Source organism: Lampris incognitus, chromosome 6, assembly GCF_029633865.1.
Source record: "Lampris incognitus isolate fLamInc1 chromosome 6, fLamInc1.hap2, whole genome shotgun sequence".
NCBI lineage: Eukaryota > Metazoa > Chordata > Actinopteri > Lampriformes > Lampridae > Lampris > Lampris incognitus.
Genome location: NC_079216.1, coordinates 31,083,816 through 31,155,904, shown reverse-complemented (window position 1 = coordinate 31,155,904; position 72,089 = coordinate 31,083,816). Strand labels below are relative to the sequence as shown.

General features: G+C 44.7%; 1 protein-coding gene across 3 annotated transcripts; it reads left to right on the top strand.

The window, feature by feature from the left end:
• The first annotated feature begins 17,970 nt into the window (after positions 1 to 17,970).
• lonp2 (lon peptidase 2, peroxisomal) lies at positions 17,971 to 63,433 on the top strand. 3 transcript variants are annotated; one of them, XM_056281801.1, is made up of 17 exons: positions 17,971 to 18,302; positions 20,365 to 20,500; positions 20,805 to 20,888; positions 22,751 to 22,882; positions 25,398 to 25,520; positions 26,087 to 26,250; positions 30,978 to 31,072; positions 31,334 to 31,452; positions 31,757 to 31,896; positions 39,388 to 39,529; positions 41,970 to 42,051; positions 53,449 to 53,575; positions 56,009 to 56,151; positions 57,897 to 57,982; positions 61,304 to 61,511; positions 62,550 to 62,740; positions 62,918 to 63,433. In XM_056281801.1, exons 1-17 carry the CDS (start codon positions 18,070 to 18,072, stop codon positions 63,146 to 63,148), a joined length of 2,436 nt encoding a protein of 811 aa, XP_056137776.1. In that variant the 5' UTR covers positions 17,971 to 18,069; the 3' UTR covers positions 63,149 to 63,433. The 3 variants fall into 3 exon arrangements, with proteins under 3 accessions (XP_056137776.1, XP_056137775.1, XP_056137777.1); XM_056281800.1 differs by having other exon boundaries at positions 41,901 to 42,051; XM_056281802.1 differs by lacking the exon at positions 17,971 to 18,302 and adding an exon at positions 18,316 to 18,447 and having other exon boundaries at positions 41,901 to 42,051.
• The last annotated feature ends 8,656 nt before the right edge of the window (positions 63,434 to 72,089 follow it).

Here is a 72,089-nt window from a genome sequence, read left to right as displayed (position 1 = left end):
AAGTATATAGATGTAGTAACTTTTTACCTATCGTGGCACGAGTGTTTATTGAAATACAAGCGTGCTTTATCTACTGCAAAAACATCGTATTTCTCTCACTTAATAAATATTAATAAACATAACCCCAGATTTCTCTTTGACACTGTATTTAACTTACTAAAAAGCAGTCGTCTATTAGCTGCTCACCATTCACAGCCCATGAATTTCTAGATTTTTTCTGCAATAAGGTTGAGGAGATCTCAAAACAAAATTAGTTCTTCAACTCCATCTACTCCTGCAGATCCTGTCATACTAAATTCATATCTACACAATGAGTCACTGTCAGTTCCAGTTATTACAGCTTTTGAGACTATCTCACTTGACACTTTGACTAAGTTCGTGTCAGCTTCTAAACCAACTGCTTGCCTACTTGATCCCTTACCAGCAAAACTTTTTAAACACCTCTGGCCTTTTCTTGGACCTACAATGCTAGACATCGTTAATTTATCTTTTACTACTGGCATTGTTCCCAGCAGTTTTAAGACAGCTGTGGTTAAACCTCTACTTAAAAAACCACACCTTGATCCAGGGTCTCTTAATAACTATCGGCCAGTCTCTAATCTTCCATTCTTCTCTAAAGTACTAGAGAGAGTTGTGTATCAACAACTTTTGACCCATATAAAAGAAAACGATCTCTATGAACCTTTTCAGTCGGCTTTCAGGCCCTGTCACTCCACTGAAACTGCTCTGACCAGAGTGGTAAATGATCTACTGGTGATCGACTCTGATTCCACTTTTGTGCTTCTACTACTGGACCTCAGTGCAGCCTTTGACACCATTGATCACTGTATACTTTTGGATAGATTAAATTGTAATTTTGGTGTCTCTGGCTTAGCTCTCTCTTGGCTTAAGTCCTACTTATCTGGAAGAACACATTGTGTCTGCTATAATTATATTATATCAAAATTTTCTGACATTAAATATGGTTTGCCACAGGGCTCAGTACTTGGCCCTCTACTTTTCTCTCTTTACATTACACCTCTTGGCCAAATTATACGCAGTTACAGAATACATTTCCATTGCTATGCTGATGATACTCAGCTGTATGTGCCTATAAGGGCTGATGATCATACTCAAATCACTAACTTAGAGGCCTGCTTGGCTACTGTGGAAAACTGGATGTCACTTAACTTTCTGCTTTTAAATTCAGATAAAACCGAGATGCTAGTCATTGGCCCTGCTAGACACAGACACCAATTTGATCAAGTAACGATAACAATCGACAACTCTGTGGTTTCACAAAGTGTGGCAGCCAAAAATCTTGGTGTTATGTTTGATCCCAGCCTTTCCTTTGATAAGCACCTTAAAGAAATCACCAAGACTGCCTTTTTCCATTTACATAACATATCTAAAATTCGGTCTTTTCTCTCCATGGCTGATGCAGAGATTCTAATACATGCATTTGTTTCATCCAGACTTGATTACTGTAATGTTCTGTTCTCAGGTCTGCCACATTCTAGTACTAAAAGTCTTCAGATGGTTCAGAATGCTGCTGCTAGAATCCTAACTAAAACTATGAAATTTGACCATATTACACCAATTCTTGCCTCCCTTCATTGGCTTCCTATCCATGTTAGATCAGAATACAAGGTGCTTCTGCTGACTTATAAAATCCTAAATGGGCTTGCCCCATTCTACCTGACTGATCTCCTTAAACCTTACATGCCATCTTGAGCACTTCGTTCTCAAAATACAGGGCTCCTGTGTGTACCCAAAGTTAAAAAGAAGTCAGCTGGTGGCAGGGCCTTTTCCTATCGGGCTCCATTTTTGTGGAATAAACTGCCTGCTGCCATCAGACAATTGGAATCGCAATAGCCGAACGGGTCATACCAGAGTCACAATGCGGCTTCCGAAAGGATAGAGGGACCGTTGACATGATCTTTGTCACATGCCAGCTCCAGGAGAAAAGCAGAGAACAGCACAAGGATCTATACATAGCATTCATAGACCTCTCAAAGGCATTTGATACAGTTAACCAGGCCCTGTTGTGGCAAGTCCTGAAGAAATTTGGATGTCCACCCAAGTTTCTCACCATTCTTGGACAGTTTCACTCAGGAATGATGGCCCGAGTGGTAGTGGGGAACCACAGTTCTGAGCCCTTTGGTGTGCAGACTGGAGTCAGACAAGGCTGTGTGCTAGCCCCAGTCCTGTTCAATATCTTCTTAGTCTCTGTTACAACACTGTTACGAAGGAGTTTGGAGAAGCAGGCTGGAGTTGCCATTGACTTCAGGCTCGATGGAAACCTATTCAACATCAGGAGGTTTCAGGCAACCAGCAAGTTGACCTCTGAGAACATTATTGAGCTACAATATGCCGACAATTGTGCCCTGGTAGCTCACACACCAGAAGCCATACAAAACACTCTGTCGGCAGTTGTAACTGCATACAGTAGAATGGGACTGATTATCAACACCCAAAAGACAGAGGTAATCTGTCAGTTGACTGCCGGTCTCCCAAACCACCCAACAACCTTCACAGCAGAAGGGCAACAACTGGCCACTGTTCCTGCCTTCAAATATCTGGGAAGTATGCTATCCGACACCTGCACAATGGACGATGCGATTCAGCACCGCCTCAAACAAGCCTCAACATCTTTTGGCCGTCTATGGAGAAGGGTTTTCCTAAACAGCAACCTCTATCTCCACACCAAAGTGCTTGTTTACGGAGCAGTGTGCATCTCCACACTACTCTATGGATGTGAGGCATGGACCATCTACAGCCACCATCTCAAAAGCCTGGAGGCCTTCCATGTAAAGTGTCTCCAGAGGATCCTCGGCACTACTTGGGAGGACAGAGTGCCACACACAGCGGTGTTGGAGCAGGCAGGCAGCTGCAGCGTGGAGTATATCCTAAAGCACCATTAACTCAGGTGGCTTGGGCATGTTATTCGCATGCCCAGCGAACGACTCCCACGTAAAGTCCTCTACAGCCAACTACGCCTTGGTCAACGCACTGCTGTTGGGCAGAAGAAGCAGTTCAAAGACCAAATGAAGACCACACTGAAAAGATGTCAGATCAACCCCTCTTCTTCGGAGAAACTTGCTTTCTGCCGCACAACCTGGCGCTCTCACATCTCAGAGGGAGTGAAGTACATGGAAAACCAGTGCACACAACACCGTGTAGCAAAGCGTGTGAAGAGGCATGCTCGCAAAGTTACCCCTACCCCCTCCAACACCACTTTTACATGCCTGGTCTGCAACCGCAACTGTGCATCCAGGATCGGACTATTCAGCCACCAAAGGACCCACAAACAGGAGAAGATGGTCATCATCGGACACAATGGACAACCAGCAAGCAAGCAATAGTCGCCTCACAGCAAGAACGTCCTGGGTTCGAGCCACTGGGTAGTCCAACCCTGGGGGTCATCCTGGGTCGTCTTCTGTGTGGAGTTTGCATGTTCTCCCCATGTCTGCATGGGTTTCCTCCGGGTGCTCCGGTCTCCTCCCACCATCAAAAAGATAGGATGGGTTAAAGGCAGAGCATAATTTCCCTATGGTGATCAATAAAGTATCTCAAAGAAAAAAAAATCAACAAATTTCCTGCTGGGATAGGCTCCAGGTGCTGTGAGCCGGTATTGGTGTAAGCACGTATGAAAACAGATGGAGGGATGGATGTCTAGTTCAGTACTCTAAGTCCAATGGGCTACATTTCCAAAATAATAACACCAACAATAATAATAGTGATAACAATAATAGTAACATTTAAACATCTATGCAGTGCTGGCAGGTAAAGAATGTCCTAGAAACACATTCAGCAGAGAAATACTTTGGACGCATGTGTTAGCATGATGATGCTCTGCTCAAGCTTCCTTACATGGTGTGAAGTTGTCATGCAAGGATTAGGGCACAAGTGTTTGAGAGGCCCTAGCATCTTGATGGCATACACTGCGGCACTGTGTCAGCGATCCAGAAAGTCATGTACTTACAATACAGCCGTGTAACAACTACAACATAGATAATACAGAACTTGTATTACAAGGGGTTTTGTGTTTAAAAAATAGAAACTCCAGAATTCAATTTATATATATAATATATATGTTTTTTTTAAATCCCTGATTACATTGATTGACTGAATTTGGTGAACAAAAATAGAAAAAAGCCAGAAATTACTTACTAACACTAACTCAATAGCTAAACATGTTCACCACACCCATACACACTTGTATCATTGTCTCCCCCCCTTTTCTCCCCATTTATACCCGGCCAATTACCCCACTCTTCCGAGCCGTCCCGGTCGCTGCTCCACCCCCCTCTACCGAGCCGGGGAGGGTTGCAGACTACCACATGTGGAATCGCCAGCCGCTTCTTTTCACCTGACAGTGAGGAGTTTCGCCAGGAGAACGTAGCGCGTGGGAGGATCACGCTATTCCCCCCAGTTCCCCCTCCCCCTCGAACAGGCGTCCTGACCGACCAGAGGAGGCGCTAGTGCAGTGACCAGGATACATACTCACTTCTGGTTTCCCACTCGCAGACACAGCCAATGATACGGCGCCGTCGCTCAGCCTTGCAGACAATTTTTTTTCCAGCGGTCACTCGCGGTATTGCAGCGAAAAATCCCCTGCGGCCCAAAAAGCATTTTCCCCATAGACCACTATTGTAAAAGAGAGGCCTGTGAAACTGTTGACAGGACACCTGCAGCTATAATCATGGTCAGTTATTCTTTGTATTATATATTTTTAAGCCATGGGGTTTTAATCTTTTTTTAAAAATTCCGAAGCCCAGAAAAAGCCCAGAATTTTTTTTTTGCATGAAGGCACGGCTGTGTATGAGCCGTTCACATGCATAAAAAAAAGCCTAGAGGCATGATGGAGTAACACTACAGCTACTATTCAGTGGGCCCCATGTAACCCGGAAGCCAGAGACTTTTTCGGCGAGCAATTCTCATAGGAATGAACAGGCGCCATTTTTAGATCCGGTATCCAGTTCTGCTATGAACTAGTTACCGGATACATCACTTCTACTATGAACTGGATAGCGGATACATCAGTATAATACATCCATGGTAGGGACGCACGGTACATTCAAATGAGCTTGTACGTGGCTGGCCCCACTACGCTGATGAGGATAGCTCTCTGCTTATCTCCATTAACTATGCCATTTGCTTCAAAAAACTGCTCGAGTATTTCACAGTACTCTTCCCACGTTTGCTCCTTGGCCTCGTAGGCTGACAGTGTGTCAATCATCGTACTCATTTTTATTTATTTATGTACTTGTCCTCCCTCTACCCGGTCCAGTATAAGCCCGTTAGCTAGCTAGTTAGCAACTTAGCATGATTCAGTACTACCACAGACTTGAACTTGAACTCCGACTCGCCATCCGTCATCAGTCAGACACCTTTTTCGTTCATCCAGCATCCTCGTCGCCAATATGTTGTAACTTGTCTTTAGTTAGAATGATTACACATTTTTGGGATGCAGCATTACTGCTTATTATTAACTTATTGGTTCACATGTCGAAGCTACCATTACCGTGACATCTCTTGTGTGCCAGGTCTTCACAGGAGCGAGAGAAGAAAACCGATAACAGGTAAGTATAGAGCTCATCACTTAGGGTCGTATGCTCGCCTGTGGCGTGGGGGTGGTACTGCAGGTAACTGTCTCAGGATATCACATCGTAAGTATCTCAGGATATCACAAAGAAGAAGACGAAGAAGAAGAAGAAGAAGATCAAACCTACATAGCGCTTTTCTAACAACCAAAGTCGCTTTACAATAAACGGCGGTGAAACAAGACAACGGATAAACAAACATAACACAGACATACAGGGGTGGATGGGAAGAGGGGGGGGGGGGCTATGAGAGGGAGAAGCGGCAGCCACACACGACTCCAGCAGTACTCTCCGACTTAAACCGATACAAAATTGCAAGAAAAAGAAAAAACAGCAGCACTGTAGATGTTGATTTTCTGTAGGGGTTTACTCCCGTAGGGGTTTACTCCCGAGGTATCCACTAGGCCGTGGCACTATTTAACCCATAGCTGGGGGCTGGTTCGTGTGCATCAGGGAATATCCACACACCGATGGGCCTACGTACCGCACGTCTAGGGCAGTGGCGCCCCCAGAAATTTTTCATAGGGGTGGCCAAATGGGGCCACTGAAAATCTTGGGGTGGCACACCAAAACCAAAAGCCATGACTGATTTTCAGGAATTCTATTATGCTGTTGTAGTATACTGTATAGGCTAGCTGAAAACTGTCAATATGAGAGTTAAGGAATCGCATACTGAAATTCTTTGGTTTCTTATTTTTTTACAGTTAATGTTACTAAATATCTGATGTGCATAGACTAATACCAGTACAGTTAACATTTTGAGTTCCACAACAATTCTGTTGTAATGTGTTATGTATCTATATATTGTACCATGTTAGACGATTTATTGTTACATTTTACATGTCCAAAAATGAAAAATAAAGCATACGCGTGGCTGGGGGGGGGGGGCAGGGATAGTATCAGGGTGGCCGTGGCCACCCCTTGGGGGCGCCACTGGTCTAGGGGCCAGACCTCCTCCGAGTCCCTTGTAGTTCAGCCAGGGTCCAAGGTGAACCCAGTTACCATGTGTCGCCATGAGGAGAGGAGGCACTACATGGGGCTTGCTGTTGGAGAAGCTATGTACTGGCAGGGAGAGACTTAGTACGTGCTCAGCTCTCCTGTTCGCATTTCTGCTAGCCAGCAGTGAAGGTTGAGAGTGAGACGTGACAGGCACAGAACACGACACCAACACACTAGACACTTCACAATAACCCGACTTCTTACAGAATAATGTCAAGACACACATGATCATTTTGAAGCTTGTTTCCTGGTTTAAAATATAGTGTAGCTGTAGCTTGATTGTAAATTAAATTGACTGAAATGTAAATGTAGCTGAAAGAGAATCATCAAATGTCAATAGTATGGAGGTTTCGTGAAATCCAACCTTGAACCTATGCCGCGTGTTTTGCTCTCCTTTCTCCCCCTTTCTTAGTGTCCCTCTCTACTGCCAACTGTCAGAATCCACTATTACTACTATTACTACAACTACTATTTCTACTTTTGACTGCTCCCGTTAGGGGTCACTGCAGCGGCTCATCCATTTACATCTCTTCCTGTCCTCTGCATCTTCCTCTGTTGTGCCAGTCACCTGCATGTCCTCTCTCACCACATCCATAAACCTCCTCTTTGGCCTTCCTCTTTTCCTCTTCCCTGGCAGCTCCATATTCAGCATCCTCCCAATATACCCAGCATCTCTCCTCCACACATGTCCAAGCCATCTCAATCTTGCCTCTCTTGCTTTGTCTCCAAACTGTCCAACCTGAGCTGTCCCTCTAATATACTCATTCCTAATTCTGCCCTTCTTTGTCACTCCCAATGAAAATCTTAGCATCTTCAACTCTGCCACCTCCAGCTCCGCCTCCTGTCTTTTCATCAGTGCCACCGTTTCCAAACCAAACCATACAACATAGCTGGTCTCACAACCATCGTGTAAACCTTCCCTTTAACTCTTGCTGGTACCCTTCTATCACAAATCACTCCTGACACTCTTCTCCACCCACTCCACCCAGCCTACACTCTCTACCTCACTTCTCTTCCGCACTCCCCATTACTTTGAACAGCTGACCACAAGTATTTAAACGCATACGCCTTTGTCACCTCTACTCCTTGCATCTTCACCATTCCACTGTCCTCCCTGTTGTTCACGCATATGTATTCTCTCTTGTTCATACTGACATTCATTCCTCTTCTCTCCACTGCATACCTCCACCTCTCCAGGCTCTCCTCAACCTGCACCCTTCTCTCACTACAGATTACAATGTCATCCACAAACATCATTGTCCATGAAGACTCCTCCCTTATCTCATTCGTCAACCTGTCCATCACCATTCCAAACAAGAAAGGGCTCAGAGTCGATCCTTGATGTAATCCCACCTCCACTTTGAACCCATCTGTTATTCAAACTGCACACATCACCTCTCTCACACTGCCCTCATATAGTATATCCTGCACCACTCCTACATACTTCTCTGTCACTCCCAATTTCCTCATACGATACCACACCTTCTCTCTAGGTACCCTGTAATATGATTTCTCTAAATCCACAAAGACACAATGTAACCCCTTCTGACTCTATATTTCCACATCAACATTCTCAAAGCAAACATCACATCTGTAGTGCTCTTTCATGGCATGAAACCATGCTGCTGCTCGCTAATCATCAGCTGTCTGCACATCACTCTTATTCTTGAAAATTGGTACCAGTAGCTTCTTCTCCACTCCTCAGACATCCTCTCACTTTCCAAGATTGTGTTAAACAATCTAATCAAAAACTCTACTGCCATCTCTCCTAAACATCTCCATGCCTCCACAGGTATGTCATCTGGACCAACAGCCTTTCCACTCTTTATCCTCTTCATAGCTGCCCTCACTTCCTCCTTGTTAATCCACCACACTTCCTGATTCACTATGCCTACATCATCCAACCTTCTCTCTCTCATTTTCTTCATTCTTCAGCCCCTCAAAGTACTCCTTCCACCTTCTCAACACACTCTCCTCGCTTGTCAGCACATTTCCATCTCTATCCTTGCTCACCATAACGTGCTACACATCCTTCCCAGCTCGATCCCTCTGCCTAGTCGATCGGTACGAGTCCTTTTCTCCTTCTTTAGTGTCCAACCTCTCATACAACTCACAATATGCCTTTTCCTTTGCCTTCGCCACCTCTCTCTTCACTTTACGCCACATCTCCTAGCACTCCTGTTTACTTTCTTCATCTCTCTGATTATCCCACTTCTTAGCCAACCTCTTCCTCTGTATACTTTGCTGTACTTCCTCATTCCACCACCAAGTCTCATTGTCTTCCTTCCTCTGTCCAGATGACACACCATGTACCTTCCTAGCTGTCTCCCTCACTATTTCTGCAGTGGTTGTCCAGCCATCTGGTAACTCTTCACTACCATCCAGTGCCTGTATTAACTCCTCCCTGAACTCCACACAACAGTCTTCCTTCTTCAACTCACACCATTTGATCTTTGGCTCTGCCTTCACTATGTTCTTGATCCCTAAAGTCATCATACAGAACACCATCCAATGCTGTCAACTACGTTCTCCCCTGTCACCACCTTGTAGTCTAATCCCTTTCAGATTGCACCTCCTATATAAGATATATTCCACCTGTCTGCACCTTCCTCCATTCTTATATGTCACCATGTGTTCCTTCCTCTTCTTGAAATATGTGTATTCCCCACAGCCTCGTCCATCCTTTTTGCAAAATCCACCACCATCTGTCCTTCCACATTCCTCTCCTTGACACCATACCTACCCATCACCTCTTCATCACGCCCATTGCCTCCCCCAACATGCCCATTGAAGTCTGCTCCAATCACCACTCTCTCCTCCTTGGGTACACTCTCCACCACTTCATCCAACCCACTCCAGTATTCATCTTTCTCTTCCATCTCACACCCAACTTGCGGGGCATATTCGGTCATAACGTTCATCAACACCCTTCAATTTCCAGCTTCATACTAATCACTCTGTCCGACACTCTTCATTTTCAACACACTCTTGACATACTCTTCCTTCAGAATTACCCCTACCCCATTTCTCCTCCCATCCACACTTCTATCCTTCAATCTCTCCTGCTGCCTCTGGATATGCCTTCCCCCTCTCCTTCTCCTTCGCCCAATAGTTGCATAGTTTCTATTGGCACCCTGCTGGCCAACAGCATCGGTAGCAGTCATTGGTAACCCAGGCCTTGACCGATTCAGTATGAAAATCTGATTCATGATCCACATATTTATATCTGCAAATATCTACTGCCAACTGTCAGAATAAATAAAGAAAAACAGGTGACTGGACTTTGCACATGTAAGTTGTTAGAGCCAAGATACTGTAATGCCCTGTAAATGACTACCTTGCTCTCAGATTGTGAGGTCTAACCCTTTACTCTTTACAATGGTTTCAGTATGCTCTCACACATTATTCAACTCTGAGTCTTCAAAGAGGGGTTAGCACTGTAGCTATCACCATTTGCAGAACAACACATTTCCCATGGATGAATCTGTCATGCATGGGAAATATGTGTGTGTGTGTGTGTGTGTGTGTGTGTGTGCATAGTTGAAAGATCAGACATACATGAATGAATGACTAATACTCTTGCTGCTGTATGGATTAATTAATATGATACAGTTTTGCTAACATATCCTCACATTTGCAAGGTGCATTCATTATATTTTTGTTAAAACACTTATTATGGATACATATGCCTCACAGATGGGAGACGCGCGCGCGCGTGTGTGTGTGTGCGTGTGTGTGTGTGTGTGTGAACCATGTTTAACTATCCTAATGGGAACCAAATGTCCCCATTAGTAAAGAAAAACCAGAAACCCCCCATTTTATGGGGCCCCACAAGTAAAAGGGTCTATTTTAGGGTTAGGACTTGGTTTTAAGGTTAAGTTTAGAATTAGGGTTAGGTTAAGGTCAGGGTAAGGGTTAGGGTTAGGCATGTGGTTTGCGTGGTTAAGGTTAGGGTTAAGGGCTAGGAAATGAATGTAGTCAATGAGGGGGGGCCCACAAGTATAGTTTTGCGAGTGTGTGTGTGTGTGTGTGTAAAGAAAGAAAGAGCTTCCAGAGAGTTGGAGGGTATGCATAAGTAAGTGCCACTATATCATTCATTTGATGAGTTTAAATAAATAATACTTAATCACAGATCTTCCCCTCTTCTTTTTTTTTTAGAATGGGATGTCTCCCATTGGAGGAAAGGAAGCAAGAAAAACGTGCAGCCAGAAAGCTGCTCAATAATCCAGGCAAGAAAATCAAAGAAGGTTGAGTCAGTTCATCTGGACACAATGTTTATTGACAGATACATTTCATCACTCATCTAAGTGACATCTTCAGTCTAAACTGACTGCAGGTATCCCCACCTTTATGCAGCTGTAAGGGAGGGGATACCTGCAGTCAGTTGAGACTGTAGCGGTCACTTAGATGAGCAATGAAACGTATCTGTCAGTAAACGTTGTGTCCAGATGAACTGACTCAACCTTCTTTGAGAAGAAGCGAGTTTGGGGATGTTCCCTTTGATGTCTATTGGGGATACATTTTGGAATTTCCTCTATCCGTCATAAAGGGTGAAGAGGAAAACCTGCCCTGAAACAAATTGTACATGTTATTTTTGCAATCTTAGACCATTAAGGCCAGGTATATTAAGTTGAACAAATCTCGTCCAAACAGAAACAACACTCGGCACAAGAGACAAATCCTGGGCTTACTCTGTTAAACCTGGGGGGAATGGCAAGTTAGATCTCACCACTACAATGTAATGGTGTCCCTTTTGTAGTACAAAATGATTCATTGTAAATGGCACAGAGGTTTCTCTTGAAATTGTGAATGTTAGTACTCTGGTTTCAGGTATTGCCCAGCCTTCTGGCCATATGATGCACAGTAATAATAATAATAATAATAATAAATCAGTCTTATATAGTGCTTTTCTAACACTTAAAGTCACTTTACAATAAATGGGGTGAAACAAGACAACAGACAAACATAGCACAAACACACAGGGGTGGATGGGAAGGGGGGGGCTATGAGAGGGAGAAGTGGCAGCCACACGACGCCAGCAGTACTCTCCGACTTAAACAGATAGAAAAGGGCAAGAAAAACAAAAATCAGCAGCACTGTAGATGCGATAGCCTGTTCCTCTCCCGAGGTATCCACTAGGCAGTGGTGCTATTTAACCCATAGCTGGGGGGCTGGCTCGTGGGCAAGGCTAGATTATGGACCAGGCATGCCGGGCGAGTGCCCTGGGGACCCGGACCACGAGGGGCCCCAAAAGGTCAACGAGGTTGTTGACGATTTTGCCAGGAGGAAATCAGGAAAGAAGCCGACTGCATAAAGTCAGAATGATAAACACAGTATTTCTCCATTGATGCAAATGATCTGAAATAATCGGACTCAAGCAACTCGCATTATATGAGTGACTTAACTTTGTGTGGTATCACCATACCGTCGTCATACTTCCACAGTCTGCGACATAGACAGTGTAAGAAACCTGGAGTCGAAGCAGAAGCCTTTCTCAGTTGCTAGGGACTCGTTTGAAGCAGAGCCATAGATATTACAAATATAAACGTACTAAATATGTCGGGGGTGGTTTCTTAATATATCACAATGCCGGTTTGAAGAGTTTGCGTCTTATGTTTACATTGTGGCAATTAGGAGTGCAACATGTGCCTCGTGTTTACATTGTAGCGTTGAGAGTGCAACAAAGTTTAACAGTGCAAACTCGATGCTTATGATCAAATTCATTGTGTCATTGTGTATATTTAAACAAATGTGCTTGCTAGAATGCCCATACTGAAAAATAATGAAACAGATAGTTTTACTAAAATACGCCCATATTTCACTAAATTATTTGCTCTGACACAAACATTTGTTTACTGTTGGTAAGCCGTTGTAAGTGGGAAGAACGCTTCACAATATGTTTGTTATGCTGTGAGCTGCTCTTCTCATCTCTGTTTGTTTTGTGATTAAAAATTGTGTTATACTTTATAGTTGCCATCCGAATCCCATGCATATTGGCATAGCGTCGAATACTATGTTGGGTATTTGCATTAGTTTTATATTTAACAATGTTTAGTATTGTTTGCGTAGCCTATGTGACGGGGTGGGGAGCAATGGATGTGCATGCCCCAGAGCCCCCTGGTGGGTTAATCCAGCCATGTTCGTGGGCATCAGGGAATATCCACACACCGGTGTATTAGGTTCAGTCAATGACCACACCGGGAGCCACGTTTATAACTTTTACTTAACCAACATCAACTCACTACACTTTTCACCTTGCCATAAATCACACTGCCCCCTGCTCTTCTTAAAGGCACAGTAACTGCTAGTGCTTAACCATACAAGTCAGACTCGGGCATAACACTACCTAACCAGATATAACATTTTCTCCCCCCACCCCCCTTGAGAAAGTAACATAACATAACATATCAGTCTCTACCCTAGATGTCCCTTAACCATTCGTAACATAGTCCCTGTGCCAGACAGGCGGAACCCTCACCCTCTGAGGGCGAGCAGGCTGGGGAGCAGGGCCTGGCAATGACGGTGAGTTACCACTCACCCGGTTTGCCTCCGGTCTAGGCTGCCAACTGAGAGCAGCAGCTGGGGACAGGGATGATGCAGGGTTTGTAGGGGCTACAACCCTATGCAGGCAGTTTGAGTGCCAACAAGTCCCATCGTCCAGTCTGTAGGTAGCCGGTCCCAGCTGCTGAGTCACCTGATGGGGCTCCGACCAGTATGACCACAGCTTGCTCTGGCGGTTGACGTGTTTGATACTGACCCGGTCCCCCACAGACAGAGAGGGAGTCTGTACCCAGCGGGAGGCATCGAACCTCTGTTTCATCCGGGCCTGTGAGCTTCGGACCTGAGTTCTGGCTTTCTGGAGCCCTGGGCTCTCGGGTGCAGTGGCTGGCTCCGCTCTCAAGTGGTCCAGTGGCTGCTTTAGTTCCCGCCCAATCATGAGCAGAGCCGGTGTCACCCCCGTGGTGGAGTGCTTGGATGCTCGGATGGTCAGGAGAGTTTGGCTGAGTGCAGTGCTGAAGGTTTTCCCTTCCTCCAAACAGGCTCGAATTCCTTCTTGAGAGTTTTGTTCAGTCTTTCCACCCCTCTGTTACTCTCCGGGTGGTACACTGCTGTCCTGATGTGCTTGATGGACCGCAGTGACAGGAACTCTGAGAACTCCGCCGATGCAAATTGGGGTCCATTGTCCGTCGCGATGACACTGGGCAGGCCCCAGCACCCAAACAGCTTGTCGAGGCAGTCGATGATGGTGTATGAGGTGATGGAGCCCAGTTCGATGGTCTCTGGCCACTTCGAGTGAAGGTCATGCACGACCAGCAAGTAGCGGGCATGCGCAGGTGCTCCTTGGAGCTCTCCACAGAGGTCCATCTGGATGTGCTCCCATGGCGCGGACAGCCACGGTGTTGGAGTGAGGGGTGCTGTGGTAGGCTGACCGGTTTTTCCACTCAGAAGGCAGCAGGTGCAGTTACGCACCAGCTCCTCTGCGTCAGAGTCTATGTGAGGCCACCACACGGTGTCTCGGCAGCGCTGCTTCACCTTGACCACCCCCAGATGCCCATCATGTGCCATTTGCAGCACTCTGGCCCTTACAGTCTCTGGTACAATGGCGCAGTGGCCACAGGGGAGGCACCCCCCCCCAGCAGGAGAGCTCGTCGTGGACTTTATGGTAGGGGAGTAGCCTGTCATCCACCTTGGCAGGCCAGCCATCCTGGATGTAGGCATGAAGGGTTGTGAGTGTCTCATCCTCAGCAGAGGCCTGCTGCAGCTTGGCCAGCGTGACTACTGTGCTGAGGGGCCCATGCAGCATGTGGACACAGTCGTTGTCATCGTCATCCTCTGGCATCGCCCCTCTTACCTCTTTGGTCAGAGAGATGGCTCGGGACAGGAGGTTGGCCACTGTATTGGTACGCCCCGGCATAAACTCGAGTCTGAATTTGTACTGATTCAGCTTATCCACCCATCTCAGTAGTCTCATGGGCCTGTGCCCCGAACCTCAGGTCACCAGCAGAGCCGTCAGCGCCTGATGATCTGTGCGGATAGTGAAAGCCCTGCCATACAGGTAGACATGCCAGCGTTTGCATGCCCACAGGCAGGCAAGAGCTTCCCTCTCCCCCACTGAGTACTTATGCTTTGCTGAATTGAGTGCCCGCAAGGCGAAAGCCACTGGGTGCTCTACCCCCTCATGGACCTGGGAGAGCACTGCACCAAGTACCACCCTGGACGCGTCACAGGTGACCATGGTGGGCGCAGTCAGGCTGAAATGGGCCAAAGTGGGCGGGGATGTGAGCTGCTGTTTGATGATGCCCACAGCCCCCCGGCATGCTGGGGTCCAGTCCCATATAGCATCCTTCTATAGCAGCTGGCGCAGGGGGGCCGTTGAGTCGGAGTAGTGTGGCATGAAACGGAGATAGTGGGCAGCCATCCCCAGAAAAGAAGACAGCTGTGACGGTGACTGCAGGTCCGGCATGGACAGAATGGCCTCCGTGTGGGACATGATTGGGGTGATACTCCCCTTGGAGAGCCGGAAACCCAGGAACTCGACCTCCTTGGCACTAAACACACACTTCTCAGTGTTCAGTGTGACCCTGTGTTGCTTGAAGTGCTGGAAGACCTGTTCCAGGTGAGCATCGTGCAGTGTGGCGGAGGGGGGCGTGTACCACCATGTCGTCCAGGTAGATGGCAACCCCCTGAATGCCAGCTAGGATGAGTGACATTATTTTCTGAAAACAGCTTGGGGCTGATGTCAGCCCGAAAGCCATGCGCTTGTATCTGAACACCCCCACATGTGAGACGAAAGCTGTGAGGTCCATGCTGGCCGGTGCCAGGGGAACCTGCAGGTAGCTTTGGCGTAAATCCATTTTGCTGAAAACTGTGGAGCCATGGAAATGGCTAGTCAGCTCCTCAGCTGTGGGGAGGGGGTATTTGTCGGGGATGATGGCTTTGTTGATGTCCGTCAGATCCACGCAGAGGCGCAGTCCACCACCCCACTTCTTGGCTATCACCAGGTTGGAAATTCAGGGTGAGGCATTGACTGGTTCAATGATGTCCTCTTTCACCAGGCGGTGTATCTCCTCTTCCACCCCATCCCCGAGGGCCAGGGGAATGCGTCGTAGTGGCTGAATTACCGAGTGGACCGATGAGTCCACAGTAGGCTGGTGCACAAACTCAGACAAGCAGCCCAGTCCTCCGAACAGTTCTGGGTAACGTTTGGGCCAGGATGTGGAGACCTGCAGGACACACAGGCCCACAGTGTCAGTCAGTGTAAAGCCCAGGGCATGGAACAAGTCTAGCCCCATGATGTTAGCCCGTTTCTGTGTGATGTAGAACCTGGTTTCAGGGACGTACTGGTGATTATACTCCACAGGAAGGCAGTCTACTCCCAAAGTGGCGATGAGGGCGTGGCCATAGCCCGACAGGGAGTTGGCTGCTGCTTCCAGGGGCACGTGACAGAAGAGCCGGTCATATGTGGGTTTGTTCAGGAGTGACACCTTTGCCCCCGTGTCAACAAGGAGCGGTATGTAGGCTCCGCCCACAAGGCATGTGCAGTGGCCGAATGAGGCCCGCTGGCTCTGAACTGTGTTGATAGGAACTGCAGCAGCCTGTGAGTCCGCAGGGGGGGGGGGCGGCACCAGCGTGCAAAGTGATTCATCTTGTTGCAGTTATGACAGCACTTGCCCAGGGCAGGACATGATTTGTCCCGAGATACATGCTTTGTGGAGCCACAGTTAGTACAACGCTTGGGCCCACTCTCCCTAGACCCCCTGTCTGCCACTCTTTGCACATCAAACCTGTCCACTGTCCATGTCAGCCGCCCCTGCCGTCTCCTGGGCAACAGTAGGTACTTTAAGCGGAGACGCGTTTAAGCGGTGAACTGCCGGTAGCAGTGACGTCACGGTCTCCTGCACAGCGCGAGAGAACTTGTGCGCTTCCAGCAGAGCCATTTCGAACTGCTTCCCAATCACTATAGCGTCAGATAATGTCATGGAGTCTGGTTCGAGTAACAGTCTTTCCCTCAGCTGAGCACAAGACGTTTTCTCTATTACCTGATCAACTATAAGTCCATCCTCCAAAGCCCAGAAGTCACAATGCTTTGCTAGCCGACGTAAGGCAGAGACGAACTGGCCCACTGACTCACCAGACTTCTGGGCTCTCTGACGAAACTCAAACCGGTGCATGCGTCGGCTCCTTCCTGATCTGAAATGGGACTGTAGTGCGTTGGTAGCCGCAGCGTAGGTGTCATCCGCCACCGAGAGTGTAGCGAAAATACGTTGTCCTTCCTGACCGAGGCAGTGCAGTAAGAGCGCACACTTTCTATCTGCTGCTAAATCCGAATGCCCCAGAGCCAGTAAATAGTCATCAAACGACGATATCCATCGGTCCCAGGGTACAGCTGGGTCCACCGGGAACGGGTAGGAAAGGTGGCGGTGGCGATACAACGAAGCCATCCCATCCTCGTTCGCCAAATATGTTTAGTCAATGACCACACCGAGAGCCACGTTTATAACTTTCACTTAACCAACATCAACTCACTACACTTTTCACCTTGCCGTAAATCACACTGCTCCCTGGTCTTCTTAAAGGCACAGTAACTGCTAGTGCTTAACCATACAAGTCAGACTCGGGCATAACACTACCTAACCAGATATAACGCGGTGGCTTGCGTACCGCACGTCTAGGGACCAGACCTCCTCCGAGTCCCTTGTAGTTCAGCCAGGGTCCAAGGTGTACCCAGTTACTGTGTGCCGCCACGAGGAGGCACTACATAGGGCTTGCTGTTGGAGAGGCTGTGTACTGGCAGAGAGACTTAGGAGCTCGGCTCTCCTGTTCGCATTTCTGCTAGCCAGCGGTGAAGGCTGAGAGTGAGACGTGGCAGGCACGAACACTACACCAACACACTAGACGCTTCACAACAACCCCACTTCTTACATAAGAATGTCTTCTTACAGAACATAATAATGATCACTGTCACACAAGATGATCATTAGTGTTATCTTTGTTGTTCATTCGAATAACCCACCAATGTTTTTAAACTATTACAAACGACTATTTTTATCAACTTAATCAAAATGTTGAGTGCAGTCAGTTACTCTGATTTTTGCTTTAATGTATCAATTACCCAAGAAAAATAATTACATTGCCTCTTAAAAATGTGAAGATTCATAACGTAGGTTCATTTTAAACATGGAGCTGCCGTCCCGCAAAAGGAAATATGCATTTTTATCAGTTTCCTGAACAAGCAGTTCATTTAAAAACAAAAACAAAACTGTATTCTATTTAATTTCTGATGTCTGGTTTGGGCATATTTCTATAGAAAGACAAAGTCCAACAGCGCCACTCGGTTCGGTAAAAGCGCTCCGTCTATTTTTGTCCCTCGTAACACACCGTAGTGTGCATTTCCGTCATCGGCACTATCCAGTCAGTGTTTTGAAACTGCGTTTATTTTATTTGGGTGCTTTACAACACAATCAACAGCGAAAAAGTCGCAGTGATGTCTTTCAATGACGGTATCCAAATCCCCGGCCGTCTTCCTCTGCTGTTGACCCACGAAGGTGTGCTTTTACCAGGCTCGACCATGAGACTCAGCGTGGACACTCCGCGAAATATGCAGCTTGTCAAGAGTCGGCTGCTGAAAGGCACCTCGTTGAAAAGCACGATAATAGGAGTGATCCCCAACACCAGAGACCCCGAACATGACACGGAGGACCTCCCAACTCTACATGGGTATTGGAAAAAAAAACGTTTTAGTGTTACGCACGAAAATAGCTCTCTTAGAAATGAGTATTGGGGGTAATATCTGTCTTGTTTTGGATGAGTTGCATAACTACAGGCCAAATAAGACAACTTGTGCCGTTGACAGCCAAGCCAGGTGATGTTCTAATGTCAAATTATTATCACACGACATTTTTATACACGTTTAAATTCTGTCGTAAAGCGTTTATGATTCGTCTGAAGTTAATACTAGCAAGTTAGGCATAGCCAAGTGTTTACAGATTTTCGTCTTTCCCAGTGATTTGAATGCGATTTGTTTCCAGAAAGTTAACTAGATAACTTAGTAGTGCCGCAGTCGGAGAGAAGCGGACTTCAACCTTTCGCCGTGCCCATGCTGGTTAAAGATTGCCAGTTTGCATCTCCTTTGCAAAACAAAAAACAAAAGAACTTTGTGTAAAGTTGAATGTGTGAGTATAGGTGATATTTCTCATGACCCACTCACAAAAGGGAGCTCTGCCTCACTAAACACTCCTTGAAAATACTCATTGTGACCAGGCCCACGGCTTAATGCCTGTAGCCCAATAAATAAGACACTAACAAGAGAGACTAATTTCTCTCAAATTCTAACTGCCCTTTTCTCATAAAATGTAAAATAAAGTTCAGACATGTTAAGATGTCATCATCAATCCTGTTATTCTTTTAATGAATACAAAGAGACCGGACCACATCTCACCCATTTAATTGCCCTAAACTATGAAACACTTTGCCTGAGAATCTCAGGCTTTCCTACCTCAATATCCACTCCCTCCTTAAACACAAGAAGTGGGTTTTCTGTGAATTGGTTGCCATTTTGTTTTTATTCATATGTCTTTTCCTGTACTGACCTGTCTCTTTACTGTATTTTTGGTTCTGTGTCTGTTAAGCACTTTTTTTTAAATTTAAAAGTGCCAAATTAAAAAAAGTGTATTATTATTATTAAAATTGCCCTGGTTGAAACAGGCGTAGTGCAGTGGTTAGCACAGTTACCTCACAGCAAGAAGCTCCTGGGTTTGAGTCCCGGGGTAGTCCAACCTTGGGGGTCGTCCCAGGTCGTCCTCTGTGTGAAGTTTGCATGTTCCCCCCGTGCCTCTGTGGGTTTGCTCTGGTTTCCTCCCACAGTCCAAAGACATGTTGGTCAGGTGCATTAGCTGTGCCAAATTGTCTCTAGGTGTGTGTGTGTGTGTGTGTGTGTGTGTGTGTGAGAGAGCCCTGTGATGGCCTGGTGGCCTGTCCAGGGTATCTCCCCGCCTGCCGCCTAATGACTGCTGGGATAGGCTCCAGCATCCCCGCGACCCTGAGAGCAGGATAAGCGGTTTGTGTAATGGATGGATGGATGATTGAAACAAGCCTATGGGACGTATGGATTAGTCATGTTGTATTGTATCTGTCAAAGGACTTTTTGATGTTAAAAACAAGTTTCTCCTCAATTTGCATTTTGATGTGACTCACACGGGTTGAGCGAATCAGCCCCCTTAAAACATATTTCAGGATTGTATTAATAGCTTTGAATAATAACAGATTATATTTATAGATTTGAATAATAACAGGAGAGAAGACATCTTGCTCTTCCGTGCCATGTGGTCTTGTTAATTGTTCCACCTGGCTAGAAATGGCAGCCATTAAATGTATGTTAATTCAAATGACCATGAACATATTAAGTCTCTGAAGGGGATCAAAGTTTGCTGATATACTTTCAAATTTTTAACTAGTAGTATTCACACAACAGACATACAGCTGAATCAATATTCTGTTTTTGCAGAGTTCTAGTTCTACCCAATTCTAGAGGTTATTCAATGATAAAAGCTGGAAAACATATGAAAAAGATTAATTCACCCAAATATAAAATTTCATCTCTTCCTTGCACATGTTCATGAAAACATATTCTTACTGTTGTTATGCAGGGAGCCCAATAGAGGTATGTCCATAAGCCACTTTGGGTTGCTATCCCTAATATGAGAGGGCAAATACCAAAGAGCTCTATTTCACTTTCTGTTATCCTCTCTGTGTCTGTGTGTCTGTCTCTTACTCTCATCAGTATTGGTACAGCGGGGCTAGCAGTGCAAGTGGTGGGCAGTAACTGGCCAAAGCCCCACTACACCCTTCTCATCACTGGGTTGTGCCGATTCCGTGTGTCAAGTCTTCTGAAGGAACACCCGTTCCCACTGGCAGAGGTGAAGTCAGTTTCACATTAAGGGAGAATAGAAAAAGGAAATAGGCATACTTAATGTGTTCGTTGTGTAACGCCATTTTGATGATTGAAATCGATACGGCTCCATAGCAGTTAAAATTCTCCTGTACTTCATTTGACTGTGTTTATCTGCTAAACACTGGTTTTAGTGACCTTCGCTTTGTGTAAGTGTGTAAAATAAAGATAAAAGCGCAATTGTTATTTGATGTTTGCAAGGTGCTTGTGATAGTTATTTGTAGTAAATGAAAATTGCTGTTGATAAGAATCTCAGCTGAATGTATTTTTAGGTGGAGCAGTTGGATCAGTACACGTCCTCTGAGGGTGGGGAGCTGGGGGAGCTCTCCCACAAGTTCTATCAGGCTGCTTTACAGGTGAGGGGGGTGAGGGGAGACCATAGAAGAAGTGTTAAATTTATATTTCCTGTCTCAACTGAGGATACCTGGGCTAAGCTTTGTGTGTGTGGGACAGCTTGTGCATGTGTGTGTGTGAGACTCAGTTGATGAGTTGTAAAGTTTCTTGAATTATCCTGTTATAGGCTAGCTGTAGCAAGAAGTAGACCATTGGATTGGCATGGAGAGTACTTATCTCATACCAAATTCACCCCCATGATTTGTACTGTCCTTTGCTGTAACTCTGATGGCTTGTTGACTTTCTTTTAGCATGTTTTTTTAGGATAATTAACAAGAACAAGAGCTTTTTTTGATGTTGGTGGTTTTTTTTTTTAATGCCTTGATATTCATATTTGGGCTGTCAGTTATCTCATAAAATTATATTTGAGTCCAGATCTACTAGAATTTTTAAAATTAAATAGATTTGAATCTTAATCATTTGTTGGTCATTAGATAAACGTGTGTAATCTGTGCACGTTTATCTAATTAAAGACAAAACAAAAAGCATGCAAAATGTTCCTTCTACAAAATATTTATCAACCATTTATAAACGGACAAAAGATGTGGAAGCCATCGGCATTTGAGAAGGTTAAGAAAATAGCTTGATCAAAATTAAGAACTGATGCTCTGGGCCACAGCGTACCAATGTGTTGAACAAAGCAGTGTGGCTGTGTTCCAATACCAAGGTCATTCACAAGCAACAAATCAGTTACCTCGTCTTTGAAATCGATACCAATTTTGTTTTTAGTACAAACATAAGTTGCTTGATACACCATGAAATTATATTATGTTTTAAATCATTTGAATTAATAATAATTCACAGTGATGCATTTTTCTGTTCGAAGCATGATTCAGGAATTCGAGCACTGAATTTTTTTGGATTATTTCCCCCCTTTTTTCTCCCCAATTGTATCCAGCCAATTATGCAGACTACCACATGTCTTCTCCGATACATGTGGAGTCACCAGCCACTTCTTTTCACCTGACAGTGAGGAGTTTCACCAAGGGAACGTAGGGTGTGGGAAGATCACGCTATTCCCCCCAGTTCCCCCTCTCCCCTGAACAGGCGCCTCGACCAACCAGAGGAGGCACTAGTGCAGTGACCAGGACACACCCACATCCAGCTTCCCACCCGCACATACGGCCAATTGTGTCTGTAGGGATGCCCGACCAAGCCAGAGGTAACACGGGGATGCAAACCGGCGATCCCCATGTTGGTAGGCAACGAAGTAGACCGCTATGCCACCCGGATACCCAGAATTTTTTTTTAACTTCTAAGTGTATTCGAGTTGTAAGATTACAGCCGACAGCCCTAAGTAATAATGATATTGTCATTTGTGCTAAACGAACACATTATTATTTCTGTTTGGTTAAAACAGAAATAATTTGTTTCATATCTCGTTATATCTAAACATTTAGAACATATTTTCATTTCTCTTGTCACAAATTTATTTTTTTTGTGAGGAATGTTTAAGTTAGGTCCTTCCATTAAGCTATATGAAAGCAGAGAGCACTTAAACTGTACTATAAAATGCTATCATCCCCCCACATACACACAGACCATTGACCAAAGGCTAGGTCATAAAACAGTAATTTCTCTAGCACATATGTTTCTAATTGATGTTATTTCAATCTCTGGTGGACTCTTGAGTGTACCCTCACTGGGTTTGGGGAAATGCCTGAAAAGAGCCATGAAACGTAATATTTCAAATTTTGGGAGACAGCCATATGCAGCTATGGATGTGTGCACTGGCTTGAACATGGAATGCATTACTCTGTAATTGTGCTTATACTTGGTGTGTACATGTACTTGTATCATGTTTTGTGTGTGTGCGTGTGTGTAGTTGGTAGGTATGCTGGATATGTCTGTTCCAGTGGTGGCTAAGTTGAGACGTCTGTTGGACAGCCTACCAAGAGAGACCCTGCCTGATGTTATAGCTTCCATGATTCGCACCTCAAACAAAGAGAAACTACAGGTATACTGCTCATGTGTGTGTATTTAAAAAAACAAGACTAGGTTAACCTAGTATATGGCTGGACCGTAGCTACATTTAGAAAGCAGGTGTTTTTGAGTTACTGTATGTAAAAAGAGGCTGTTTTGACATCAGTTTCGTTAAAAGTGGTTGTACTGGACAGCAGTTTTAAAGCCTGATTATTTATACAGTTTAATAGTGTGAATTTATTTTGATATTGAATAATTACCTAGCTACAATCACTGCTGCCATGATCACTGGAAAGTCTGGGTGTGACACCCCATATAAATGCACTTTAGTTACCACCAACTCTCTGAATACGCTAATAATTTTGCCTCTTAATTGCGTATGGCTATTAGCACTGGTGTTTGTGAATTGGACTTTTTTTGCAATGAGGCGTTTCCGTAGTATCCATGACCAATAGGGAAACTCCCACTTCCGTGTTTACCAATCGTGTAACTTCAGTGATGTCGTTGGTCGCTGCTAGCTGGAACTTGACCATCCAACCAATGGTAAAACTTCACCAGGTACTCACTTACTCAGATAACAATGTGTAGGGCTGACCCTGCTGTTGCGGTCCTGCCAAAAACTCCCTGTCATCCGTATGTGTGTCTTCCTCAATTTTGTGTCCTCTACCAGAAACCTGGGAGTTTAAAGTCGTAGTATGTTTGCTCTTCCTAGAACTGCGCTGTTCTGTACAGATATCTCAGATGTTACTACTGGAATCACAGCCCTAAGTCCTCTTACCACCATTGAGACTACTTTGGCCTTTATTTCCTTCATCCTCTCCAGTTCTTCCTTCAGTCCTTGGTATTTCTCTAGCTCATATTCTTTCTTCATGGCGTTACTGTCACTTGGGATTACTACATCTACCACAACTGCAGGTGTCTGTTTCTTGTCTATTACCACAGTGGTCGGCCAATCCATATTTGTCTATCTAGATCTGGAAGACCCACAAGATCTTAGCTCTGTCATTCTAAACCACCCTTTGCGATGGTTTCCATCTGAACTTGAGAGGGTCCAGCCCGTACTCATCGCAGATGTTCCTGTACACAATTCCTGCAGTTTGGTTGTGTCAATTAGTGTTATGCTGTTCCTACTTGCGTTTTACACCCTGCTACTAGGTGCTGGGCCATCTGAGACTTCTTACACAGTCTACACCTTAGGTCATATCTGCTATGATAGACCCCTGCTTCTATTGACCTGGTGCTGAGGGCCAGCTCTGGTGCTGCTGTTATTAGTGCCTCAGTGCTGTTCTTCAGTCCAGCCTTTTCCAACCATTGTTAGGATTTCCCAATGTCAGCCACCTCTGCTATCTACTGGTGGTAAATCCCGCAGAGGGGTCTAGCTTGCCATAGTACCTCTTCTGCATCTTCTACACCAGCTTCCCCTATCAGCTGTTGTCTGGGATAAACCCTTAGCAGTTCATCCTTGGGAGCCATTTATTGACGTACTCATGAATGAAGACAAAAATGAAAAAGCCTATGCACAAGTGATGTGTGATCAAAAGGTGCTGGCAAATGGTGAAATTATAATCATGAATAGAAAAAAATGCCACATTCTATGTGCAAAAATGCTGCACACTTTAAGACTAAGGACAAGAAGACTTTCTGAAAAAAAATTGTCATTTATTGAGCTTTCACAGCTTCATCAGGCTCATGATAATATTGAGGCTCATGATATGAGCCTGACGAAGCTGTGAAAGCAGTACTCGTGACTGCTTTGTAGTTCATTCAGGACAGTGGTCCTGATACTCATTAGGGCCCGGCCTCCCTCTTTCCAGCCAGCATACAATCTCTGGGTGCCGGATTTCAGGTGGCGTCCTCCAGGCATTGTGATGAGTTCTCTGGATTTGATATCAGTGGCTTCCATCTCTTCTGTTGGCCATCTTATTATATCTGCTTATTATATCTGATGACCAGCAGGGTCGTTATTGCTTGGATCATGCTCTTCCCTTTTGAGATGATGCTGTAGGATATGTCTAACTATGTGGAGGTACTTGGATCTTGGATGATGCTGTCTTCCTTGCCTCTTGCTCAGGGTTCTCATGTGACTGTGGAGCACCCAGATACTTCTAGCTGTTCCGTGTGTCATTGGCTGTTTATATATACGTATCAGTGAATATTTAATGTGTCATTATGATGTTGCTTTATCTCTATGTATGTTTGTTAACTAGTCATATCAGACGCAGGCTTACTTATTCAGGTTGATTTAGACATCTCTGGTATTTCAGAATTGTTCATGTATGTTGATTTGTGGGGGAGAGAGACTCTTTACATGTATTGAAATATGCTCTGCATTCATTGACTGGATTTGTGCACTTATTAGGTGTGCACAGATAGTACACATGACCAGTGATTGATTACTATACTCCCACCAAGATAGTTGGTAAATGATGTCCTTGATTAACAAAACGACAACCTTTACAAAATTGATTGTTTTAGATTTTACAGCTTTTGAATGATGACCTCAATGTGATATTTTTCCATAATGAATTATTTTGTTTGTGTTGTGCAAGGTTTTGGATGCAGTTAGCTTGGAAGAGCGTTTTAAGAGGACTCTGCCAATTTTGACCAGACAGATAGAGGGACTTAAACTCCTGCAGAAAACTAGAAAACCAAGGCCTGATGACAGCAAGATGGTAATGCACATATCCTTGCATGTGCATACATACATAGACATATCTGCTAAGTGTTTTGTTGTTGCACTTTAGCAATTTAAATTAAATCATAAAATTTTGGTTTTTTATATATATATACACACACACACACACACACACACACATATATATACATGTATATATTTATATATATATGTGTATATATATATATGTGTGTGTGTGTGTGTGTGTGTGTATGTATATATATGTGTGTGTGTGTGTGTGTGTGTATATATATATATGTGTGTGTGTGTATATATGTGTGTGTGTGTATATATATATATGTATATATATATATATATATATATATAATCTATAAGCCTAGACAAACCTTAAATCAACTAGTGGTGCTTTTGATAATATTTGGACAGACTCTTTATCTCTTTCTCTTTTTTCTCCCTCACTATAGCTAACTGCCTTTCCCTTCTTCTCCACACTTGCCATTTCTCTTTCTGCAATTACTTGTCTTTCTGTGTGTCTAATCCCAACCAGTCTATCTACCTGCCAGTCTACCTAACCTTCTGCTCAACCTTCTTTCTCACTTCCAGGTGTTATCTGTACGAAAAGGAGCGGTGCTCCCGGGCCGTCAGTTCTCTCTTGAGGATGAGGCTGAAGATGAAGATGGAGATGACACTGCTGCCCTGGAAAGGAAGGTCCATGGGGCCAACATGCCCGAGGCTGCTCTCAAAATCTGCCTCAAGGACCTTAAGAGGTTTGTGCTTGCTCACTCGACATTACGCTTGTGTTTCTCTCACCATAGTACATATGAACTCACCCACACCTAAGGTCACTTATGACTGACTACTCATGTGCTGGTAAAAAAAAGTTTACTCACTCCTCAGTAAACTTGTGCTTACTCAAACTTTAGCTTGTGCCTGATATCAGTCTTAAGGTAATACGGTCACGCACACCTAATGTTAAATGCAAGTTATAATTTTGAATACCTTTTCATGGGGAAAACAAAGGCCAAGCAAGCTAGACCATTCCCACAACTTGATCACCCTTCAAAACATTCTTGGACTCTTGCCTGCTTGAGGGGGATTTCACTTTGAGGTGTTGCCACTTTCTGTCATTGTAAATATCCATCCATCCACCCATCCATTATCTGAACCGCTTATCCCGCCCTCAGGGTTGCGGGGATGCTGGAGCCTACTTCAGCAGTCACTGGGTGGCAGGCCGGGAGACACCATGGACAGGCTGCCAGGCCATCACAGGGCCCACACACACACACACACACACACACACACACACACACACACACACACACACACACACACATAACTAGGGACAATTTAGTATGGTCGATTCACCTGACTTACATATCTTTGGACTGTGGGAGGAAACCAGAGCCCCCGGAGGAAACCCACGCAGAACATGCAAACGTCACGCAGAGGACGACCCAAGATGACCCACCAAGATTGGACTACCCCGGGGCTCGAACCCAGGACCTTCTTGCTGTGAGGCGACCGCGCTAACCACTGCGCCACCGTGCTGCCTCATTGTAAATAACCAAACCAAATCGTACAAATCTCTGCTTCAAGGTCTGCTTAGGCTCAAAATGCAGTATACCATTTATGAGGTTTTGGTTCATTGATCTGCAGGTATTTGGAGTCATTTATTTAGTACCAGGACAGCAGATCTGTGTGTGTGTGTGTGTGTGTGTGTGCGTGTGTGCGTGCGTGCGTGCGTGCGTGCGTGCGTGCGTGCGTGCGTGCGTGCGTGCGTGTGTGTGTGTGTCCTGTGATGGTCTGGCAGCCTGTCTAGGGTGTCTCCCCACCTGCCACCCAATGACTGCTGGGATAGGCTCCAGCATCCCTGCGAGAGCAGGATAAGCAGTTTGGATAATGGATGGATGAATGGATATACACTCACCGGCCACTTTATTAGGCACACCTGTCCAACTGCTCGTTAACGCAAATTTCTAATCAGCCAATCACATGGCAGCAACTCAATGCATTTAGGCATGTAGACATGGTCAAGACGATCTGCTGCAGTTCAAACCGAGCGTCAGAATGGGGAAGAAAGGTGATTTAAGTGACTTTGAACGTGGCATGGTTGTTGGTGCCAGACGGGCTGGTCTGAGTATTTCAGAAACTGCTGATCTACTGGGATTTTCACGCACAACCATCTCTAGGGTTTACAGAGAATGGTCCGAAAAAGAGAAAATATCCAGTGAGCGGCAGTTCTGTAGGCGAAAATGCCTTGTTGATGCCAGAGGTCAGAGGAGAATGGCCAGACTGGTTCGGGCTGATAGAAAGGCAACAGTAACTCAAATAACCACTCATTACGACCGAGGTATGCAGAAGAGCATCTCTGAACGCACAACACGTCGAACCTTGAGGCAGATGGGCTACAGCAGCAGAAGACCACACCGGGTGCTACTCCTGTCAGCTAAGAACAGGAAACTGAGGCTACAATTCGCACAGGCTCACCAAAATTGGACAATAGAAGATTGGAAAAACGTTGCCTGGTCTGATGAGTCTCGATTTCTGCTGCGACATTCGGATGGTAGGGTCAGAATTTGGCGTCAACAACATGAAAGCATGGATCCATCCTGCCTTGTATCAACAGTTCAGGCTGGTGGTGGTGGTGTAATGGTGTGGGGGATATTTTCTTGGCACACTTTGGGCCCCTTAGTACCAATTGAGCATCGTGTCAACGCCACAGCCTACCTGAGTATTGTTGCTGACCATGTCCATCCCTTTATGACCACAGTGTTCCCATCTTCTGATGGCTACTTCCAGCAGGATAACGCGCCATGTCATAAAGCTCGAATCATCTCAGACTGGTTTCTTGAACATGACAATGAGTTCACTGTACTCAAATGGCCTCCACAGTCACCAGATCTCAATCCAATTGAGCACCTTTGGGATGTGGTGGACCGGGAGATTCGCATCATGGATGTGCAGCCGACAAATCTGCAGCAACTGCGTGATGCTATCATGTCATGCCAAACTCTCTGAGGAATGTTTCCAGTACCTTGTTGAATCTATGCCACGAAGGATTAAGGCAGTTCTGAAGGCAAAAGGGGGTCCAACCCGGTACTAGCAAGGTGTACCTAATAAAGTGGCCAGTGAGTGTATATAATATATATATACACACACGTATATACATACATACGTATATACATACATATATATATGTGTGTGTGTGTGTGTGTGTATGTATGTATGTATGTATGTGTATAGTATATATATAGGGCAGCACGGTGGCACAGTGGTTAGCACAGTTGCCTCACAGCAAGGTCCTGGGTTTGAGCCCCGGGTAGGCCAAACTTGGGGGTTGTCCTGGATCGTCCTCTGTGTGGAGTTTGCATGTTCTCCCAGTGTCTGCGTGGGTTTCTTCCGGGTTCTCCAGTCTCCTCCCACAGTTCAAAGACATGTAGGTCAGGTGAATCGGCTGTACTAAATGGTCCCTAGGTGTGTGTGTGTGTGTGTGTGTGTGTGTGTGTGTGTGTGTGTGTGTGTGTGTGTGTGTGTGTGTGTGTCAGCCCAGTGATGGCCTGCCGGCTTGTCCAGGGTGTCTCCCCGCCTGCCGCCCAATGACTGCTGGGATAGGCTCCAGCATCCCCGCGACCCTGAGAGCAGGATAAGCAGTTTGGATAATGGATGGATGGATGGACTGCAGATCTTTGGTTTTCTTGTGATGAATTTGTCCTTAATATAAATAGAACCTTTCCTGTGACTTCATCTATACAGCTGTGATACTCGGTCATTTCCATTATTATTGCAAATGCAAATTTTGTTTGATGTAGCTTTTGTTTGCCATTTGTTTTCTAAATGCAATTAGATTGTGTTATTTTATTAGGCGTATTGTTATTCCCCATTTACTAGATAAAGTTGCAATGCTACCATATTGTTATCAACACACACACACGCCTTCACCCGAAATGAGTAAAACACAAGTTTAGAAAGAAAGATAGTATAATCATTCACTATCTCCATATTCAAATGTGAGGCTGTGCCGTAGATGATGACACTATTTGGTGCTCTATAGTGTCCCTTGGCAAGATTTTCTATTGTTTGTTGGCACAGTGTAGCTTAGACAGCCGCAGAAGAATCCTGTTGCTTTTTGCCAGAACTGCTGCCGAGTTGACAAACAGCTGCCGGTTGCCGGAACCGCTGCCAAGTTGATGAGCGGAGCCGCCATGGTTTTCCCTTTCCGGGTACTGACAGCTGGGTAGACTGTGCCCGGGGATTTGAATTCAGAGTTACCTTCTCCTAGCCTTTGCCTAAAGAGGCATCAACCCACAAGGCAGCAGGTGGTTTTGTTGTCAAGAGTGTTTCCTTCTCCTATCCCAATGTGTTGGCTGGACTGGGCACCATGGGAAATACCATACAGGCATGCAGGAGGACCAGATCTATCAGTAGGGATGTCGTCCTTAGCCAAAGGGCCCTTGCTGAGGTAAGGTGCTACCCCTCTGCAGCCTGTGGTTGCAGTTTAGAGTCTTACCCAGGATGAGTGATGTTAGTAAGTGATGCTCAAATCAATCTGGCTCTCTTTTTTTCCTCTAATATTGGTGAACAGTCTTAGCAGATCTCTTTAGAGCTCTGAGAAGTTGTTTTTTTTATTATTTTTTTACTACTTTATTAACCCCCGTGGAGCAATTCTTTCTCTGCATTTAACCCATCCTAGCTGTGTAGCTAGGAGGAGTGGGCAGCCACCATGCAGTGCCCGGGGACCAACTCCAGTTCTTTTTTCCGTTGCCTTGGTCAGGGGCACAGATAGGAGTATTAACCCTAACGTGTATGTCTTTTTGATTATGGGGGAAACCGGAGCACCCGGAGAAAACCCACCGCAGACATGGGGAGAACATGCAAACTCCACACACAAAGGACCTGGGATGGCCCTCAAGGTTGGACAACTCCAGGGTTCGAACCCAGGACCTTCTTGTTGTGAGGCGACAGCGCTAACCACTGGGCCACCATGATGGGGTTTGTTTTAGAAACCCAGACTCAACTAGAAGAGTGCACTCAGGAGAGTGCAGATCCCCGCCAGGCGTATCTCCCCTTCTCTAGTGCTCGGATTTGGCAATGAATCACCCCTTTTTTCACCTAATGGGAGAAGGGAAAATGAGGCACCGCCTGCATATCTCCCAGTGCTTGGATGTAGGCGAAAAACCAGCTTAGGAGTTAGCACTGAATTGTGGTATAAAACTGACTTTTCAAAGGTTTTGAATCACCGCAACCGTGAGAGGTCCTTGATTATACAGTTATAACTGCACAAAAATTATTAGGCTGACAGGCCCAGTAGTAGGCAAGATTAGCTGTGGACAGATACACAGAAAAACATACAGACACACACACACAACTAAATGCAATATTCCCTCCAGGCTACCACCTGGCAGAGATAACAAAAGAGACATGCTGCTGTATGACCGAGTAAATGATGCTATAATCAAATACGTGTGGTGAAAAAAAATTACAATTTTTTATTCAGATTAAAGAAGATGCCTCAGTCCATGCCTGAGTATGCTCTGACCAGAAACTACTTGGATCTGATGGTGGAGCTGCCATGGTCCAAGAGCACAAAAGGTAAAGTGGGAGAAATCTCACCTTGTGCACCCATGGATCTTCAGCCTTTTCTAAACTAAATGGAGTGTATTTGGTTTTAATTTGTCTACTTTTGTTGCACAAGTAATTAAGAGACAAAAGCCCATGACTCAATTTGCAATGACTAGTGATGATGATAAACTTCCACATTACAATGGGTTTTAGTCAAGTTCTTCAGCTGACAAGATCCTTTTCTGTTTCCACAAACCTACACTCTCTCTCTTATGCACACACACGCTTTAGACCGTCTGGACATCCGAGCAGCTCGTATTCTATTGGACAATGACCACTATGCCATGGAGAAACTGAAAAGACGAGTGCTAGAGTACCTGGCTGTGAGACAGCTCCAGACATCACTAAAGGTGCCCCTCATAAGTCAAATAATTATTCATTAACCAGTCAGCCAAAATTTCGTGCATCCATACTTCTGTGCTATCCAAAGTACACCTAATTAACACTATAAAGAGTATTAAAAACAACATATCGTACAGTATGATGGTGCAAGAGTAACAATAAAAAGCTAAAAACAGATAAAGTTGCCCTCTATTGTATTAAGGAAAAATACACTGAAACAGTTATTCGCAGGTCATCAATTTGTTTCTACATCTCGTGTACCTGTGAATATTGTTATGCATAGTTCATGTATTGAAAATTGACTCTTTTTAGGGCCCTATTCTGTGCTTTGTTGGACCCCCAGGAGTGGGTAAGACCAGTGTTGGACGTTCCATAGCCAGGACCTTGGGCAGAGAGTTTCATCGCATCGCACTGGGAGGTGTCTGTGACCAGTCCGACATCCGGGGACACAGGTAAAAACATAGATGCATTTAAGATCAGATAAAGATGTGGTGCGATTAATGAGCATCCATCCATCCATCCATTATCCAAACCGATTATCCTTACTCAGGGTCACGGGGATAATGGAGCCTATCCCAGCAGTCATTGGGCAGCAGGTGGGGTGACACCCTGGACTAGCCGCCAGTCTATCACAGGGCCGACACACATTAATGAGCAATTGGCAAGAAAAACCGTCAGAATAGAAATGGGCAGTATTGATGGAGTGGTACTGTCTTTAAACAGCCAAGTATTAAAAGACAAAAATAAGCTAACAATTTCCAAGCAATTTGAGGCAAAAAATAAAAAGTTAAGATATAATCAAAGTCCTGAGATTTCTCCCAAGAGTTTGAAATTGACTTTTGTAAAGCCCGTAGAAAGTATGGTATTCTAGTTGAACATGGATGTCATTGGCTCCAAGCAAAACTACATGGTAGAGCGCATAGCAAATAATACTACTACTACTAATAATAATAATAATAATTTTATTTATATAGCACTTTTCTAAAACAACGTTACGCCGCTCTGATGGTCGAGTGGAATAAACTGCCGTTCTTGCAATCTGCTGGTCATGTGGCTGAGAGGTTCGTATGGCCAGAGTGTCCACGGGGTAAGGCATTGATTAGGCCATCCTTACCCAAGGGACAGTGGGTGTTGATCGGTGTTGTGTTCGGGGACTCGTCGTTCTCCAGTGACCCCTCTGGCCCATCCAGGCGCCTGCAGCCAAGCAACCGAAAGCATTCTCCCTACGTCTCCTTCACGGCCTGAAGGTAATGCAATCCATGCAAGGCTTCAGCCTGTAAAATAGCGAGAGCAGCCGACACGAGTTTGAAGGAAGCTGGTGTTACGACTATCTCCTTCCTGTGGAAACGTGAGCCAGGGGAGTTATTCAACAAGAGTTCCAGCCATATGCCATTCAGTTAATCAGGTGGGATAAGAGGAAAAACTAGAAATAATTTTTTTTTAAATTGTTACAAAGTACTTCACAAAAAAAAAACCCCAAAAAAAACACACAAGGCAAAAATAAGAGCAACACCAAATAAGTAAGAGTAAAAATAACAATGGTATAAATAAAAACAAATATCAGACATTTGTAAAAGCTTTCATTAAAAAAAAAAACAGTTTTAAGACGAGATTTAAAAGAAGCTAGAGACTTGGTTTGTCTTAGTTCAACAGGAAGAGAGTTCCATAGTGTGGGGGCTCTTAACAGCAAAAGTCCCATAACCCTTTGTAACTAGCTGAGACCTGGGAATAAGACATTTGAGATAGAAACCAGATGAGAGTACAAGGTCTAAGATGTGACCTTTGGAATATGTGGCCCCTTTAAGAGATTGAATGAGATTAAAATCCAAAAAATGTGAGGTGAGGGAATGGGAAGGACAACACACAAGAATATTAAAATCGCCACAAATAAGCACCCTGTCATATTTATGCATGACAATAGATTAAGAAGTCAGAAAACTCAGAGATAAAACTAACTGATCTTAGCCTCAATCAGTGCAACCGTATCTCCTGGGGACAGCCATGTCTCAGTAATCATAAAAAAGTCCAGATTATTAGAAAAAAATCATTAATGATAAAGGACCCAGAAATCTCACAGTCAAGAGGCCAAAATTGTTTGGTGTCAAAGCAGAATGAAAGCCAACGGGAGTACAACAAATAGGACGCAGATTGCAGATATTTGCTCCAGATATTCGGTTGTTGTTTCTGCTATTAGATACATCATGTGATGAGAGGCATGGTGCTTAATAATAGCCTGTATGGGGAAAATTCCCGGCAAGAGGGTCAAGGGCAGATGAGGCCAGTGGAGGGAGACAGTGGGTGGAACAGTACCTTTAAGTGTCATCACAGGTGCAATCTGAGACTCCGGGAGGGAAGAGTGGAATGTAAACAGTCACATAGAGAAGACTGTACTGTATGCTGCAGGTTGGCCACTAGCATCTGGCTACCTAGCCTGTTTGGGTGGACTCCGTCAGCTCTGAAGAAGGAGAGACAATCCCAAAACAGATTAAAATTATTAATAAAACCAGTATTGTGAGCTCTACCGGCAGAGATGAGCCATGTGTGCAGGCTGAGGATTCTGCTGAAATGCCCCGCTCCACGGCCAGTGTCAGAATAGGGCCTGAGATAAAAACAGACTTTCTGCACGTATTTAAAAAGCTGAAAAGATCCATAAAATCCTTTTTGGTTTGTTCAGACTGCTGATGAGCTGAATCGTTAGTCCCCACATGCACTATCACGCGGCTGGTAGAAGATGGGAGCGAGCTAAGCAGCCCCAGGAGCTTAGCCAGGATGACAGGGGCCGTCAAGTCAAGTCAATTTTATTTGTATAGCTCAATATCACAAATTACAAATGTGCCTCAAGGAGCTTTACAGCAACAAAACATCCTGTCCTTAGATCCTCACATCGGATAAGGAACAACTCCCTAAAAAACCCTTTAACAGGGAGAACAAATGGGAAGAAACCTCAGGGAGAGCAACAGAGGAGGGATCTCTCTCCCAAGACGGACAATATGCAATGGATGTTGTGTTTACACAATTTACAGAATACAGCATTGAAAGAGGATAACAGAATTATAATGGAATTATAAAGTGTATGAAGAATATGATGAGCAGGATGCCAAGCAGTGTCCAGATGCCACCGGAAGAACAGCCCAGGACCCAAGCCACATGACCAGCATCACCATCTTTCACTAAATATGTTACCGTGGCTCCAGGGAAAGTGTGTAGCTGCATTAAAGAAACGGATGCTCCTGATTATGGAATCCCCCACTATTAAAGTAGTTGGGGAGAAGAGGGGACGAGGAGCTGATGGCTGTGGGTTTTCAGGGCTGAGTCATCACCGCAGCAGCCTGGGTTTGAATCTGACCCGGGGCCCTTTGCTGCATGTCATCCCTTCTCTCTCCCCTGCCTTTCCTGTCTCTCTCTAGTATCGCTATCAAATAAAAGCAGAAAATGCAACAAAAAAAAAACCTTCATGAATCTAAACCATATTGACAATTAATTACTTTGAAGTAAATGGCAGAACTGGATTTGCTCTGTCTTTGGGGGACGAAGCGTTTCAAGATGCATCAACTTGTAATGACTCAAAAATTTGCACTTGCACTGGTTACACTTAACATGACATCTTTTTAGTGCTCTAAGATGCCCATAGGATGACATCCGAATGTATTGATTTATTGCTGACACTTGTAAGTTGCTTTGAGGGGAAAAAAAAAAAGATTTGTAAAATAAAATGAGAATATGTAAAATGAGAGCTTAAGTTGATAACGTTAATAGTTTCATTTTAATAGTTCAGTATAGCTTCATGCATGGTTTTCAGTTTTCATAGTTTTACACAGTCAAGTGCGCACGTACACATGCATGCACGTACAGTGCATCCGGAAAGTATTCACACCCCTTCACTTTCCCCACATTTTGTTATGTTACAGCCTTATTCCAAAATGGATTAAATTCCTTTTTTTCTCATCAATCTACACACAATACCCCATAATGACAAAGTGAAAAAGGTTTTGTAGAAATTTTTGCAATTTTATTAAAAATAAAAAACTGAAATATTGCATGCACATAAGTATTCACACCCTTTGCTATGACACTCAAAATTGAGCTCAGGTTCATCCTGTTTCCACTGATCATCCTTGAGATGTTTCTAGATCTTGATTGGAATCCACCTGTAGTAAATTCAATTGATCGGACATGATTTGGAAAGGCACACACCTGTCTATATAAGGTCCCACTGTTGACAGTGCATGTCAGAGCAGAAACCAAGCCATGAAGTCAAAGGAATTGTCTGTGGACCTCCAAGACAGAATTGTATCGAGGCACAGATCTGGGGAAGGATACAAAAAAATTTCTACAGCTTTGAAGGTCCCGAAGAGCACAGTGGTGTCCATCATTCGTAAATGGAAGAAGTTTGGATCCACCAAGACTCTTCCTAGAGCTGGCCGCCCAGCCAAACAGAGTAATCGGGGGAGAAGGGCCTTGGTCAGGGAGGTGACCAAGAACCCGATGGTCACTCTGACAGAGCTCCAGTGTTCCTCTGTGGAGATAGGAGAACCTTCCAGAAGGACAACCATCTCTGCTGCACTCCACCAATCAGGCCTTTATGGTAGAGTGGCCAGACGGAAGCCTCTGCTCAGTAAAAGGCACATGACAGCCTGCCTGGAGTTTGCCAGAAAGCACCTAAAGGACTCTCAGACCATGAGAAACAAGATTCTCTGGTCTGATGAAACCAAGATTGAACTCTTCGGCCTGAATGCCAAACGTCACGTCTGGAGGAAACCAGGCACCTCTCATCACCTTGCTAATACCATCCCTACAGTGAAGCATGGTGGTGGCAGCATCATGCTGTGGGGATGTTTTTCAGCGGCAGGAACTGGGAGACTAGTCAGGATCGAGGGAAAGATGAATGGAGCAAAGAACAGAGAGATCCTTCATGTAAACCTGCTCCAGAGCGCTCAGGACCTCAGACTGGGGCGAAGGTTTACCTTTCAACACGACAACAACCCTAAGCACACAGCCAAGACAATGAAGGAGTGGCTTCAGGACAAGTCTGTGAATGTCCTTGAGTGGCCCAGCCAGAGCCCAGACTTGAACCCCATTGAACATCTCTGGAAAGGCCTCAAAATAGCTGTGCAGCGACGCTCCCCATCTAACCTTACAGAGCTCGAGAGGATCTGCAGAGAAGATTGGGAGAAATACCCCAAATATAGGTGTGCCAAGCTTGTAGCTTCATACTCAAGAAGACTTGAGGTTGTAATCGCTGCCAAGGGTGCCTCAACCAAGTACTGAGTAAAGGGTGTGAATACTTATGTACATGCAATATTTCAGTTTTTTATTTTTAATAAATTTGGAAAAATTTCTACAAAACCTTTTTCGCTTTGTCATTATGGGGTATTGTGTGTAGATTGATGAAAAAAAAAGGAATTTACTCAATTTTGGAATAAGGCTGTAACAACAAAATATGGGGAAAGTGAAGGAGTGTGAATACTTTCCGGATGCACTGTATATTTACAAAATCAAGCTGTGATGAGCATTAAAGAAAATAAAATCTACATCCTCACATTTGCAACTCACAAACAATACATACCATCAACCCGAGTCTTTGCTCAGAGTCAGATTTCTTTCTCACATCCTCACACCCTCTTACCCTCAGTACAGGTGCTCCTCAGGGCTGTGTTCTCTCCCCTGGCTCTTCTCACTTTACACCACCCACCTCACATCCACGGCTATTGCAGATGTAGGCCTCCTCTCCAACAATGATGATGATACCCAGTACCACACAGAAGTAGACCAAGCTGTCACTTGGTGCGTAAACAACAATCTTCTGCTTAATACAGCCAAAAACCAAGAACTCATTATTGACTTCCGATGCATGCCGAATCCTAAAACACCCATACAAATGAACGGAGGCCCCATCACCACCACCGACTCTTTTAAATTCCTTGGAACATACATCAGCAATAACCTGAAGTGGAAAATTAACACTGAACACATCATTGCAAAAGCTCAACAACGACTTTACTTTCTTAGGCAGCTTAAAAAATACCGGATCAAACATCAACTGCTCGTTCTGTTTTACTCAGCCATTATCGAGTCCATCATAACATCTTCTACTACAGTATGGTACGGCGGCACAGACAGTCACACGGAAAAAACTGCAGCGGATTGTCAACAAGGCATCCAAAATCATAGGCAACCCACTCCCCTTTTTGAATCTCTACATACTAACCTGACTGTAAAGCTAGCAAAGAAGATCACCTCCGACCCCTCACATCCTGGTCATCACCTCTTCCGGCTCCTTCCCTCAGGGAGGCGCTACAGGTCACTGTCAACTAAGACTAAATGCTTCGCAAACAGTTTTTATCCCCTAGCCATAAGGACTCTGAATTCCTCCCTATAGTCCCCTCCTCACACACCAATGGCCTAAATACCACCATTCACCTGTTATGCCTGATATGTTTATTTCTGTTATTGTGTAACTGTATTGTTTGTGATAATATGTGGAGTGTCTATTGTTGTCCATGTATGTATTGTGCTGCAGAGTGTAAAGTGTACCAAAAACAAATTCCACCGGCCTTGGTCGTGTGGCTAATAAAATGATCTATCTATCTATCTATCTATCTATCTATCTATCTATCTATCTATCTATCTATCTATCTATCTATCTATCTATTGATCGATCTATCTTTCTACCGGTCTGTCTGTCTGTCTGTCTGTCTGTCTGTCTGTCTGTCTGTCTGTCTGTCTGTCTGTCTATCTATCTCTTTGCTTTATTGCTGTCACTGCAGAATCAACCTCAGACAAGGGCTCATGTTTGTTTTTCTTTGACCCCCCCCTTTCTCCCCAATTGTACGTGGCCAATTACCCCACCCACTCTTCCAAGCCTTCCTGGTTGCTGATCCGGGGAGGGCTGCAGACTACCACATACCTCCTCCAATACATGTGGAGTCCCCAGCCGCTTCTTTTCACCTGACGGTGAGGAGTTTCACCAGGGGGACGTAGCACATGGGAGGATCACGCTATTCCCCCTAGTTCCCCCTCCCCCCTGAACAGGCGCCCCGACAGACCAGAGGAGGCGCTAGTGCAGCGACCACGACACATACCCATATCTGGCTTCCCACCCGCAGACACAGCCAATTGTTTCTGTAGAGACGCCCGACCAACCCGGAAGCAACACAGGGATTCGAACCAGGATCCCCGTGTTGGTAGGCAATGGAATAGACCGCTAAACTACTTGGACGCCTCATGTTTGTTTTTCTATCTGAACTCTGTTAGCCCCATAAGTGTACACATATGTCCAACGCTTCTAATCACACGTACAGAAAAGTGGTTTACAGACATATGCACACAAACAGTATGCGTACTCACCCATAATCTCTCTTTTGGTCTGTTTTACTTAGACCAACAAATGCTGTGGCCTTCAAAGCAGCTTGTCATGCATGTGAAGTTGGTGAAGTTTAGATACATGAGTTTTAAACTTTTGAAATTTCAGTAACTCGAAAATATGTAAGTAATAGGACAAAACCAGTCAGCGGCTCATTCTCTCTCCATCTGTCTTATCAGTTTGTCTATCGCTCCATCTTTCAGGTGTCAGTGGCTAAGAGGCTCATCTGGTCATGCAGTGATCAAAACCAGGGGGAAATTATGGTCAGCATTCTTGTTGACTGAGTCTAAAAGATGTGGTGGGGAAGTTTGGCAGTGTCTGCTTGGTTTAAGTGGAGACACAAGCACATTAACCGTGCTGGTGTTTTTAATTTTCTTTTTTTTTCAAGTACTTTCTCTGCTCTTCTCTCTGACTTCAGTAAGAAAAGGAAATTGATGGAGACAAACCTTAAAGAGGTTCAGTATTCAGGATTTAATAGACCTTTGAAATTAAACATGCAAGTACCAATAGGATTACTATTATTTTATTTTTTTTAGGTACAGTTTAATTCTTAAACATCATATCTCTTTTCATCCATCAGACGTACATACATAGGAAGTATGCCCGGCCGCATCATCAATGGTTTGAAGACTGTGGGCGTCAATAATCCTGTGTTTCTACTGGATGAGGTGGATAAACTGGGAAAGAGCCTGCAGGGAGATCCTGCAGCTGCACTGCTGGAGGTCTGGACACATACACATACTGACATATTCACATACTTGCATGAGCATTTCATTTACTCAAGTTGATATCTTAACCCCAAACAGAATCTTTACCCTAATCACTAAAAGAAAATCTCTGTGTCACTCAGTCTCAATCTCTCAGTTCCTAACCTTAATCCTTTTTTACTCCATTGAAAGAAACCAGTGTCCCTATATTTTTTTTTTGAGATGGCCAAAAGGTAATTGTATTCATGAGTATTTAATGAAAAAAAAAAAGATGCTATACTGAGCAAAAACTTAAATGCAAGACTTGATTATTTCAAAGATTTTCTGAAGCTGAAGTTGGTAAATAAAAACACATCAGCTGACAATGATTTATTTGGATTTCACATAATTTCAGTGACTACTATACCTCGGTTGGTCACAGATATCCCCCAAAACACAAGATGGGGACATGGAACAGAATTACGAGTCAGTATCTGGTGTGACCATTTGCCTCATACAGCGCATAACATCTCCTTCACATGCACTTTATTAGGTTGTTTATTGTGGCTTTGGGAACGTCAGCCCACTCCTATTCAATGGCTGTGCCAAGTTATTTGATATTGGTGGGAACTGGTACACATTGTCGTATGCGTTGGTCCAGAACATCCCAAACATGCTCATTGGGAGACATGTCTGGTGAGTATGCAGGCCATGGAAGTCAGTTGCCAGATATTTAGTACAGATCCTTGCAACATGTGGCTGTGCATTATCAAATCTAATTCATTCCTGAAACATGAGTTGATGGTGGCAGATGAATGGCACAACAATGTGCCTCAGGATCTCATCCCATTATCTCTGTGTATTCCAGTTGTCATTGAAAAATAACATGTTCTTTGTCCCGATGATATGCTTGCCCATACGAAAACCGCACCACCTCCATGGGCCACTCTTTCAACAACATTGCAGAAATCAGCAAACCGCTCACCCTCACAACACCATACACACTGCCTTCCATCTGCCCGATGCAGCTGAAACTGGCATTCATCACTGAGGAGGACCCTTCTCCAGCGTGCCAGGGGCTATCACCGGTGAACGTTTCTCCACTCAGGACGGTTAAGGTGCCTTACAGCATTCTGGGGTAGACCCTGGTAAGGAAATTGAGCATGCAGAAGAACCTTCCTGTGACAGTTTCTGAGTTTGATCAGAAATTCTTGGGCTGTGCAAACCAGCTGTTTCATCAGCTGTCTGTGTAGCTGGTCTCACACAATCCTGCAGATGCAGAAGACAGATGTAGCAGACCTGGGCAAGTGTGGTCTACAGATGTGAGGCCAGTTGGCTGTATTGTTAAAACCTTTGAATTGACTCCAGAGGTGGCTTAAGGTTGGGTGATACTGAAGGATGATCATGCTGTTTAATCAGTATGTTGATATCACACCTGACAGATAGGTAGATTATGTTGGCAACAGATGAAATATGAAATTAGACAAATTGTATAAAGATGTGTGTGCAAAATCTGATAATCAAGTTCATAAAGCACATAGAAAAATCTGGGATCATTTACTTCAACTTGTGAAAAATGGGGGTGAAAAACGTGTTGCATTTAAATTTTTGCTCAGTGTACATAACAATTTCAACTGTCTACAGTTTTCCTCAATCGGTCCTCTTAGTCTCTCCAGGCAACAGTATTATTTTTTGCTATTAGGTTAAATTTTTTGTATACGGGGCATCCCGGTGGCTCACCTGGTAGAGCGGGAACCACGTAAGACTGAATCCTTACTGCAGCGGCCTGGGTTTGAATCGGGCCTGGGCCCTTTGCTGCATGTCATCCCCTCTCTCTCCCCTGCCTTTCATGATTCTTTCAACTAGTGTTATCTAATAAAGGTGGAAAATTCCACAAAAAAAAAATCTTTAAAAAATGTTTGTGTATAACAAATGTATTTAATATAATTTTTCCTTCTTGAGAAAAATACACTACAATGCATTTGATTACATCCATGATGCAAGCAGTTATTTGTTATGAACACCACTCCTTCTATTTGAATACACATAGCTTGATTAAAATACTACAGTTTGGTAGTGTGAGACCACCTTTCTATGACCAGTTATCTGTGACTGCAAATGTTGGGTTTATGTGGCCAACAAAAACACAATACCCTGACTATATTCAACTTATTTCATGAGGCAGACCCCCGATTTGAGTTCTAGCTATGTTAAATTTGATTTAAATTCACCAAAGTACACACACCCACAGGAGTGCATTCTTTACATTCACCTTCTGTGTTTAGAAATGAGCCACAGCTGGTGTGGCCTCTGCTTCAGCCTATATAGTGGTCTAGCTTGACTGTAAACTCTCACACATCCATTCTATCACTGGTTAAAGCTCTCTGTGTACTTCATGTTATCGTAGGTCCTTGACCCAGAGCAAAACCACAGCTTCACAGACCATTACCTCAACATGCCCTTTGACCTCTCCCAGGTCCTTTTCATCGCTACAGCTAACTCTACAGCAACTATTCCTCCTGCTCTGTTGGACAGGATGGAAGTACTACAGGTACCAGGTAAGATTAAGGCTCAGATGCCGAGTGTTGGGTACCTCATTTGAGATACTCTGTACAATATTAGTGATGTAGTTGTCTTTGCTGCACAGGGTGGTATATGTTTAGGATGTCAAAAATTTGTCATTGGACAAAACTAATCCCAAGAAAAAGGTTACCGCAAATGGTTTATGAACAGTGTAGCCGGTGTCAGCAGATAATCACAAATGTCCTGTTTATATTAGAACTTATGGACTGAAGAAGAAGAATTACACATTAAGTGGACAGAGAAACTCTTTAAGATCCATGGATGAGTTTACAAATCATGGCGTTAGTTAAGACACACAAACTTCCCCTTAGACGTGACATAGGGACAGCTATTGATGCCTGGGATTTTGGCTTTGGCTGGCAAATCTTTCAAATCTAACAGAAAGTTGAATTAGTTCATCTGGACAAAACGTTTATTGAGAGAAACATTTCATCACTCATCTAAATGACCTCTTCAGTCTCAACTGACTGTGGGTATCATCCCCGCTTTTTTTAAAATATAGATAATACGGTTTCATAACGACTGAAACCAATGATCAGTTTTCATATGCAAATAGGCGTGACCATCAACTACACTTTCATTGTTCCCATCCCTGCTTCCATTCTGCATCCGGCATCCCTGCATCCTGCATCCAGTTGTTCCAACGCTGCACCAGAAATTGGTCCACCCCGAGGATCGGGCCCCTTGCACAAACAGAGCAATATAGTGTATGCTGTTAAGTACCAGGAGGATTGCCGTGACTTGTACATTGGGGAAACCAAACAGACGCTGGCCAAGACGCTGGCACAACACAGAAGAGCTAACGCGTCAGGTCAGGACTCCACAATCTACACCCATCTACAGGCCAGTGGCCACTCCTTCAAGGATGAGAATGTGCACATCCTTGATAGGGAGGAACACTGGTTTGAACAGAGTCAAATAGGCCATCTATGTGAAGAGGGAACGACCATCCCTGGGGGGGGGGGGGGGGGACTAAAGCCCAATTTATGTGTTTACGTGTTGTGTACACGACAGCCCTGGGAGACACAAAAAGTGTCTCTCATGACATCAAAATTGTCGAGAGACATCTGTCTGCTAGCCGACATTTGGGGTATAAATTGGGCCTAAGAGTACATCTGTCGCTATCTAACAATGCTGTGATTGCAACCATTCCCCAATCCTCTGTGAATAGCACATATGGTCATTGAAACTCTAGTTAATGGTCACGCCTACTTGCATATGAAACTGATCGTTGGTTTCGGTCGTTATGCCACTGTATTGTTTATGAGGGTGGGGATACCCGCAGTCAGTTTAGACTGAAGAGGTCACACCCTTTTACACCAAAATTAGCATGTATAAGCGGGGTTTTCAATCGTGGCTAAACCCACTAAAAATTGGCAATTGACTCCTTTCACGGTGCCAGCAGACCCGGGTCTGACTGCCAGCAGACGAGTTTGCCTTTCTTTTTTTCTTTTTTTCTTCTGTAGCGTCATCTTTGACGTCATGATGTTCGTGATGTCACGAACGCGCCGGAAAACGGAAGTTTTTTTTTTTTTTTAGAATTTTATTTTTTTCCAAAATGATACACCATGTATAGGATAACTGAGCACACAGTGCAAACACAATTACAACCTAAGCAAAATAAAGTTAAAAAAAAGCCAATAAGTCAAGGGGTCTCTTCTAATAAATGTAAGGCATCAATAATATTCATTAATTTCTTTGCAATTTTCTTTCCATAAATTTCAGTGATTTGCAATACAATTTTAGTTCTGTTTTAAAGACCACCAATAAGGGTTGTGTTTTCATGCATTTACATTTATGAATAAAACATTTACATAAAAGAAATTAGGTATTTAACAAAAGTTAAATTTTCTTATCCTCCAGTATCATTCCAACTGTAATGTCATTTCTGTTAAACTGGGAAAGAGAAAAGATTCTTGGTTCAAGCCAATCATACGTCACACCAAAAAGTAGTGCTATAAAGACAAAAGAAAAATAAGTGATCTGTGGTCTGTATTTCTTCATTACAGAATATACAGTTATTGTGATCAAAGTTGAATCTTTGTCAAAGTAGTTCTCCTGAGGATCATTAAATAAAGTCAAAATCTGAGGGTTTTTTTTTTATAAAAATGGGGAGCATTTCGGCTGCCGGTGGGCGGGCCGGACAGGATCCGTCACATATCGACCTGTGGATTTGAAAGACGTCTTTGTGGAGGATGAAAGATAGGAGACGAGACCACTTCTCCTTTTGACCACACAGCCGTGGCGTCATTAATTTCCTCCAACTAAAACTAAGTCAGTAGTTCATTCTGCTAAACCTCAGCCTCCTGCCTACCCACAATACCCTTTGCTAACTCCCGCCCACCGTCTTAAAGGGACCGTCTCTGGCCCGCATGGTGAATATGTAACCTGCAAGTAGGTCACTACACACGCCCCCCAGAATTCACCATGACAACAAGAAAAAAAAATCAACGCAGTGGGGGACGAATAATGCAGCCAAAATGGCTCCTCTTGACGGGTGTAGGGGCAGGGGTGTGTGTAGCGCCGCATTATGTAATAACGCTGCATTATGTAATAATGTAATACATTTTCACATCATTATGTAATAACGCCACATTTCGGACAATAATTTTGAGGGTTTATAAAATTAATTAAACTGCCTTATTTTTTCTGTTTCATATTTGTTTTTATCTTTTATCTGCTTTCTAATCACATATATTTGTTTAACATAATGCAGATGTGTGTATGTCCCCTGACATTTTTGTGCACTGAGAATGTTTGTGTCTGTAACACGCATTTAGTGCAGTTTTTGTCTCTGAACATTCAAACACATTCTCTATGATTATAATAAACGGTTATATTTGAATAAGTTTTGACTAATGAAACATCTTACTAGTTTGTAAAATTAATTCTTAGTTGAGTCATGCTAGAATGCTTAAAATCAATGTTGTTCTGACGTTATGTTTTTTTCAAATTAAGACATAAATTTTGGTGGTTTATTACATAATGATGTGAAAATGTATTACATTATTACATAATACGGCGTTATTACATAATGCGGCGCTACAGGGTGTCCATGCTGAGGGGGCTGGGCCAGTTGAACCGGCCTGTCCAAGTCCAGGTGAGCCGACTTGAAGCGGTTCACCGAAACCCACTCCTGCTTACCACCGACATCCACAACAAAGTTTTTAGCCTCCGCTACTAGGACACGGAAGGGTCAATCGTAGGGGGGCCACAGGGGGGTATGGTGGGCATCATGCCGGATGAAGACGTACCCAGCTGACTGCAGGTATTTGGGGATGTAAGACTGAGGGAGGCCGTGCCGCGAAGTTGGGACTGGAGTGAAAATGCCGGCAGCGTCCTGGATAACAGCCCATTGGTGGGCAGCAGACCAGAGTGCCACGCCGTCTGGGAGAAATTCCGCCAGCACCCACAGTGGCTGGCTGTGAACCAGCTCAGCCAACGAGGACTGGAGGTCTTCCTTAAGGGCGGTCCCCAGGCCAAGCATGACCCATGGGAGCCAGTCGACGTAGCTACTGTCTGTGAGGCTGGCCCGAAGAGCGGCCTTCATAGAACGATGAAACCGCTCATATAAACCGTTGCCCTGCGGGTTGTACACCATGGTGCGGTGCAGCTCCACCCCTAGGCTTTCAGCGACTGCAGTCCAGAGCTCGGATGTGAACTGCGGGCCCCGGTCAGAAGTGAGGTCGGATGGCGTGCCAAACCGAAATGTTTGATTTTCTTACTTGGATTTCTGAGCATGCATCATGACCCTTTGTGCTGATATTTATGGGGCTACACACAAAAATCCAGTTCAGAAAATCCTGATTCAACCAAATTTGCAAAGCTGCCCCTGCATTCAAAGAGAGGACATCAGGCAGTGCCATCATAAATCTCCATAAACCTGGTTTGAAATGGCTTAGTGGGCTACAAATTGCCACAGCCAATGATGGTGTCAATGTTAGTATGTGAATCCTCACTCTTAATATTAACAACTGTGGGCTAATGGGAAGGCTGACCCTGCTGGCATGAAACACCCTGCTCAGCATGTCAAAAACTAAATGCCTACAAGCAACTCAATGTACCATGAACTGAGACTGGTAAGTCAATAATGCAAATGGCAGCACGCTGGACGCAGCGGCTGCTGCGGCTCCCTGTTCAGTGCTATTTTTCTATGTTATTCACACGTTAGTTTTAAGTTTACTTACAAGTGTAGGTCATGCGCTCTTCTACAGCTGTCAGGAGTTTTAAACCTCAGAACGGATTACTCACTTCCCTCCACCATCACGGACAATTTCCCCATACATATTATCTGCTCACCGGTCTCGCAGTGGAAACGCTGCCCCCGTCGGCAACGTAAACAAAAGAGGGGGAAACGAGACGGGCTACATGCTAAGCTAAGTAGCGCTCCCTTCAGAGTTCCCCTCCCCAGCATCTTCATGGCTAATGTCCAATCGTTAGCTAACAAAATGGACGACATAAGCCTCAGGCTGTCCTCTCAGAAAAGGCTGCAGAACTGCTGTCTGCTGATGTTTACGGAGACTTGACTCAACAGCAACATAGCTGACTCGGCAGTCGAGCTAGCAGGCCGCACAGCCTTCCGTGCCGACAGGACAGCGGACTCCGGCAAGACCCGCGGAGGAGGTTTGAGCATTTATGTCAATAACTCTTGGTGCATCAATATAAAGATCGTTGAAAGGCATTGCTCTGCTGATCTCGAGCTCCTTATGATTCAGTGCAGGCCTTTTTACCTGCCCAGAGATCTAATGGCCATTACCATCGCCGCTGTATACATCCCCCCACATGCTAATGCTAAGATAGCATTTAAGCAGCTACAATGTGCCATCAGCAGACAACAGACCAAACACCCGGACAATGCCTTTATCATAGGTGGTGATTTTAATCAGGCTAACCTCAGGTCTGTATTGCCCAAATTCCATCAGCATGACTCCTGCCCCACTAGGGGACAAAACACCCTGGACCATCTCTACAAACATCAAGGACTCATACAAAGCTACTCCCTGCCTCCACCTGGGGCATTCTGACCACCTCTGCCTGTTCCTGGTCCCAGCCCATAAACCCCTAATAAAATGGGTCAAGCCAGCAGTAAAGATAATCACTGTCTGGCCAGAAGGAGCAGTCTCTGAACTCCAGACTTCTTTGAAAACACAGACTGGAGTATTTTTGCACATTCAGCTACCCATGGCTCCCATATAGACATTAATGAACAGACATCTGCCATACTAGCCTACATCATCTTTTGCACTGACAGTGTCACAACAAAAAAATCAATCTGTGCCTTTCCAAACCAGAAACCCTGGATGACCAGTGAGGTCTGGCAGCTGCTGAAAGTCCGGGATGCAGCATTGAAGTCAGGTAACTGTGAGGCCTACAGTGCAGCCAGATCCAACCTCAAAATGGGCATCAGAACAGCCAAACATAAATATTCCCTAGGAATAGAGGACCACTTTCACAATAGCCCTGATCCCCTGCGAATGTGGCAAGGCATTCAGTCTATCACACACTACAAAAGCTCCAATAGCAGTCCCACTGTCCATGATGCCTCCCTGCCAGACAAGCTAAATCATTTCTATGCCTGCTTTGACAAGGACAATACTGACCCAGCCACAAAACCCCCCAGCCACCCAGAAAACCAGGTGCTCACTTTATCGATGGCAGAGGTCAGAGAGTCACTGCACAAAGTGAACACGCGGAAGGCTGCTGGACCGGACAGTATACCGGGTCGGGTCCTCTGAGAATGTGCCGACCAGCTGGCTGAGGTCTTCACAAGTATATTTAACCTCTCACTGTCCCAATCCATAGTCCCAGCATGCTTTAACACCACCTCTATGATTCCTGTCTCCAAGAAACCAACATCCACATGTCTGAATGACTACTGACCCATAGCACTCACCCCCATTGCCATGAAGTGCTTTGAGAGACTGGTTCTGGCTCACATCAAAAACATTATCCGACCCCCCACCCCCCCCACACACACATTTGACCCACATCAGTTCGCCTACCATCCCAAAAGGTCTACTGAGGATGCCATTGCCACTGCCCTGCACGTTGCTCTGACCCACCTTGAACTTAACAACACATACATCCGGATACTGTTTATAGATTATAGCTCTGCCTTCAACACTATCATCCCCGCCAAACTAACCACCAAACTCCTCTCCCTTGGCCTCAGCCCCTCCCTCTGTAACTGGACCCTGGACTTCCTGACCAACAGACCTCAGTCTGTTAGGTTAGGTGACCACACCTCCTCCCCCCTGACCCTCAGCACAGGTGCCCATCAAGGCTGTGTTCTGAACCCCCTCCTTTTCTCCCTCTTTACCTACGACTGCCTGCCAACTCACCCTTCAAATTTTATAGTTAAGTTTGTAGATGACACCACGGTCATTGGTCGTATCACCAACAATGATGAGACGACCTAAAGGGACAAGATTCAGCACCTCACATCATGGTGTACTACCAACAATCTTGTCCTCAATGTGCAGAAGATGAAGGAGCTGATTGTGGACTTCAGGAGGTCTAGAAGCTGCAGCCACTCCCCCATACACATCAATGGGATGGAAGTGGAGCATGTTTCCAGTTTTAAATTCCTTGGAGTACACATCAGCGAGGAACTTTCCTGGACATTAAACACACAGGCCCTTGTGAAAAAGACCCAACAATGCCTGCATTTCCTGAGGAGGCTGAGGAGCGCCCGTCTATCCCCCCAAATTCTCACCAACTTCTACCACTGCACCATAGACAGCATCCTAACCAGCTGCATCTCAGTGTGGTACAGCAACTGCACCTCAGTAGACCAGAAAGCTCTGCAGCGGGTCGTCAAGGTGGCCCAGCATATCACCAGTACCCAGCTCCCAGCCATAAAATACATTTATCACAAACGCTGACCAATCTAGTCAGACTAGCTTGGTCTAGTCAGAAAGGCACAAACTGAGGAAGCCTCTTGGATGAGAGGCGAAACATCTTCACGGATATATACCAAGTCCAGTTGCACTTGATTCAACTCCTTTGGATGACCAAAACAAGCGTGATTTCTCAGAATCGAAGGAGAAATAATGAAAACGGAAGGGCGTAACACTAGCCTGTCATATTGTTGAGGTATCAAGGACACTTTCGTGTTTTTGTGTTGAGAAATATTAAAGATGTAGTGACCTACTTGCAGGTTACGTATTCACCATGCAGGCCAGAGACGGTACCTTTAAGACAGTGGGCGGGGGTTAGCAAAGGGTATTGTGGGTAGGCACGAAGCTGAGGTTTAGCAGAATGAACTACTGAGTTAGTTTTAGTTGGAGGAAATAAACGACCCCACGGCTGTGTGATCAAAAGGAGAAGTGGTCTCATCTCCTTTCTTTCATCCCCCACACTGGTGAGCCCGACGTGAGCCATGGCGAACGAAGCTACCAGTGCAGCGGCAGTAACTAACGTCGTCTCGCTCAAACTACCCGACTTCTGGGAAACGGCTGCGGCAGCATGGTTTGCTCACATCGAAGCCCAGTTCGCTATTAGGAACATCACTGTGGATGAGACCAAGTACTACTACGTCGTGACGGCACTTGGAACATCTACGGCGTCACAGATATTGGGCCTGCTGCAAGCCCCGCAGCCGCCCGTGGATAAGTATGGTACAATTAAAAGACACTTGCTGCAGGATTTTGAGCTAGCAGAGGTGGAGCGGGCGGACTGGTTGTTTTTGCTGCAAGGCTTGGGAGACGGCAAGCCTTACCCCCCCTTCCTTTTCGGCCAGCTGTTCCTCCGCGAGCTCCCCTCGCACGTCCGTGCTGCCTTAGCCTGCTCCAAGTTGTCCACCACCAGCAACTTTCGGTAGTTGGCCGCAGAGGCTGACAGGATTTTTCTTGCCAGCCAACAGCAGTGTGCGGCCCCTCTACTGCCTGCCTACGCTCTTCCATCACCGCCGGTTGAGGCAGCGGGCGTCGCGGCAGCAATTTCTCAACGGCAGCAAGACTCAGGGGGACTGTGCTTCTACCATGCTAGGTTTGGAACCAAAGCCAAGCAATGCTGTGCACCATGCACTTTCAGCAGGGCGGGAAAAGCCAGGGCCGGCGCTCAGTAGTAGCCCTGAGCATTGGCCAGGGAGGCAGGCTGCTGTTTATTTAGCATACAATCTCCGGCCGGCGGGTGCTAGTTGATTCGGGCGCACAGCGGTGCATCCTGCCTGTGACACCAGTGGACACGATGGCCGGCGGATTCGGCCCCCGTATGGATGCCGCTAACGGCACCCCCGTACGCACCTATGGCACACGGTATGTGGAGATGGTTTTTGGAGGTCGGAGGTTCGGCTAGGACTTTGTAATGGCGAAGGTGTCCATTGCCCTCCTGGGTGCGGATTTCCTGTGCGTTTATGGGCTGTTGGTAGACATTAAAAACCACCGCTTGATTGACGCCGTCTCCTTCTGCTCCTACCCATGTACGCCGGGGGAGGCGGGTCCCGTCATCTTGTCCAACATGATTGCCACTGAGGATGAACTTCAGCGTCTGCTCGCTGAGTTTACGGACCTCACAACGCCCATCTTCTCATCAGCAGTCGCCAACCATGGAGTGGAACACTACATCATCACCACTGGCCCCCCAGTCTGTGCCCGTTCACGGCGCCTCGACCCAGTCAAGCTTGCCATCGCTAAGGAGGAGTTTGCCAACATGGAACGCCTTGGCATCGTGCACCGCTCCGACAGTCCATGGGCCTCCCACCTGCATATGGTCATGAAGGCTAACGGTGGCTGGTGCCCATGTGGTGATTACCGCCACCTCAACAACGCCACGACGCCAGACCGCTACCCCGTCCCGCACATTCAGGACTTCTCCATGCATTTGGCGGGGGCGGTCATCTCCTCCAAGGTAGACGTTGTGCGCGGATACCACCAGGCGCCGGTCTGCCCACAGGATGTGCTGAAAACGGCAGTAATCATGCCGTTTGGCCTGTTTGAGTTCCTGAGGATGCCGTTTGGGCTCAAGGGGGCTGCACAGACCTTTCAGCGGCTCATGGACTCTGTGTTGCGAGATATGCCATTCCAGTTTGTTTACCTGGATGACATTCTTGTGGCCAGCATGTCCGCAGCGGAGCACCTGGTCCACCTCCGGCAGCTGTTCGAACAGCTCAGCCAGCATGGACTCATCGTCAACCCGGCAAAGTGCCAGTTGGGCCTGCCAACTATTGATGTCCTTGGGCACCGGGTTACAAAGGACGGAGCAACCCCCTCCCCGACAAGGTGGACGCCGTCGCCAGGTTCCCACACCCGAACACGGTGAAGTCCCTGCAGGAGTTCCTGGGCATGGTGAACTTTTACAACCGGTTCATTCCCCAGGCGGCTCATCTCATGCGCCCCCTATATGAGGCTCTGAAGGGTAAGGACCCCAAGGGCCCAGTGGACTGGTCAGAAGAGAGAAACCAGGCGTTTGAGGACACTAAGGCTGCACTGGCTGACACCGCCTTGTTGGTGCAGCCATCACCAACTGCCCTAGTAGCACTCACCATGGATGCCTCAGATTATGACATGGGGGCAGTGTATGAGCAGTGGGTTGGCGGAGCCTGGCACATCCTTGATAGGGAGGAATGCTGGTTTGAACGGGGAATCAAAGAGGCCATCTGTGTTAAGAGGGAACGACCATCCCTGAACCGGGGGGGGGGGGGTACATCTGTTCTGTAAGATGTAACCTCCCCCCGTTCTGTAGGAGTATGTACATCTGTCACCATCTTACAATGCTGTGATTGCAAACATTCCCAAATCCTCTGTGAATAGTACACATGGCCATCGAAACTCTAGTTCAGGGGTCAGGAACCTTTTTGACTGGGAGAGCCATAAAAGCCAAATATTTCTTAAATATATTTCATTGAGAGCCATATAGTATTTTTAACATATAATAAATTAAATATGTCTTACTTTTAATGCGACTTCTGGTGCTGCATGGTGTATTGAAGTGCCGCTTTACATTTGACCGTTTCATCGATGCAATTTTAGCATTGCATATGAGACATACCGCAGATCCTGCTCTCTCCACAAATGCAAATTCCTCTGTGCACGCAGCCTGGAATGCATGGTAATCATCGTCTTTTTTTCTTTTCGCCATCTTTTCCGTTACAAGGGTTGAAGCGGATAAACTAGTTGGCTATCTGATAAAATTGATTTCTTCACCTTTACAATGACCCGGACATGCTCGCGAGCCATTGGTTCCCGACCCGACCCACGGGTGACCCGCGACCCGTGAAATTTATCTTCAAAACTAATTTCTGTTTACTTTAAAATGACACAGTATTATTAAGAAATATCACAAGTATTTTAAAATCAGTTCCAAACTGATTTTTTTTTCAACTCAAAATTGTCTGGGAGCCATATGCCGTCACCGGAAGAGCCGTATATGGCTCGCGAGCCATAGGTTCCCGACCGCTGCTCTAGTTAATGGTCACACCCATATTTGCACATGAAACTGGTCATTGGTTTCCGTCATTATGCACTGTATTGTACTGTATTGTTTATAAGGGTTGGGATACCTTCAGTCAGCCCAGACACACCAAACTGACTAGCAGCGACGAAGGCCGACTGTTGCATCGCTGCTAGTCAGTTTGGGCCAAAAAGTAGCACTTGAACACACCCCAAAGACTACAGCCAACGGCCAACTAGCATGTACGTTCTGCACTGGTTCGTTAAGCTGAAGTCAATCAGAGTGATCTCTCTCACCGACAGGCTCCGCCAATTCAACATGCTGAATCGGCTGTAAAGCTGCCGACAGGGGGCCGACTAGTGCCGACGGCGTGGGACACACCGCAAAAACTAGGGTCACAGATGTTCACCGACATTGGCCGACGACCAACTGTCAGCCTGGTGTGTCAGGGCCTTTAGACCGAAGATGTCACTTAGTTGAGTGATGAAATGTATCCGTCAATAAATGTTACATCCAGATGAACTGATTCAACCTTCTTTGATCAGTGCAAGGGATTTAAACCTGTGTATTACTGAATGTGAAACTGGCAAAAATGAGAGAATCCTATTAGTCATCTTCACTTTATCCCATTCTAAGTAGATTTTAAGCCTTCTTCAAAATTCAAATCCTTCATCTCCACATGAGCCAGATCTGGAGATGTATTATCTAGGAACCCATCAGTGATGTCCACCCTGATACCTGAGTCAGGTTACCATCACGCTGGCCTAAGTAGACTGGATAGTGTGAGGAGTAGAGGTTTGTGATTCCGTTTTTATATTGGATTTATTCCTCTTTCTCCTCCATCCTCTCCATCTTTCTCCCACTGTTTATGAGACACATCAAAGGTCTGTGGAGAGTTGTCTCTGATGTCAATTAATTTCTCATTACCTGCTTCAACTTGTGTGTGTGTGTGTATGTGTGTGTGTTTTTGTTTTTTCCAGGCTATACCCAGGAGGAGAAGGTGGAGATAGCCCATCGTCATCTGATCCCACATCAGCTTGAACAGCACGGTTTAACACCTCAACATTTACAAATACCCCAAGACACCACACAGGAAGTGATCACCAGGTACAAATACACAGATGGCTACAGAGACTTAAGCACCAAAGAATGTAGAAACTCATACATTGCTATGAGGAGATAGCCTGTAACAAATGATGATACTGGAAACAGTAGAAAATACAATATATTAGGAACTCGGCAGGTTTTTCCAGCTTTACTCTGGCTAAAAACCAACAGCAATTAACATGTTTGAGAAAAGGAGGGGAAGACTGTGGTATCAAGAATGGTTGCTGGTAGAAGTCGCTATTGACTGGAGGGTAATGTTTGTAAATTATTGAACTAAGACTATTAATATTGTTGGCTTAAATAAATGGGTTGAATGTTAATATTTAACCCATTCACTGAGCCTGTGAGAGAAATTTGAATTCCTGATTCATGAAAAAAAATCATACAGTATGAAATAGGAGAAGGTGTAAAAGATTTCCATATCAGCGGATTCCACAGTGTAACATAAGATTTTTTTTTTTAGTTAGATATATTATCTGGGACACAAAATGTTGATGTCAGCAACAGGGTTGAAGATTCAAAATTCAATCATTTATTGCCATATCAACTTTGCAGTTGATTTGGAATTTGTTTCAGTGTGCTCAAAGACAAAGGTAAACACAATACATACAAGTAGTGTCCACAAAAACATACTGTTACAATTATAATTCAGTTAGTGCTACATTATGTCTCATGCCCTTAAAGTGACAAATTAAAGTGCATGTGCTTAAGGAGACTGTACTTGTACAATCCGTGAAGCATTTAGAATGCGGACTGCTGCAGGGTAAGTGCTATTGTGGAAGCGAGATGTCAAGAATGTCTGACAGTTTTTCAAATTCCAAAAGATCCAAGTGTTAGATAACATACAAACATCTGACTAAGATTTTGTAGTGAATTATGACCGAGGTTTGAATAGCTCTCAGACAGATGAGCCTTATATACAACCAACAGCAGGAAGTAAATGCTCAAGTAGTAGTAGTAGTAGTAGTGCATATTATTTTACTTACCTTCTCCCCACAATCTGTATTAAGTTCAAAACCTTTTTTTTTTCTCCAAGCGCTAGAAAATCAGTGGAGTGTTTACCAAAAAAAAAAAAAAAAAGGATAACCACACATTGCAATTGGTGATGGGGGACATTTTATTGTTGATGTTCACAGTAACCTAACACATACTGATCAGTATTTAAGGTTTGACTCGCATCATCCACTGGATCCCAAACTAGGAGTCGTGAGGACGCTGTACCACCAAGCTGACAACATTCCCACCAACACAGCAGCCAGGGAAAGGGAGAAATCCTACATTAAACAGGTCCTGGTTAAGTGGGGTTATTCTAACTGGATATTTGTCAAAGCCAGGAAGACGCCCAAACAGTGCATCAGCCAATCAAAGAGAGGAGGACAACAGCTGCCTAAGTGTAAACCAGTGGTGATTCCGTAGTGGCGGGAGTGTCGGAAAGTTGAAGCGCGTATTTTCCAAACACCATGCCTCAGTTGCTTTCAAACATCAAAACACACTGTGCCAGAAATGGGTGCACCCCAAGGATCAGTTCCCTCAGCACAAACAGAGCAATATAGTGTACGCTGTTAAGTGCCGGGAGAATTGCTGTGACTTGTACATCGGGGAAAGCAAACAGACACTGGCTAAGAGGATGGCACAACACAGAAGAGCTAATATGTAAGGCCAGGACTCCACAGTCTTTAGAGAAATATAAGTTCTTTGGGGCAGGGAGGTTATTTAAGCTTTCTGTTTTTTTAAACCCCCTCCCCTTTTTTCCCTTCCCCAATTGTACTTGGCCAATTGCCCACTCTTCCGAGCCGTCCCAGTCACTGCTCCACCCCCTCTGCCAAGCTGGGGAGGGCTGCAGACTACCACATGATTCCTCCGATACATGTGGAGTCGCCAGCTACTTCTTTTCACCTGACAGTGAGGAGTGTCGCCAGTGGGACATAGCGCGTGGGAGGATCATGCTATTCCCTCCGGTTCCCCCTCCCTCCTGAAGAGGGGGCCTGGCTGACCAGAGGAGGCGCTAGTGCAGCGACCAGGACACATACCCTCATCCAGCTTCCCACCCGCAGACACGGCCAGTTGTGTCTGTAGGGATACCTGACCAAGCCGGAGGTAACACGGGGATTCGAACCGCCGATCCCCATGTTGGCAAGCAACGGAATAGATCGCCGTGCTACCCGGACGCCCCCTTATTTAAGCTTTCTTAATCAGTGCCAATATTGACTCTGAATTGGTTGAAAGGTTATTCTGAGCAATATCGAAGGAGAATACCATGATCACCTCTATATATTGACACAAAAGCACACACTTATAAAGAGGTGCATCAGAGTACAGCAGAGGCTGTTATTAAGGTCACTTTTCATAAACATTTTTTCATTTGACTAATTTGCGTGTGATTGTATGTATGTATGTTTGTACATATATGTTTGTATGTGTCTGTGTTTTAAGCTACACCCGTGAGGCGGGTGTGCGCTCTCTGGAGAGGAAGATTGGAGCCATTTGCCGTGCGGTGGCTGTGAAGGTTGCTGAGGGTCAAAAAGTAACCAAGCCAGAGGGTGCAACCCCTGAGGACCCAGCACAGAAGCAAGGAGGTAAGAGCCCATGTGTTTAAGTATCGCTCTTTGGCTTCTTCAGGGTGTGGTGTCAATGTAGAATATATAGTGCTGTTTTAGCCTCACTATGCTTGCAGTTCAAAATAACGTTCATGAGAGGGTCGTGATTTATCTCCTAATTATTCTGGCGAAACAGATGATGATAAAATTCCAATTTCATAAATACTGCTGGATTTGAAGTCAAGGGAAGGTTTACAAGATGGTTGTGAAACCAGCTATGTTGTATGGTTTGGAGACAGTGGCACTGACGAAAAGACAGGAGGTGGAGCTGGAGGTGGCAGAGTTGAAGATGCTAAGATTTTCATTGGGAATGATGAAGAAGGACAGGATTAGGAATGATTATATTAGAGGGACAGCTCAGGTTGGACGGTTTGGAGACAACGCAAGAGAGGCAAGATTGAGATGGCTTGGACATGTGTGGAGGAGAGATGCTGGGTATATTGGGAGAAGGATACTGAATATGGAACTGCCAGGGAAGAGGAAACGAGGAAGGCCAAAGAGGAGGTTTATGGATGTGGTGAGGGAGGACATGCAGGTAGTTGGTGTGACAGAGGAAGATGCAGAGGACAGGAAGAGATGGTAACGGATGATCCGCTGTGGCGACACCAAATGGGAGCAGCCGAAAGTAGTCATAGTAGTAGTAGTAGAATTCCAGAATTTTAAAATTGGCTGATTCAAGCACCTGGGCTAAATGGCTTGAATCTTAAAAGACAAATTGTTAGATTCAAGATTTAATTTATTGTCATTTCCATTATGTACCTGCATACATTAAAAAAAAGAAATGCCGTTTCTCCCAGCCCACAGCAGTGCAACAGAAAAGATAAAAATATGTTTAAAATTTCCCTAAAAATGATACCACTAAAATTATATGAAAACAGAGAAAACAAAAAAAAGCACAAATAGTTAACAACATAGTCCATTCAAGTGCAATTTCAGTTCAACGTTGTCAGCTGGTGTCTGTCAACGAGTGACCAGCACTGAAGGGGGGGGGGGCACAGGTTGTTAATGGTCCTGCTTGCTTGTGGGTAGAAGCTATTTAGCACTCTGCTGGATTTAGCACAGATGCTCCTGTACCTTGTCCCAGACGGCAGGAGGAAAAACAGGTTGGCACAAATTATCTTGCTAGCTGTCTTCACTGTCCTGTTCAGCTGGTGTTGTTGGGTCACTTTGCAGTTACCGAACCAGGAAGTGAGACCGTAGGTTAGAATGCTTTCAATGGTGCCCTGTAGAAGGTGGTGAGGGCTGGAATGGGGAAACTTGCTCTTTTGAGTTTCCGGGGGGGATTAGCCTATGAAATAAGCTATAAATGAAATAAACTATAAAACCAGTTTGAACCAGATCCTGGTAATGTGCATAAGGTACTCTCATACAGGATTACAAAAAATGCATGTCTATACAAAGGATTAAAATAGAGATTTTGGCATTCAACGGATGTTCTAGTCCAGAAGTACACAAAATAAGTGCCATCATTTAATGAGCTTGAATCTGCTTCACTAACATCACGCAACAAATCAAGCAATCATAACAAATAATACAAATAAACACTAAGTCAAACACTATTGTTTCCTTGTAATACTCAAGTATGAATGACTTGAGAATTGCTGAGGATAGAATAGCCCAATTAAGGCTTCTGTTTTATTTTCTGTACATCACCTACAAAAGCCATTCTAATATGTTACAAACTCTGTTTGTGTGTGTTTATGCATGTGTGCATATGTGCACAGACATGTCAGCACCACCAGAGATGCCCATAGTGGTTGACCACATTGCCCTGAAAGACATTCTGGGACCACCCGTGTTTGAAATGGAGGTAAGAAGGGGGTAGTGAGGTTGGAACAGAGGGTAAAGGAAAATGGGGACCTTTTTTTTTTTTATTTTGTGTTTGTATTGGGGGGGGGTGTTTAAATTATCTAAATCGTTGGCAAATTCTGAAAGTGCTTTTGAATGTGAAACTCAATTCTCACTTCCAAAACCAAAATTTTTTTTTTAATGTTGTGAGCCTCATTGCGATGATGTGTGTAAAGCACTTGGAACCTTGAGCAGGCGTAAGTAAGCAAGTCTAATTTATTCAAGTACCCTACATGTCCCAAAGTATGTGGACACCCCTTCTAATTAGTGAGTTTGGCAATTTCAGCTACAGCCATTGCTAACAGATGCATATATTCAAGCATACAGCACCATGCAAGCTCCATAGACAAACAATTGACAGTAGAATGGGTCATTGAAGAGCACAGTGAAAACGCCATTATTGTGAAGTGGAAACATGTAGGAGCAACAACAGCTCAGCCATGAAGCGGTAGGCCACACAAGCTCAAAGAACAATACTGCAAAAATTGTCTGTTCTTGGTTTTGCAACACCCACAACCGAGTCTTTTTTTCTTTTCTTTTTTTAACTCTTTTTATTGGTGTTCGTCAACATTGTAAACAGTAGTTTCTCCAATTGTTTCAACATGTTTTTTTTTTAAAACAGTAGTCACATACATACATATATACCTGTGATGGCCTGGCGGCCTGTCCAGGGTGTCCCCCTGCCTGCCACCCAATGACTGCTGGGATAGGCTCCAGCATCCCCGCAACCCTGAGAGCAGGATAAGCACTTTGGATAATGGATGGAAAAATATACCCCCCCCCCACACACACACCCACAAACTAACAAAAAAAAAAGTCTTCATGGTAAATTGCAACATAAGTACAGTTAGTGCTACAGATTAGTCTTGAGAAATCAAAGGAGCAAAATTACAAGGAAAAATAACCCCAGCTAACTTCACTGAGATACACTCTGGAACTGCAGTGTCTCTATATGGTGGAAGAGAGGTTGCCATATTTACCATATTTATAAAAAAAATTAGCTGCAAACCCACGTAGTGTGCATTTGATACTTTTTTGGGGGGGGATCCCCCCCCCTTTTCCCCTCCAATTGTATCCGGCCAACCACACCATTCATCCGAGCCGGCCCGGTCACTGCTCCGCCCCCTCTGCTGATCTGGGGAGGGCTGCAGACTACCACATGCTTCCTCCGATACATGTGGAGTCGCCAGCTGCTTCTTTTCACCTGACAGTGAGGAGTTTCTCCAGGGGGATGTAGCACATGGGAGGATCATGCTATTCCCCCGAACAGGCGCCCCAACCAACCAGAGGAGGTACTAGTGCAGCAACCAGGACACATACCCACATCCGGCTTCCCACCCACAGACACGGCCAATTGTGTCTGTAGGGACGCTGAGTATTTGATCTTTTCTAATTTGCTAAAATGAAGAATGTCTCTGAGGTAAGCCTCATGGGATGGAGAGGATGACTTCCAACGAAGCAATATCAGTCTTCTAGCCAATAGGGTCAAGAAGGCTACAAGGTCTGCTTTAATTTTAGGCAGGACCACTGTATCTGGTATTACCCTAAAGAGTGATGTTAATGCAGTTGAATCAAAGGGTATCTGAAGTACCCCAGATAAAGTTTAAAAAATATTGGACCAATAGTTATGAAGAGATGGGCAAGACCAAAACATGAATCAGTGAGGCAGGAGCTTGGTGACACCTGTCGCAGACGGGATTAATATCAGGGTAAATTTGAGAAAGTGTGAGTTTTGTCTAGTGAGTGCGGTGTATAATTTTACATTGGATGAGATCATGTTCGGCACATATAGATGAAGATCGGACCTGGAGAAGAATATCATTCCATCAGTCATTGTTAATTTCTTCACCTATATCTTGCTCCCATGATGTCTTTATGCATGCTCAATAATCCAGGTAAAAAAAAAAATCAAAGAAAGTTGAATCAGTTCATCTGGATACAACATTTATTGTCAGATACATTTCATCGGTCATCTAAGTGACCTCTTCAGTATAAACTGGCTGTAGGTATCCCCACCCCTTATAAACAATACAGTTGCATAACAACCGAAACCAACGATCAGTTTCATATGCAAATGTGGGGCGTGACCATTAACCAGAGTTACAAAGGTCATATGTATTATTCACAGAGGATTTGGGAATATTTGCAATCACAGCATTGTAAGATTGTGACAGATGTACTCTTAGATCCCCCCCTCAGTTCAGGGATGGTCATTCCCTCTTCACATAGATGGCCTCTTTGACTCCCCATTCAAACCAGCGTTCCTCCCTATCAAGGATGTGCACATCCTCATCCTTTAAAGAGTGGCCACTGGTTTGTAGATGGTGTAGACTGCAGATTCCTGGCCTGACGTGTTAGCTGCCATGTGTTTTGCCATCCTCTTGGCCAGTGGCTGTTTATTTTCCCCAATGTACAAGTCTACAAGTCATGGCAATTCTCCCGGCACTTAACAGTGTACACTATATTGCTCCGTTTGTGCCAGGGGACGTGATCCTTGGGGTGGACCAACTTCTGGAGCAGCATGTTTTGGGGTTTGAAACCAACTGAGACGCGGTGTTTGGAAAATGCACGTCTCAACTGTTCCGACACTCCCGCCACATGCGGAATCACCACTGTTTTATGCTTAGGCAGCCGTTGTCCTTCTCCTCTCTTCGATCAGCTGGTGCACTGTTTGGGCGTCTTCGTGGCTTTGACAAACGCCCAGTTAGGACAACTACACTTAACCAGGACCTGTTTAATGTGAGATTTCTCCCTTTCCCCTGCTGCTGTGTTAGTGGGGACGTAGTCAGCTTGGTGGTGCAGTGTCCTGATGACTCCTAGTTTGTGCTCCAGTGGATGATGAAAGTTCTTGGTTTGGATTTCATGTCGTGTATAACACTTTGCAACCTTTGATTTGAAAGGTGCTATATAAATAAAGTTGTCATTATTATTATCATTATTATTATTAAACACTGGTCTCAACATTGAAAAAGGAATCTTAATCAATGCCTCGCTTTCAGAACAGAGCCTTGACTGCATTGTTCCACCATTGCTCTAGGCTTTCATCGTTTAGTATTTACTTAATTATATTTTAGACACAACTCTTATAATACTTTTAGAATGGGTCAGCAGTGATAAATGGGGTTCACTCTTTTCAAGGACAGATAGGCACAACAAATGTCTACTGATAGAGTCATGGGCTAATAAAAGGATTCAACCTTATAGAACAGTAACTACTTTTGCAGCTGTCTCATCACTGAACGTTGCCACAAACATTGAAATACATTTATCTGTGTGTTTGTAGGTATCTCAGCGACTCACCCTGCCAGGTGTTGCTCTGGGCTTGGCCTGGACTCCTTTGGGAGGCGAAATCATGTTTGTGGAGGCCAGCCGTATGGAGGGAGAGGGCCAGCTCACTCTTACTGGTCAGCTAGGAGACGTTATGAAGGAGTCTGCCCATCTGGCCATCAGCTGGCTAAGAGCTAACGCTAAAAACTACCAGTTGACTAATTGTTAGTAGATATGCACACTCGCGTATGCAACCACACACACACAGATACAGCAGGATATATTCACAGCAATTTATTTATCATTGTATAAACAGTACCAATTTTATAGCGCAGATGGTATGAACTATGGATTTCTTTATAATGCGTGTAGGTGCGCACACACAGGCTGGTTAACAAAAGCTAAGACTGATTAGTTGACTAATGGTTGGATTGACCGAAGATTGAATGGCTTTACCAACTGTATCATGTGGTCTACACTTAAGGAGCTTTTTGTTAAATTTGGACTTTTTGACAGTTGGGAAAGCTCCATGAACACTCTGGTGCACACCAAACTAGTATATTAGGCGTCTCTGTAGCCAATCAGACTGTGGTGTGGACCATTTCTTATGTAAAAGCAATCTTATTAAAGTCCAAAATAAATGGAGGAAAATATGATTTGATGTGATGCATTGTGCTTCAACGGTAGGATGTTTTGGATGTTTTGAGGCCCAAAAACCAGAGAAAAAGGACAAGGCAAGATGGAGCATCATTGACTATTTAGAGCCACTTTGTCCATTTGCGCCCATTTCTCAAGAAAACCCCTGAACACTTTCTGCTTAACCTGTTCTCCCCTGTAACTAGTTAACAAGCTTAAAGTATCCAAAACATCTCAGTGTGAACCCACAATGCATTGTGTTTGTCCTAATTTCCTCATTTTGGTTTGGATCTTTAGAGTTGTATGTGAAAATACCCTCAGAGGGACTGACAGATTGACTGACTGAAACTGAGAACTTACACACATACATCTCCATTTGCATCTAATAAACACGTGTCCATGCATGTTAAACAGGAACATCCATGCACCCAGATTCTCAATACTCTTCACAAGCATGACATCTAAATCCATCCATCTGTTATCTGAACCGCTTATCCTGCTCTTAGGGTCGCGGGGATGAGTGCAATTTAATTATCATGCTTTTAATCTTGGTTGTGTTTCTATGTATGTATGTATGTATGTATGTATGTATGTATGTATGTATGTATGTATGTATTTGCTTGTAGTAATGGGAGGGTCAGACCCATTAGAGGGGACAGACATCCACTTGCACTTCCCAGCCGGCGCCGTTACCAAGGATGGCCCTTCTGCTGGTGTTACCATAGTAACCTGCTTGGCTTCACTCTTCAGTGGCCGACTGGTCAGATCAGACGTTGCCATGACGGGAGAGATCACGCTCAGAGGACTCGTGTTGCCAGTAAGTTTTCAAAGAGAAGGAATAAAAATCCTCATTTGGTGATAAAACTGTTTGCAACTTTAAATTCACAAATACTAGTTTTAAGCACGGATCTGTAATAAACTCGGTGGTTTTAAGCCCACACTCTGCAAAATCCTAGTGCCATTGTGAGTGACTATACTGGCCTGTTCTTCTCAGGTGGGTGGAATCAAGGACAAGGTTCTGGCGGCCCATAGGGCAGGAGTGAAATGTGTTATTCTCCCAAAACGTAGTGAGAAGGATCTAGAGGAGATACCGGCCAACATCCGTGCTGAGATTGACTTTGTAACAGTGGGACACCTGGATGAGGTTTTGAATGCTGCCTTTGATGGAGGATTTCCCAAAATTGCCAAAATGCTTACACACCCTCAGCTTAGCAGCAAGCTGTAACAAACACAATGATGATGCAGTGTCCATGTAAAAAGCCTGAAGGAGAGTATATAAGAAAAGGTGGTAGTTTGTCTGAATTAGCATAATATGTATTAAAAATAAGTTTCAATTCTCACTTTCATATGAATGTTGGTCTTGATTAAATTCTAAGAATGGTTTTAATTCATTTTCATTGTTTTTCATTTTACAAGAGCCTTGTAAAATGTGCTGCAATTCTACATTATATGCAGGATTTGTGAAATTATTAAAAAGTTTAAAAGAAATAAAACTTCTGATGTTCATAAAGATTTAGTGGTGTGGGCCTACGTTAACATGAGAGATTAAGTGCACAGATGTTTCTTTAAGAGCACATCAGTCCCTGTAATACACAGGAATTACAATTAAGTTTCTTGGTTTACCCCTATCGGACACACAGATTTAAATTACATTTCACACGGGTCATAATGCAGGGGAAACCAAAGACGTGTCAAGCGGTGGGACCTGTGGGGCATAACCTAAAATGCACCACCACTCTGAATTGACTAAAGATGGTGGGTATTGGTTCATCTAAAAACGTGCTGTATTTGGTATGGCATGAATGATTTACATTAATATGACTATATAAACATGTTAACATGTATCATTGTTCTGTATAGGTGTGTACTGTGGGTGGTAATTGTGGTGGAATATGGGGTTACAAAAATGCCTGTGGTAAATACAAAATGAGAGGGCATATTATTGTATTGGTGCTAACTTTTGTCATCTGAAGAACTACTTGTCCTTAATGCTGAGTGCTGATCAATGACATTTTCCAGGCACTTAATTTTGCTTGTCAGCATGTGAGATTCCATCCATTATCCAAACCGCTTATCCTGCTCTCAGGGTCGTGAGGATGCTGGAGCCTATTCCAGCAGTCATTGGTCGGCAGGCAGAAGATTCAGGTAGATAAAAAAAGAAAATATACAGATACATTAACGGACTTGATCATTTATTTATGCACTGTAGGGATTTATTCAAATGACTCGGCTATGTGAAAACTAGAGATTAAATAGTCACATACGTAAATATCCCATCCATCTTTTTGTATAGAGGCAAGCACATGTCTGCAGGTACACATAAATGTCTCTGTGAAGCAGCACAGAGAAGAGGTTTCTGGTTGACTGCAGGTACACAGATGTGCACACCACCACCACTACTTGGCTGGATATCCAATACTTGGTTAACAACATCTTGTGTTCAATTTTGTATTCAATTTGTTTGAAAAAGTGACGTTTTTACATAGAAAATTTGATCCAAATTAACAGGTTAGCTTTCATTTTGATATTTATATACAATGTTTACATTTGAGTATATTCGTTTCATACCCCCCCACACACACACACACACTAATTTCAAGAAGTCGTCAGATCTGCATGAATCACGTAGGTGACCTATTTTGAATTCAAAATGGCAAATTTCGCTGAAAGGTGACAAGTTTGCATGCCTGAATAATGGTTAACATTGGGATTCAGCTGAGCCAATGATGGAGCCATCAGCTGACAGCTAAATGCAAAATATTCAGTTCTCACAAAGTGATCTAACCTTTCATGTCTCCTGCTGGTGACTATATTTGCAAAAGACTATAACCATCGGGGTCAGCCCTATGTTCCCACAGCCCAATGGTCCCACAGCCCTATGTTCCCACATTTCTAAGATTTTTTTTTTCACTGAAAATTTTGAAAATTAGGCCCTATGTTCCCACAGCCCTCTGCTCCCACAGCCCTATGTTCCCACATTTCTAAGATTTTTTTTATTTCTAAGATTTTTCTCAAAAGGGTTAGGGTTAGGACTGTGGGAACATAGGGCCTAATTTTGAAAAAAATCTTTGAAATGTGGGAACATAGGGCTGTGGGAACATAGGCACGCTCCCTAACCATCTGTCTACATACTGTTACCATCTTCAAAGACCAGAAGTTCAGTAATGTACATGTTCTGTTATAGTGACATACAGTATGATACACTGTGTGACAAAGAAGCTGATTGTGTGGGATTATAGTGTGGTTAGTAACCTTACTTACATAGCTTGCGCCATGAGTCCCTCAGACATGGAAATGGATCTACTCTTGATGACGCCAGCATTGCCTTCGTACCTGGAGTTGAACTTTATAACAAGATGGCGGCGCGCTGGACGCAGCGGCTAGTGGGGCTCCCTGTTCAGTGCTATTTTTTCTATGTTATTCACACGTTAGTTTTAAGTTTACTTAGAAGTGTAGGTCATGCGCTCTTCTACAGCTGTCAGGAGTTTTAAACCTCAGAACGGATTACTCACTTCCCTCCACCATCACGGACAATTTCCCCATCCATATTATCTGCTCACCGGTCTCGCAGCGGAAACGCTGACCCCGTCGGCAACGTAAACAGAAGAGGGGGAAACGAGGCGGGTACATGCTAAGCTAAGTAGCGCTCCCTTCAAAGTTCCCCTCCCCAGCATCTTCATGGCTAATGTCCGATCGTTAGCTAACAAAATGGACGACATAAGCTTCAGGCTGTCCTCTCAGAAAAGGCTGCAGAACTGCTGTCTGCTGATGTTTACGGAGACTTGGCTCAACGGCAACATAGCCGACTCGGCAGTTGAGCTAGCGGGCCGCACAGCCTTCCGTGCTGACAGGACAGCGGACTCCGGCAAGACTCGCGGAGGAGGTTTGAGTATTTATGTCAATAACTCTTGGTGCAACAATATAAAGATCGTTGAAAGACATTGCTCTGCTGATCTCGAGCTCCTTATGATTCAATGCAGGCCTTTTTACCTGCCCAGAGATTGGCCATTACCATCTCCGCTGTATACATCCCCCCACATGCTAATGCTAAGATAGCATTGAAGCAGCTACAATGTGCCATCAGCAGACAACAGACCAAACACCCGGACAATGCCTTTATCATAGGTGGTGACTTTAATCAGGCTAACCTCAGGTCTGTATTGCCCAAATTTCATCAGCATGTCTCCTGCCCCACTAGGGGACAAAACACCCTGGACCATCTCTATACAAACATCAAGGACTCATACAAAGCTACTCCCTGCCCCCACCTGGGGCATTCTGACCACCTCTGTCTGTTCCTGGTCCCAGCCCATAAACCCCTAATAAAACGGGTCAAGCCAGCAGTAACGATAATCACTGTCTGGCCAGAAGGAGCAGTCTCTGAACTCCAGGACTGTTTTGAAAACACAGACTGGAGTATTTTTGCACATTCAGCTACCCATGGCTCCCATATAGACATTAATGAACAGACATCTGCCATACTCGCCTACATTAACTTTTGCACTGAGAGTGTCACAACAACAAAAATCAGTCCGCACCTTTCCAAACCAGAAACCCTGGATGACCAGTGAGGTCTGGCAGCTGCTGAAAGTCCGGGATGCAGCGTTCAAGTCAGGTAACAGTGAGGCCTACAGCGCAGCCAGATCCAACCTCAAAATGGGCATCAGAACAGCCAAACATAAATATTCCCTACGAATAGAGGACCACTTTCACAATAACTCAGATCCCCGGCGAATGTGGCAAGCCATTCAGTCTATCACAGACTACAAAAGCTCTAATCGCGGTCCCACTGTCCATGATGCCTCCCTGCCAGACAAGCTAAATCATTTCTATGCCCGCTTCGACAAGGACAATACTGACCCAGCCACAAAAATCCCCAGCCACCCAGAAAACCAGGTGCTCACTCTATCAGTCGCAGAGGTCAGAGATTCACTGCGCAGAGTGAACACACGGAAGGCTGTCGGACCGGATGGCATACCAGGTTGGGTCTACCGGGAATGTGCTGACCAGCTGGCTGAGGTTTTCACACCTGTATTTAACCTCTCACTGTCCCAATCTATAGTCCCGGCATGCTTCAAGACCACCTCTATCATTCCTGTCTCCAAGAAAGCAACATCCACATGTCTGAATGACTACCGACCTATAGCACTCACCCCCATTGCCATGAAGTGCTTTGAGAGACTGGTTCTGGCTCACATCAAAAACAGTATCTCCACCACATTCGACCCACATCAGTTTGCCTACTGTCCCGAAAGGTCTACTGAGGATGCCATTGTCACTGCCCTGCACGTTGCTCTGACCCACCTTGAACTTAACAACACATACATCCGGATGCTGTTTATAGATTACAGCTCTGCCTTCAACACTATCATCCCCACCAAACTAACCACCAAACTCCTCTCCCTTGGCCTCAACCCATCCCTCTCTAACTGGATCCTGGACTTCCTGACCAGCAGACCTCAGTCTGTTAGGTTAGGTGACCACACCTCCTCCACCCTGACCCTCGGCACAGGTGCCCCTCAAGGCTGTGTTCTGAGCCCCCTTCTTTTCTCCCTCATTACCCACGACTGCCTGCCAACTCACCCTTCAAATGTTATAGTTAAGTTTGCAGATGACACCACAGTCATTGGCCGTATCACCAACAATGACGAGATGGTCTACAGAGACGAGATTGAGGACCTCACATCTTGGTGTACTACCAACATCTTGTCCTTAATGTGCAGAAGACAAAGGAGCTGATTGTGGACTTCAGGAGGTTTAGAAGCTGCAGCCACTCCCCCATACACATCAATGAAGTGGAAGTGAAGCGTGTTTCCAGCTTTAAATTCTTTGGAGTCCACATCAGCAAGGACTTTAGTGGACATTAAACACACAGACCCTTGTGAAAAAGGCCCAACAACGCCTGCATTTCCTGAGGAGTGCCTGTCTACCCCCCAAAATTCTCACCAACTTCTACCATTGCGCCATAGAGAGCATCCTGACCATTTGCATCTCAGTGTGGTACGGCAACTGCAGCTCAGTAGACCAGAAAGCTCTGCAGCGGATCGTCAAGGTGGCCCACCATATATAACCGGTACCCAGCTCCCAGCCATAAAATACATTTATCACAAACGCTGCCTTCGAAGGGGTCTGAGCATCAGCAGAGATCCCACCCACCCCAACCATGGACTGTTCTCCCCCCTGCGCTCTGGGAGGCACTACAGGAGTCTCAGAGCCCGCACTACCAGGCTCAAAAAAGCTTCTTTCCACAAGCTGTCACCCACCTGATACTGGCTACCCACCGAATGTCTGTAGATATTTTTAAATATTTTGTACTCCAGCTCTTTTTAACTTATTTTTAGCTTTTGGTCTTCATGTGTGTATATCTTATATTGTGTTTGCTGTGTTTGTCTGTGTCTGTCTTGCACTGTTTGGTGAAGCCAAAGCCTTCATTTCATTTTTAACATGTGCCTGCGCATTGTTGTTGATGACAATAAATTGAATTGAATTTTACTTGTATTTACATTACCCAGTTAGCTTGTGGTAGGCCCCCTATTGTCTTACACTGTAAATATTCAATCCAAAGCTAACCATTTCATGTAAAGTGAATGGAGCCTGCTAATTTGTGGCTAATGTACTGTGTGAGGAATATCTCAATAAAACCACAAATTTGAGTATTCGCCTACCCCAGGCAGCTTAGTTTAGTTTGACAATTAAAATACATGTTACAGCATATATGCGCCCCAAAATGACCAAGGATCGCACAAAATTGGATGAATAAAGATAGATGGATGAATGAATAAAGTATTCTGATTCTGAAAAGTCAGACTTAGACTTGTGGTCCTTGGTCTCAGCACATAGTGTACGTAAACATTATTATCAATAGCCGACATGTCTGTTATATATTGTGATTGTACCTGGTCCGTTGCTGCCACCTACGGGCGAACCAGGGTATTGATATTACGGGTGACGAGAAGTGACATGTTATAGTTGTGAATAAACTACCGGCTGTCATGACGGCTAATTTCGAATACGTCTCCCGACTGATTTATTTTGTAAACCTAGCAGTATAAGTTGGGCAATACTCTAAGGAAGATACAACAAAGTGGCGACGGGGATCTTATTCGACATCTGCGTGTGTTTCTCCGCTCGTTTTTGAAGATTCTGAGCAGGACTGTTGCCGTGAAAGCTGGAAGCTAGCAAGTTAGCTTCACCGTCAGAGATTGCTGTTGTGTTTACATCTTAACACTTGAAATTAGACCGTCACAATATTCACTGAATTGAATAAAAAAAAACACATACTCGCATTCAACACTTTACTGAGTGAATACGCCCATTTCACGCTGCGGCCATCTTGGATTTTTAAAAAAGCCAAGCGGTGGGAACTTAGCCACGCCCCCTTCTTCATTGGAAACACTGCTGGAAGCAACATGTACTGCTGTGTACCATCCTGCAACTCCTATCAAAGAAGGGAAAGAGATAAATCCTTGACGTTTCACCGCTTCCCCAAACGCCTGCACACCCGTAAACAGGGCTCTCAAGTTTTGAACTGAGTTCTGAGTGAGATTTTGGCGGCGGCGGTGGTGGGGGTTTGGTTGGGGTGGGGACGGGGGTCTGATCTGATAAATGACACATAAATTCATACAAATAAAAATATTTATTTAATTCATCATTTTTTAGTGCAGGTAGAACTGGTGACCTGAACGAGAACAGGAGAATGTCACTTAATATGCGCAGTAAGCCCGTATACATGTTCATTATGAATACAAACGATAGGGTTGATGTCAGGTTACAATCTGTCTTACAGTAAAACACCAAGCTCATGAATCTCGCTTTTTTGAATATTCCAAATGTATTTCCATGGACATGGAGAGCTCATAACAACCAGAAAAAAACAACAGTAAATTATATGAAGTGAAAATGAATATATCCCACCGTGTACTTATCTCAGATTGCGTTCTTATAAGCTAATTTCCACAGCAAGTGGGAATGAGAGAATGAGGCCATTAACTTCAAAGACACGTAGCAGTGTCTTGCCATTAACATCGCTGATAAAGCAGCTGGCTTGCTTGAGATCGGTAAAAATATAATACATAACAGTTCAGCAACACGCAAACCTACCACAGAAAACCGGGCATTTTCATGAATTTATTTACTGTATGCATTGAGCTGCAGAGGTTGCACCATGTACAGCCAGTTAAATAATATTGGGGTGACCAGTTTCACTGTGACTAAAACATTAGAAGTGTAGCACCTCTATTCTGAATTAGAAAGGATAGCTATACATAAATTTCCTAGGCTCTGAGTAGTGTGGTTGACAAGACTCACAAGGAGACGTCGCTTTTATAACAGAACAGCTGGCAGGTTTATCGCACAATCTCTGCAACACACCATTCACAATAATGTTTTATTTTGTAACTGAAAATACCCCAAAATAAAATAGAGCTCTTTGTTTTAGGAAAAACAACAATGAAAAATAAATTGTCTTTTGGTTTGTCTTTGAAGATAAAGTTGAGAGTCAATCTACCCGGGTAGTAACACAAAACACCTCTAAGTGTTCCTTATCTGGAATCCAGTATCTGTTACGGGTCTAGATAGATCGATGCCATCGGCTATCCACTAGTTTACCTTAGATACACATGACCCGCGCTCAGGAACATGTTACATCACTTTGAATATACTTGGCTGCACTGAGCAACTCGTGTGTGTGTCATTCTTTATAAGATAGCCTACTGAAACATGGTGCCAGAAATCGGAGAACTTATTTCTTATTTTACTAGCTCGCATGTTTAAGTTTGTAGGCCTGAGTAGGTCACATGTCGGAGGATTCCGATTCAGAGCAAAGTACTTCTGCTGAAGACGTTGTCACAGAGGAGCTAACGCTAGCATTACCGGCGCCGATAGCATCACATACATGGCAGCTAACGTGAATATTCCACCACCGTCCCCGATGAGCTTCACAGGCGATTGGACTGTCAATTGGGACATTTTTCGGGCCGAATATGAAGACTACGTCCTCGTCACGGGCATACTTGGCAAGGACAAGAAAATACAAGCGGCTACTCTAAGAAGTGTGATGGGAAGTGAATGCAGGCATATTTACCGCCACAATCTGAACCTCTCAGAAGATGATCAAGGGGATCCTGACGCCATACTGAGAGAGTTGGGGAAATACTTCAAGCCAGCAAAAAACACAATATACGAGAGGTACATTTTCGGGAGTTGCAAGCAGGAGGAAGGAGAATCGTTTGATACCTTTGTGACGAGACTGAGAGAGAGGGCAGCAACCTGTGAGTATGGACAGTTGAAAGATGAAATGATCCGTGATAAGATAGTCCTGGGAGTTGCAAGCGAGGCCGTTAGGCGCAGGCTGTTGAGAGAGAAGGATTTGAACATGGTCACAGCTATTGACATGTGTCGCGCAGCAGAGCAAACTGACATCCGTATGAGAGCAATGGAGTTTGCAACAACACCGCAGCCGGAGGCAGTGCATGCCGTTGCTAGGCAACCCAGACAAAACCAATGGAAACAGAGCAATCCACCCAGAACAGCAGGAGATGCAGGCAATTGCAAATATTGTGGCAGCTCGCATTCAAGGGGCAGAGAGCATTGCCCGGCCTTCGGGAAACAATGTAGGTCATGTGGGACACTTAATCACTTTTCTAAAGTGTGCTTAAAGAGCAAAAAGGGGCATGCTGAGGGCAAGGTAAACTGTGTGGAATACACAGAAGAACCCCCAGAGCATAGTAATGATGCAGATGATCTGTACATGTTTGAGTCAATCGGCGCAGTGCACACCAAAGGAAAGAAGTGGTTTGTGACTCTGAAACTCCACGACAAGCCACAACAATGTCAGCTGGACTCTGGAGCCACCTGCAATGTGATGGGCTTTCAAGACAAGAAAAGGCTGGCCCCAAACACACCTCTCCGCCCGAGTGACACCAGACTGAAGCTGTATTCGGGGGAAACACTGAGCTCTATGGGCACCTTTGAGACTGACTGTACTGTGAGAGGCCAAACACACAAGCTCTCATTCGAAATAGTGAGGACCAGCCAACATCCTCTTCTGTCAGGCTCCACCTGTGAACGCTTAGGGCTCATGCATTTCACAATTCCAGAGGATGTGCTCAAAATGGAACACACACAACCAGGAGCCCTAACTAAAGAACAGCTTATCAACAGATACA

What these genes read in the sequence shown, in the direction of transcription:
- lonp2 (XM_056281800.1), top strand. Translation starts at nt 18,070, where the DNA reads ATGTCTTTCAATGACGGTATCCAAATCCCCGGCCGTCTTCCTCTGCTG. An exon ending in GACCTCCCAACTCTACATGG is followed by an intron (nt 18,303 to 20,364) that starts GTATTGGAAAAA and finishes TACTCTCATCAG; the next exon opens with TATTGGTACAGCGGGGCTAG. An exon ending in CAAACAAAGAGAAACTACAG is followed by an intron (nt 22,883 to 25,397) that starts GTATACTGCTCA and finishes GTGTTGTGCAAG; the next exon opens with GTTTTGGATGCAGTTAGCTT.